The sequence below is a fragment of the Falco peregrinus genome, chromosome 6, assembly GCF_023634155.1.
Source record: "Falco peregrinus isolate bFalPer1 chromosome 6, bFalPer1.pri, whole genome shotgun sequence".
NCBI classification, from domain to species: Eukaryota; Metazoa; Chordata; class Aves; order Falconiformes; family Falconidae; genus Falco; species Falco peregrinus.
Genome location: NC_073726.1, coordinates 84,039,173 through 84,110,651, shown reverse-complemented (window position 1 = coordinate 84,110,651; position 71,479 = coordinate 84,039,173). Strand labels below are relative to the sequence as shown.

The window sequence follows — 71,479 nt, the reverse complement described above, 5'->3', positions numbered from 1 at the left end:
CAAAAATAAAAAGATCATGCACTCCTACAAAAGTGGGATGTAAATCTAATGGTCTGAATCCCAAAATATAGATGAATAGGTTTGACTCTGCTTAAATATCAATCTTTCATAGGAAAAATATGAGCCACTTAAGGCTAGTTTTGTTTTTCTAAGTTAATAAAATGCAGTGTAAATTTCTTTCTTGTTTTTTTTTTTTGTTGTTGCTGTGTTTGCTCTTTTTTAACAGATGATTTTTGCATTCCTAATGATGATGTCATTCTTGCTCTACAATATGGCTATTAATGTTAAGATTTGTCATTAGGTGAATATACATTAATTTCTGCTTTATAAATTCTATTCTTGTTATCTCCTGCACATTCTACTTAAATCTTTAATAAAAAACCCCAAAACCTGAACTTAGACTTTCTGAACTAAAAGCATAGTTCCTATTCCCCCTGTTGTATTCATCTAAAAAGTACCTATTATAATTTAGTCACCTTTCTCTTAACTGAGAAAGGCTCTCTGGACCTGATAAACTCCTTGTTAAGTGAAGTATTCGGATTATCCTCACGAGCCTATTTCAGCTAGCCACTCTTGCAAATGCAGTTCTGATTTCAACAGTAGAGGAGCTGATCAGGCTTGGGACAAAGAAAAAGCAAGGTAACAGTTTACTTGTCTCCTACCAGTATTTGTTCCACCATCAGTGGCTGAAGAAGTTAATAAGATTCTAATTAGATGCATAGGTCACTATATTATCTCAATCAAAGAAATAGTTTTTCCACATTATTTAAAATTAAGAAAGCTTATTAAGAAAATTACATCAACTTGACTTTTCTGCAAACCTCTTTGGTGTTCATAGCAGCTTGATCCAAAATCAATAACTTTAACTGAACCTTGGCCTTTGTGGTATAATAATATGTTCTCCTAAAGAGAAAAAGAAATCACAAGGAAAAAAGGTTTTAACACCACATTAGGTTAGTGAATACTTTGGAAAATAAGCAATGCATAACACATTGGGTTTACATTTACTTGCATAATAAAAGCTTCAAACTACAGCTTCCTTGGGTATGCATTTGCTAACATCAGTAGACATCCAATAATGTGCAATTAACCAAAGCAGAGGGGAGATTTGTAAAGGTACCCAGTTTGGAGGTTAGCTAGGCAGGGACACTAGTCCCTCACGTACAGTCCAAGCCACTGCACAGAGCAGTGTGTGATGCTACCAAGGCACCAGCCAGTGAAGATGCTTGCCATGGCAGCAGTGACCTCCCCAAAACCCACTGTTGTCCATCTAATAAAAGGCAAACTGCATCTGGTCACTGAACTAACCAGAACCATCCCTTTGTAACCACAGAAAGCCCCTGCCCCATGAGCGAGCTTTATGTCCCAGTTCTTCCCTCCAGGGCTTTTGACTTTCTCCAGGCTCTCTGTAAGCTCACATCTCCCCACCTCACAGCGGTGTGATGCAGAGATCCAAAGGCAGTGACGAACAGAAATGGCAGGGTCCTACGGATTATAGCTGGGTGCAGGTGGGTACAGCACTGCGCACCAGTTGAAAACCAGCTTGAAAAGTGATTCTTACACAACTAGCTCAGAGCAACATTTGCACTGGTGGGTAAACATAGCCTATTAGCTCTCTTCTGCAGAGTTGAATTTTATCCTCATTAAAAATCTATCTAAATCAAGGATTTCCTTTGATTTCCTTTCTGATCATACAGCCTTCCCACTTCTTAGCAGAGATGAGAACTAATCTATCAACCAGTTTTAAGGTGATTATATGACAAAGCTTGGAAGGACAGAGCAGTTCCCAGGTTGATGCCAAAGCCAAAGTGGTCTTTTGGGTAATTAGTGGACTCATAAGGGGAAATACTTTGTGTGGCAGGAGGGAGAAGCTGCTACCGGTAAAAGTCACGGCAAGGACTGATTTCCACTGCCCAGCTCTTGGTTCTGCTGCGGGAAGAAGCACACAGCTCGCTATCCGTTCGTGCTCGTGGCAGCACCGTGTCTCTAATACTGAATGTCTCACAATGCAAGGGAGCAGATTAACTGCAAAACCAGGTGCTGAGGGCAGTGATTGCCCAGTCTCCATACTCTACCTTACATTGAGAAATATCATAGGAGGCAGACGGAATAACAGGCAACATAAATTAAACTCATGAAACTGTACAATTGTATAATTAGAACAAAATTCGCTTTTAGTTAACTCACTAAATATTCACTAATGTGTTACTCTATTTAAATACAGACTATGCTCACTGATCTTGCCAACTTCACTCCTTGTCAGTGGCTGCCTGGAAACAGACTTCCTGTTGGGCTAGTTGTTTCTGATTAAGATATTTTGATTATCTTGCAAGCCTCACTGCTCACTGCAAATTGGTTTGGCAAAGATGTCGGCAAGACAATGGGTACAGACAGTATGTGACTCTTAATGAAGATACGTGAAGCAAACTGAAAACAGAATTTCACCCTTAGCATTTTTGCTTGAGATCTTATTTGTTTATTTCTTTATTGGTTCGTTTGCAGTTTTGAAAAAGAAATCAACATGAATGTTCACCTGAAATGAAAATAGAATTAAAGTACTTCATAAATCACAGAAAATAACAAAAATTTAAGACTGGGGCTTAAGGAGAATGGAAATGTTTCACCTAGCATGAATACTAAGCAGATATAGCACCACAAACCAGATCACAGATGTTCCTCCAGAAACAGGTGAAAATCCTAAATATTGTACTGTAGAATTGCTTTGTCATTTACTAGGCTACTTAATTTTATAGTTATGCATATGAAATGAAATAGATATAACAGGATAACCTGAAACAGGCTGTCTTGTGAATATCTCCTTGTCCTCCCTCATATTGAAATACTTGATTTCATAAGTACTTTCTTTCTTTAAGCAAAAAGTCACCTGAATTTGATTCACGTTTGCATACATTTTGGCAATCAATCTCATACAATACTGCAGTAAATGAACTGAATCAACGCAAATAATCACTCATCTAGTACTAATACAGTCTGAAATAAAGTATAGCTTCTGCACAAATACCCTACTGGGTCTTAAGGATTCTTCTAAGAGTTCCTCTTGATCAATAAAAAATAGGATTAAGCTATTTTTTTCTGTACAGAATAACAGGTTATGAAATGACTGTACTTACAGGCTTCAGATCACAGTGAATGATTCTTTCCTCATAGAGCACTTGTAAACATCTCAGCACACACTGAGTGAAGTGTCGAATTAAAGACAGACTGAAACCTTGAAAATTGTTCTTTTTGATCAACTCATATAAATTTATTCTGCAAGGGTTGTGGGAGTAGAAGAAGACAGAAAGCAGAAAAGAGATTAGGGAACTTCTTTTTAAAGGTATGATTAGTTTACAGTGCATTAGAGTGTTTAGCCTGTCTTCCTACATGAGGGAGGACTTGTGTAGAAGAAAAAGACTTGGCTCTTTTCCTCCTTGAGAATGCTGTTCTGCGCGTAACATCCACAAACATCTCCCTGAGACTCCAGATCTAAAGAAGACATAATGTCAGTGGACTTGCTTGCTTCCTTGCTAAACTCAGAGCTATGTTACACAGCTGTGCTGATTTTCACCAGAAACAGTGATTGTTCAGGAACCGAGAGAAACAAATTTTCTTCAGTCTCCTTTTGCTCTCATTTGTCTTTGCTTTGGCACCTTGTCTAAATCCTTTTCATCTAAAGAGTCTTTATCAGGAGTAAATCTTTCTAGATAAATACTGCCATAAATTCATGTCTTGTTAGGTTTTATGTCACTGTCATATCTTAGCTCCTTGCAGTAGGGCATTAAACGATGTTGCTGACTTCTGACGGGCATGGTTGGCAACATGCATATGCTGCCCTGAGACCCCAGGGACCAGCAGCCCCAGTGGCACTGCCCAGTAGCCTGGGGTCCCCCCACCTGACCACAGCCCAGCGTCCCATGTCAGCCCCCTGGGGCCATCAGCCCCTACTGAAGCAGCACCATGGCTGGTCTCCAGCCCCTTGCAGCCCTGCCATGGCCCCCACCACACCAGGCCCCCCCAAAGGCCACGTCCTCGCCCAGCCATGGCCCATCCCAGGGCTGGGGCTGCCCAGTGCCCCTGGCTGCCTGCTCCCGGCTGCCAGGCCCTGCCCTGATGGAGTGGAGGGAGCCCTTATAGTCCCAGGGAGCCCCCAGCCTGAGCTGCACCCCAACAAGTACTGAGAGCTTAATGTGGGTCATCGTTCGGAGGGGGAAATGGCTTCAGGGATGGTGGCATGGATGGGATGCAGAAGCATGTCCTCACCAATATGGTCTCAAGAGTTGTCCTCAGCAGGACCACATGCGTCTGCAAGGACATAAACAACTGTGCAACCACTGGTGCTGGCAAGGAGCATTCCTTCAGAACTAAATGAATTTACCACAATTGATGGAGAAGAAAGTTCACAAATTAAGGGGTTTTCACTGTATTTTAGAAGGAATAAAAATTTAACCAGACAAATGTCTTTATATGACAACCAGTCTTCAGCTCTTCTGCAAAGAGCTGACCGTAGTGGCTATCCTGTGAACATTTTCCTAGGAGCTTCTGTAGCAGCTTTCTGAAAAGACTGGTCTGTGTCTTCTCTGGAGAGGAGGAGTCAGCTCTTACCCCTGTGTGTCTGTGAGTGGCAGACTCACATGCAGCCACACAATTAATTAAGTTCTCTTTGAAATTAAACCTTCCATACAATGATGAAGCCTCAGCAAGGGCTGTAACACCTGCAGTGATGGGGGCTTTACTTTAAGGGACAGGGAACTGTGGGTAACTTTCATAATTCCAACATGATGCTCTGATTACAAGGAGGCTGGCGAATAAAATCAACTGACTTCTCTAAAATTCTCCAAAATTCCTCCTAAGATGTACCCTGCAGCTCAGTTTCATAGAAAGCAAGAAGAAACTACATTTTCTAAATATTCAGTATTATTCTTATTTATATACCCTGAAGTTTATCAGTCCTGAATTCATTGTTTTACTCTTTTCCCAATAGGTCTTTCAGGGAAGAAGACTTCAATACACAGCACAGAAAATAAGGGACAGATCATGTCACTGTGTGTGAAGTCTGAACGGGGCCTTTTTCTGTTCACCTTTGATGATCAAAAAATCATCTATGCAGTCTGTACTTAAGACAGCATTCCTTTCTTGTAACATTAAAAGCTGCAATTTCTCCTGAAGAAATAAAAATTAAAGCTTGTAAAGCACAAGATCTACAATGCTCCTTAAGATTTTTGTAAAGGAAAATATACTTTACCCCAGCAGTTCAAAGGCAATACAGAAGTGATTGCGAAAGTAGAAGTATTCCTTCATGTGGATGATATTGTGAGTATCATCTTTGTCCTTCTTCAGGAGAGCATCAAGGATCTTCACTTCTACCAAAGCCTGGCTGTGAAATCTGAAATGTCACGTGACACGGGAATGATAACATTAACTCAGTCTAGCGTTTGTAGAATTACAAATGCTACAAACATCATATTCTTACTGTAAACTCAACATGTGGGACGATGATTAAAAATTTATCATTCACCGCTGTTAACTATTGTAACTTTGATTCATTACGGTTGTTTCCTAGTCTAAATATACTGGCCTTACATAACACTTAAGAGTAGTTATTTTGACTTGTCTAAAAAAATGTTTTAATGAAAAACTTTCAAATGAACATCCAGAGTAAAATCCTAGTGCTTTCCAAATCTGTAGGAATGCTTCTGTTTATTTGAACAAGGCCATCTTTCACACCTACCACAGCAAGACAGTCTGTTTTGAAAAGCATCTTTATGTTTATTGCTCACTGTGGGGGAAAACTGAACAGCTAAAGCTTTGTTGCTGGAGTCAACAGCAGCATCCTCATCTGCTTCATTGACTCTGGGTCAAGTTAAAATGAACTAAAATATTGTAAACCAGTCACATAACAAGAAGAGGTTGCTTAGGTCCACAGTGTAGAATTTTTCATGTTAAAACGAGCAGCTGGAACCTTCCAGCATATTCCTGTGGTTTTGGAGTCTTAGGCAGGAATGTATGCTCCCAGCTCTCAGTCACGCAGGGCTGGTTACCTGGGTTGTGTATTAACTGTGTCACAGATACAGAGACCTCCTTGTAAGTCTGGAAAAACTGTGCCTGCTTTCAGAGACTGAGCCTCCACTGGGTTCAGGCCAATTCTGAGTCCCTGACATCACCTTTCCTCACTCTCTTCTCACTGTGTTTAATGACGCTCAGCAGGCTTGATTTTGCTTTGTTCACCTTATCCCTGCCTACATAACAAAGAGCTGATTGTACTGGTTTAAAGTCAACAGATGTCTCACCTTTTCTTATTCCTTATTATTTTCAGTGCCACTAATTCATTGGTTTTATGATCCAAGCATTTAGCCACCTGCCCAAACGACCCTTTCCCAATGACCTCCAACACTTCATATCGGTATGCAATATGGTCATGTAAAACCTTCAAAAGAAAACAAACTGTTCAGGTTCAAATAATATGCAAAAGATCAAGCTTTAAAGTAGTTCATGTGCGTGTGACTTTGCTGGCTATGAAAGATGCTGGACTGGTAGCAAGTGCAGTCTACATTAAACAAGGGTGACATGCTTCATTAATCCATCTACCTTGCATCAATCCTGAATGAGATGCAAACAGGTCTCTCTTTAGGATTCCCTTCTGAGCTTTAAAGTGATTGGTACTGATATTTTCGCTATTTGAATATTTATCTTCTAGAAACAACATTTATCTCAAATATATAACTTAAGAGTTGGCAGACAGTCACTACAAATTTATTGAGCTGAAAATTAATACCATAGCTTTTCCACTTACCTTTAAGTAGGAACCATGCTCATCATCGTAACAATTATTATTCTGGGTTTCGGGCAAACCTTCAATCTTTTTAGCTTCCAGCCCAAGAAACCATAGCTCTGTATAATTGAAAATTTCTTTTTGCTCATAGACTGTTAATTGGTTTCTAAAATTTTTCAAGGCTTCTAAATCAGAAAACAAGAATATAAAACCAAAAATCAATAAAATATCAGAAACATGATGGCAAATTGCTTTTACAGTGGAACATTTTACAGTAGCGCATGCCACTTCGAGCAGGAGGCTGAGTAGCTGTTAGAGATCCCTTCCAACCAACATTTCTATGGTGCTGCAGTCTGACATTTTGCACAAAAATATGTTTCTTTTTTCCTTTTCTGACTTACAGTACTATGTTCAACAAAGAATTCATCATCTGTCAGCAAGACCTTTAAGAGAGCTTAGGTAAAAATCATTTGATCCTGTACAAAGTTGTGTACCTAGATGTTTTTGAAAATCCCATCTGTTGTCTATCTGCTTCAGCAAGCTTCATAGGTTACATTAAAAAAGGTGTATGATTTTATTGGTTTGATTGTCAGATTTACAAAATGGCAGCAAGCTTTAGTTAACCAAAGCTTTCAAGTATCTGTTTTTCCGATAGAAAATGTCAAGTACACATGCATGAGGTTAGGAATTAAATGGGGCCCAGATCTGCTGTTCTAGTTCTGATTCTTCCTCCACAGAAACATTTCTGCTACCATAACACCTCCACTTACATCACTGAAATCTAGATAAATAATCAGACAGTAGCATTAAAAATCAATGTACTCTATAGGCATGCGTGTGGGTGTTTTGTTAAACAGTGGCAGATCTTCATCCACTAATGCAGGGATGCTAAATTTTTTCAAAGCCAAAGGCCACCCCTTTTTTTTTTTTTTTTTCCTAGACTCCTTCTAAAAATAGATTAACTCTGCCAGAAACTTTCTAGATCTGAGAACTCCCAAAATGCAATTTAGCCCACATAGATAAAATGTGACACAGCTACAAGCAAGTGGGAAAAGTGTTTTATCACTGTAATAGAATATTACTGTCACCTATGTGATCTGTCGTAAGTCTTAGATGAATATACATTCTCTTGTATAACGCATACTTCTCTCATTTATATATATGTGTTAGTCTATTCACTCTCCTATTGTGTACATCCCTGAGTAGGATTTTTAGAAATCACTGAGTCCATTTGTATGTTTTTCCTTCACATTTTTTGTTAAATATTTCAGTGACCATTTAGCACAGGACCTCTGGTCAGCGAGTATACGACTGCACACATTCCTTATCTGTGCAGGCAGTCTGTCACTCCAGTCTTTTTAGCATATTCTGTTATATTCTACCTGAAGCTGTCATAGGCAGTTTGACACTAATGCTGGTGCTTTCCAGTTTTGATGTTTTTTTCTGGGCTCTGGTATCACTTTCAGGAAGACTGTCTGGAAGGTTAAATTGGGAAAAATTGCCTTGAGTTCCATTTTCCTGCCAAGCAAAAAAAAAAAAAAAAAAAAAAAGTAAATTTTATTTTCAGATATTTTCATGAACATTCATCTGATGTCCAATTATATAAATACACACAAAAATATATGTAAAATGCTACATTCACAAAGACAAAGCTGCAAGATACTTATTTTGGATTGGTTGAGTGATCTATGTCTGTTTTGTGCTGAGACAGAACAAGCATGGCTGGGGACTAGAACGCCCTGCTTACCCAAAGAACAAATTCTGCCAATAGCACTGGAGGCTATTGGATCATGGAAAGATAAATCTCTAAATACAAGAAGGAAGTTCATCTTCCAGTTTCATTAAATACATGGGCTTTTGTTTTCTATAAATACTACAAAGTGCCATGGTTTGATTAATCGCAGTAACTCACATTAACTATTACAGGAGGGCAGGAAAGACAGCATAATAGGCATTACCCATCTCAGATTTCTGTGTGGGCACATCCACTGGGGAGTTGTGCTGGAATCCCTGAGATTGCTTCTGCAGTCCATGGAACTGCAGGGATACCAGCCTGGGTCTGCACACATACGCATTCGGAACAGAAACATCAAGACTGGTATAAAGGGGAAATGAATGGGCCTGTGTGGGTGTGGAAGCACTATAAGGAAGCAATTGCAGACAAAATGTTACACAGATGTCATCTATATCAGCAGGTGATCAAGAACCCAGCACATGCAGGTTCTCAGGGCTCCTAGAATGGGAAATCAGACGACAGACTACAGAATCAAGCCATGAAGAGATGATGGAGCACTGGAGATCAAAGAGCATCAGCTAAGGAGACAGAAGATGGTGTGCTCTGGGATAAGGATGTAGGATGTGGAGGCCCAAGCCATGTTCTCCTCAGTCCCTTCATTGAGGGGAAAAGACTCAGCTGGAGATGATGCATCCAGTAGATCAATACTTGGCTGAAGCTACAGGATGGCTGTGGCTTCTATGAACATAGGATGAGGAAGATGAACTGGTGCGCAGAAACTCTGTGATGAAGTAGGGCAAGAGTGTTGCAAAGAGCTTTGCTAACCTAGTGAAGAGGGGTTTTAATTAGGTACAGCAGGGAAGAGTCATCATAACCTAAAGGCTCTGATACTCATGGGGCAATTCAGTCACCACTATCTGCTGGAGTGGCAAAAACATCCTAGGAGATTTCTGGACTGTGTTCTTAATGCAGGTGATGTGAGATGCACTGCTGGACCCGTTACTCACACACAAGGAACAAATGGTTGGGGATGTGAAGGTCAAGGAAAGGACAACTCTGGCTGCAGTGACCATGTGATTGTGGAGTTCAAAGCCCTCAGACAGGTGAATAAAACAAGCAGAATTACAAGCCCTGGTCTCAAGGAAAGCACCTTTTGGCTTGTTCAGGGATCTTTTTGTCATAAACCCATGGAAGACATGGAGGGCAAAGGAAATCAGGAGAGTTCATTGCTCTTCAAAGTCAGTCTTCTTAAAGCACAAAAATAGTCCATTCTAACATGCAGGAAGTTGAGCAAATATTGCTGAAGGCCAGCACGGATGAAAAGAGAACTTCTGACCAGGCACGAACACAGTAAGGAGCCCAAAAAAGGTAGAACAGGGATGGGTTATCTGGGCTACATGCAAGAAACACTAGCTGAACATGCAGGTATGTTTGGTAAAGCCAAAGCTCAGCTGGAATTGCAGCTAGCAAGGGATGTCAATAAGAACAGTTTCTGTAAGTAGATCACCAGCAAAAAAGGAAGGCTGAGGGAAATGTGGACCCACTGCCCAGTGGAAGTTGAGACCTAGTAACCAAGGATTTGGAAAATACCAAGGTACTCAATGCTTTTCAGTTATAAATTTTGCCCTCAAGCCTGCCAAGTCCCTGAGTCTAGAAGTAGCATTTGCGTAAAGAAGCATTACCTGCAGCACAGGGAGATAGAGACCACATAAGCTGCTGGACATACCTAAGTCTGCAGGACCAGATGGGATGCGCCTGAGGGTGTTGAAGAACCTGGCCAATGGCATTGCAAAGCAGGTCTCTATCATCTTTGAATGGCAACCAGGAACAGTTCCTGACCATTTGAAAAAGGCAAACATCACACCTGACTTCAAAAAGGGCAAGAAAAAGGCTTCATGGAACCACAGGCTGGTCCTCCTTACCTCAGTCCCTGGGAGGACTATGGAACAATTCTTCTTGGAAACCATTTCCAAGCAAATGAAAGACAAGAATTTGATTTGGAACAGCCACTAGGGATTGGATTTGCCAATGTAAGCTGTGAGCAAATGGTGTCTGAACAACATGATTGCTCTCTCTGATGAAGTGAGGGGCTTGGCCAGTGAGAGAAAAGCAGTGGACATTGTATACTTCGATTTCAGCAGGGCTTGTGATGCTGTCTCCCACTGTATGCTTGAAGTCCAGAGAGAGATATGAACTGGATAAATGGATCATAATGCAAGTGGAAAATCGGCTGGGTGGTCAGGTTCCAAGGACTGTGATCAGTGGTAATCGATTACTAGCGACATCCCTCAGGGATCAATACGAGGGCCAGTACAGTTTAATGTCTTTATCTGGACAATCGGTGTGTTCGCTCTCTCAAATCCGCAGACCACATCAGGGCTGCTGTCCAAAGGGATGTCAGCAGGCTGGAAAAAATGGGGTATGGGTATCTTCTAAAGCTGAATGAAAAGAAAGGCTAAGTCCTGCACCTGGCACAGAATATACCCATGCAACAGGATGTGCTGAGGGACAACTCAAAGGACACAGCTTTGCAGGGAAGGGCCTGACAACAACCTGAACACGAGGTCGCAGAGTGCCCTTGTAGCAAAAAAGGCCAAACGCATTCCGGGTTGTATCAGCATGAGGACAGCCGGCAGGGTGGGAGGAGTGATCTCCCACTCTATTCAGCATTTGTGAGACCATGCTGGGAATACTGTGTCTAGTCTGGGGTTGGCCAGTACAAGGAAGACATTGACTGACTGGAGTGAATTCAGGGGAGAGGTCTGGGCTTGGTCAGGAGCCTGAGACACGTGATGTACAAGGAGAGGCTGCACGAAATGCATTTGTTCAGCCTGCAGAAGAGGAAGCTTCAGGGCTGACCCTACGGCTGTCTAGTTACTTGACAGAATAGTGTAGAGAAAGCAAAGCCAGACTCTTCTCAGAGGTGTGTGGGTCTAGGACAAGATGGGTACGTTCCCAATGCATACAAGTTGCAACATTGGAAATGTTAAGGTATTAGAAGAAGCATTTTTTACCCTAAGAGTGGTTCAATATTGCAGCAGGCTGCCCTGAAAAGCCGTGGGTTCTCCAGCCTTTGAGACATTCAGAACCCAGGTGGACAAGGCCTTCAGCAGCCTTCTCCAAGTTTGCTCTCCTTGTAGTGGGAGGTTGGGCTAGGTGTCTTCCAAAGGTCCCTTCCAAGCTAAATTATTCCTTAATTTATTTATATCTCATCCCTTGAGAAATTCCTGATGATTCAGAGAAGTGGGATAGGATGGAGACATAAAAGATGAGTTTCTCTTAGTGTCAGAAGGGTACAAAAGCCATATTCAGTAACCAGCACACAGTTAGAACAATTGTTGGCAAGAACAACCCAGGTGATATGATACAGATGGATCAGTGGGCAGTCCTAGTCCGCCATGTCCTCGCAAGAAGTCCTGGCTGGTACCACTTGGATACGTGTATCTTGGGGCTTGTGAATTTGGGGTTAAGAGTACATGAAAACGGGTTTGTTTTAAAATGAAATCATCTTCCCATACTTGCCTCTAAACTTGCTACTTTTTTTGCATTATTAAGTGCTACAAAAGCAGGGTAACCAGGCATGAGGGGCACCATCTGAACAGCTCAAGGACGGGTCTGTGCTGACACAGTCAGTCCTACTGTTACCCTGCTGAGCCCCAGCGCGAGAGCTCCACTCTGCCCATTCCAATAGGCACCCCCTCGTTCAGTAATGCTGTATTTCTAAGGAAGGGTAAACAAAGAAGGTCTCTAAAACATACAGAACATAATCATGCTTTCTAGATTGAAATGTTTATTGTCCCCTGGCATTTCTAAGCCAAGCAAAAGGCTTTCTTATTGGTGTTTACACAGTTGCTTATATAAGTCTATAAATTGCCTTTAAAGAATAATAATAAAAAAAAACTCTGTAAAATGCTTGGCTCCAATCTTTTTACAGAAGATAAAACGGATGGATGGTTCATTTTCAGACGCAAAGGTTAATCATTGGCTTCTATGGGAGCTGAGTGTAGGTTTGACTTATGAAGGCCACAGGATTAAGATTTAAAGAAAATTTAATATATTTTAGACACTAGCCCATTCCACTTTATCATTCGTGCTAATTTGCATCTTGTAGCTTTTCTCAATGATATACACCCCCCCCAACCCAATGAAATAATTTGTAGTAGTAGCAAGCTGCCAATTTCAAAATATTTGAGAAGACTTTTGACTTCTCAAACAAAATGCTTTATGTGGGGACTTCCAGTGCAAGAGATCTGAAAAGACTTCATATGAGAGCCCTATAGAACCTCTCAAATCTCTCAATAAAGAGAATCCATTGAAGAAGAAGAGAGGTGAAAAAGGGAGCGATTAGAGTAGTGGTGGTGAGTAGTGCAGGTCCCTGATTTGTTGGGGAGAGAAGCGGCAAAGGAAGAAGGGTACAGACAGGGGATGGACATAGGGTTTGTGAAAAAAAAATGAGAAGGAATGCCAAAGTGAAGATGACTTCAAAAACTTCCTGTGATGTTGGGAATTCACTAAAATACCTGAAGATATGCACAGCCACGCTGGTAAGTAATCTATTTGACCGTTGACAGTTCTTTTTTTTTTCCTTTTAAACTATGGCTGAAAATGGAAACTGATGCAAATGCTGACACTAAATTTTTTCTCTCTTCCCACATACAAACACACTTGTGACTGTCACTGGCACTCTCTTAGCAGTACTTAAGAGAGAAGCTGATTAACCAGGCAAATACATGATGTCCAAGAGCTTTATAACTCACCTGAAGAGAGGGGACAAAATTCTGCAAGCTCTTATTTGTTATCTGAGGCAGGCTGCTTTCAAGGGGGGGAGGGTTTGCAGCGTCTGCAACCAGACCATGCTTTGCTTGACCTTCCAGATGTGGGAGGGAAAGAACACCACGACTGACTTTCTAAATAGAAAGCAGAAGTAAATGTTACACAACGTCCTAGCCAGCAATTCTGTGTAATACCTTAGAAAACCAGAATTAAAACCTTGGAAAATGTGTATGGTTCACTTCTGACACCTAATGGCGAAGGGGAAAGGAGCAGATGCTCTCCGGCAGCTCCCAGGCGTGCTAGCGGACAGCAGTTAGTCCAGGCAATGGGGCAGCCTGGCACATTTTAGGACATGCAAAGTTTCCCCACAAGAACACCTCCATCCAGCATCAAGGCAGTGACTGCTTCAGCTGGAAAAGATGGTTAGGCTTGGAAACCTGACAGCTGTTCCAGGCAGCAGCGCTCCCCTGAGTGGGGAAAATTAAGCATGTGCAGGGTAATAAGCAGGCATGAATTGTAAATGGCAGGCAACATCATTAAATGCTCCCAGTGGTAGTAGAGAAATTGGGACTGGACTGCTGCCAGGCACCGGGGGTGGAGACACTGGGAGGGTCTTCCCTGCACTGGTTTCTCAATATTTCCTTCCCCCTCATCTTCCATGGAGTTCACCTCGACAAGGCCCCTTTGTTGCACTCCTTGTTATGAGGAAAAGGCAAGCTCTCTGCAAATGTTGCTGAAAAATACATGCTTATACTCATTTGAAAACTCCAGGATTATTAGTCCATCCTTCAGGCTTCTTCCATTTGTTACCTGCAAAACATTCCTATAGCACTCATTCTTTAAAGTTAGCCATTTAAGGATGTAGTTTCGTGAATGTTAGGACCTCTAACATTCTTGGGTATCTAAAGTGAGAGAAATCACACTCTCAGCAGCAAAGAACATTCTCGAGGTAAACTATTTCTTTGGCAAATAATAAAAAAATGATGTGAAATAGATCTGAAATAGATCAACTATGCACTATGACATGCAGAACAAGGTCCAGAGTTAAGGCTATAACCTATATAAGACTGTGAAATTTTTGTCATGAGGGAAGGATAGAAACATATTTGTAAAGCTTTTGACAACAAAGGAGAGGTTTGATATTTTCTCAGAAAGCAAAGAAACAAAACTCTCAATCCAAGCAACTTGAATGAATAAGTTCTGTTTTCCAATACTATGAAAAAGTCTCAAAAACCTTAGAACTGAGATTCCAGTGGACTTTTCATGAAAGCTTTAACAAACAGAAGTGGCTAGGCAGAAGAAATGCCTGAAATGCTACTGAACAGTGAGCAAAAACAAAATACAGGCACTTGGGACAGTCATACAGCTACAGGGGAAATGGAGGAGGGCAGGGAATAAAGGATTTCCCTCTGCTCAGGTTAATTTATTATAAGGAGTCTCACAGAAAACAAGAATTCACATATTTTTAAAGTCAGCTAAGAGTCACATACCTGATGGAAGACTCTGTTAGATCCCAGATGATCTCTTTCTTGAACAGTTAGTTGAGACTGAGAAAAGGCATCCACATGGGAAGACTGCAAACATGAAATGATGGTTTAATAAAAATTATTCCAGAAAAAAAACCCTGAAATCTCTGTACGGCTTCTGAGTTTCTTTCCTTTGTGGTAATGTCTGTGCCAATACAGTGTGTGAGAGAGAACCACAAAAGCTGCTGAAAATGCGCTACGCTCTAGCAATTCCTCTCCCTGTCGAACAGCTGTTTTGTGGGCAGGTGCAGAGACAGCTTGCTTTGCCTATTATGCCTCTCAGCGTGCGTGCTATGCCCATGTGGTCAGCAGAGGGGAAGGGGGGGCTTTGCCATACCTAAATACGTGCTTGAAAGCTGATAGTGTGAGTCTGCTTGGAAGGACAGCTTTAAACTGCCTCACAAGGTACATTGTGAGCCCATCCATTGTTAACAGCAGCATTAAACTGATTCAGCTTGTGGTACAGGTTTTATAAAAACATAAGTCAATGTTTAAATTTACTGTGATATAGAAAAAAATACATTGGTTCTGATGGTCAGAGAATATTAGCAACAAATACAAAAAAAAGAAACATGGGGAAAGTGCTAAGTAGCTTGTAATTTTTAAGATTTTGCTGGTGGTTTCAACATTTTTTTTGTAAACATGATCAGCAGCACTGTATATTTCTGTCTGATAACAGACTGCAGTGAATTGCAGAAATCTTTACAATAATTAGATACTGAGCTGAAGCAGCTTGGAGCTCAGCTCTATAGGGTGCAAGGAAGCCCACTGAGTTTGGTCAAAAGTGCTCCCTTGTCCCTGGGCTCTGAGACACAACATCATTCCACTCATAGTCACAAAATCAACTTTATCCAAGTAGATCCATCAGTTCCACTATAGAAGTTCTGAAGTTGTAGAACATCAATACTTTCTCTAGAAGCAGAGGAACTTGGAGTGCGGAACTCTAAATTAGAGTTTCAAAATAACAAATTTGCAAACTATTTTATGGATGCGACCTGCAGATTAAAAATACTTAAATAAAGCAGCTTGGTGTTCTTCCTTATCTGTTCTGCAGCCAGGGCTTCCATGCCTGTACCTGTCACACAGCCTTAAACGGGCAGAGCACCTGCTGATGGTAAAGTCTTTGCTCTTTGCAATGACTTTTAGCTTATCCAGCGCCAGTATCAGGGCCAGGGGATCACCTGTTACAGAACTTTGTCACGGACTTCAGTTAGTCCACACAAAAATATTGGAGGGGTATGCTTAACGTGTTTTGTACTGGCTGGTGTAAAACATCTGCCATGATGCAGCCTAGCTGTGCTGGAAGGGCTTCTTAGTGTCTGAGCCTGAAAGAAGAAGGAGCAACCCAGATGAGACTGATGGATCTGTGCCAACACACTGCGCATACAGAGAGAGAGGAGCTAGAGCAGGTGAGGGATGCTTGTGTACAAACTGATCCGCGCGTACACAGCGACTGTGATATATCCAGGGCACACTAGCATTGCTACAAAGGTGCAGATCAAGCTGAAGATACATGTGCAATGGCTCTACACATCCTGCTCTATAAGTACGGAATAGGCGCTCAGAGAGGCTGTGGGATCTCTATCCTTGGAGATGAGGTTAGATTAGAGACTTCTAGAAGACACTTCCAAACGAATATAAAGGGAAAACTCTATGTACAAATCTACATGATCACGTGAAGGAAATGCTGCCCTTTGACATGCAGGTTCAGCTGCCTCACTGTCCGTCAGGAAGACACCACTAAGGCTGGGCAGACCAGCTAGAAACTGCCCTTTGGACAACCGTGCCGCTGCTGTCCATGGCAGGTATTTTTTCTTTCTTTTAATTTGAAAAGTTGGGAGAAAAATCCCACAGACAAGTAAGTCCTTCTGCAAGCTTAAAGGGTAAACTTGAGATTCAGAACAAGCTGAGAACAGCTGCTCTGGGTTTAGCCTTATTATGCTAATTGAGTCCGGTTTGAGAGGAAAGGTCACGGATATCCGTGGGGCACAGGAGAACAGTAGGGAAGGGAAAGGTACTAAGACTTGTCTTTGCAGGACATAGTAATAGCCATCTTTGGAACTGGAGATCAGCTGGCCAAGGGTAAGGGATTGTGTGCTGTAAATGCAAAACAGCCCCAGGGCCACCACAGCAAATGCCCCCAGAAGAGAACCAGTGTATTACTGTATCCTACAAAGCATGATATACTTTGCTCAGCGCACCAAATATCCTTGTGGTCACTGTCCTTCCGTGTGAATTTCCATAGATGAACTATGGAAGCCCCAGTGCCAGAGCATTTTCACAGACAAACACTTCACATGCAAACTACATAACCTGCAGATCAAAGGAGAATCACGTTTGTTGTGAAGGTGAGTCTGGGATCCACATTCATAACTCTACGAGATGTATCAACCCAGCTCTTAATAAGACTATTAGTTTTAGTGCATGTTATACTTTCCCCCACACTTTAGCTACACTTTACTCCCAGCTAGCATTATTTTTTAGTATCTGGAGCTGATGAAAACATTACACTCCATTTAAAGACAGTTTCTTAACTACATTGTGCTTTTCTAACTACAAGTCAACATAAAGCCAGGATTTTAGACAGATACAATTATCACTGAAAATCCAAGAAACAGTGGACTTCACTTACCTGTACAGACTGCAGAGTCTTCACTCCAAAATGACATTTTATTTCTTAGCAATATTTTTAAAAGGCTACGCAGTGATGCCTGTATTACTATACATGCATTTCAAAATACATTGTATTTACTAACAGAGCATGAACAAATCACAAAATGACTTTAAAACTCAGCAAGAGCTAAGGAAGAAGGTGGGTGAGCTCCAAGATGTCCTGCCAGAATTTGGAATTCATTTGATTTCCATTCACTGGGGAAAGATTAACAAGATTTTGAGGTGGGCATTTCTCCTTTTACACTGCAAAAGTAAAACCAGTCCATCAGCCCATGGCCATGCCTTTTTTTAATCACAGAAATTTGTGATTCTCTTTGTCTCTCTTTCTCAAAACCTATTTATAAAGGGTTTATAGTTCTTCAGTGCTCTTTGGGCAATTTATTCAAACCACCTTAAAATCAGTAACTGATCAACCCTCATAACATTCCCCCATAACAGGTAAACAGCATATTCTTCTACCCGTGGAAAAAAATTACCTGTGCCTACAACAGTCCTGCTGGTGGCTGAATGAGGAGCAGGTGGATTGATCAGTTAGTCCACAGTGTCTTATTTGATGTTTTTGATCCAGATGACCCATCAACTGCTGGTCTAGCAAAATCCTGTACAATCTAGTGCAGGACCTACAGCTGAGCTGTTGTGACTCGTTTAATTCTGGCAGATGCACTCTAATGAAAAACTGCAGCAACTCTTACTATTCCTCTCCATTTCACTCCTGGCTGTCCTGCTCCTAAAGCACACAGCCTGTCCTACAGGTCCAATATTGCATTTCAATCCCAAACTATCATGTCCTGCTATTCCAGCCCTTCAAATCATGTATTACCTTGCTAATTCCAATTATCACTCAAGAAGCAGAAAAATATCCTCATTCACTACCTAGTCTGCAGTCATAAGGAGTTTTACGTACTGAGAATACAGCATCCTGCAAAATCAGAAATTGTTACACATTACCATAATTCCCAGAATGTCAAATTATTTTTCTCTGTACCCATTTGACCACAGAAATCAGAGATGCATCAAAATTTCAGAAAATATTAAATACACAACTATATAAAATATAGACTCCCTTGTCTCCTCATTTAAATGGGCACTCTATTCTCTGTCCTCAAAGCTGAATAAACCCTGCAGAATACATAGAGAGAATGCAATGTAGGTGTTAAATCATGCAATATATCAAAAAGCCATAGCAAATGCACTGTCACTCACTCAAAATACAGTAGGAACATAAACATTTTCCCCACCTTGTCAACTATCTCTGTCAGCATAACTGCAAGAGCCGTTAACTGCAGGATAGAGGTTGCTTATTCCATACGGTGAATGCATTTCAGGAAGCCCACCTTCATCTAGTCAGAGCATAGCAGGATCAGTTTCATACACAGTACCCTGATCAGAAAAAAAATGGGTAACGCTTCTGCTTGGCTTCAGATTTAAATTTTTATCCCGGAAATATGCCAGTGACTATTAGCTGCTCTAGTATTCTTTTGGTGGCCATCTGTTCCCTTTCTCAGCCTCCTTCTAGCCAAATATAATTTTCCATATTTATCATGGCAAGTCAGTAATAAGAAAGACAAATATAACAGGATTGGCTGTTCTCCTTGCTGTCTCAGTCTGTTCTTTCTCACTGAGCTCATGTGCTTGCGAAACCAAAAACACTTGAACTTGTATTTTTTCAAAATTTGCCACAGAGACCTTGCTATACAGTGAGTAAAATCCGTTCACCAAGATTGCCAGCCTGGAGAATGAAAATATATCAGAACCTCAAGGGTTGATTTCTCACTGGACATGATGTGTCATTTACTGAGGACTACACTAAAGCACCTTGGTGTGTGTTCTTGTAGGCATCAGTGCAGAGCTCTTCTGCCCTGTGAGATAACGAGGCTTTCCTTTTGATGTGGATAGTGAGGCAGAGCTCAGCTGCCGCCCTGTCTTTCCTTTTCCTCTTTTGGGTGTTGTGCATGTGTGATGGAGCACTGGTGGAGGTGTCCCTATCCCTCCACCATCTTAGGGGAATATCTAAAACTGAAAATACGATGTGCTTTCCTCCTTCATACAGCCAAGGAATGGCATGTTCTCGGCTGGTCTTAAATCTGTTGACAACCCAGAATAGTTCTACTTTCACTCAGAAAGCAGGGCTTTCAAAGAAGAAAGACATGCTCACCCACAGAAGCTATTTTAGAAGGCTGCCACTTTTACTGATCCTCCTGGAACAAGCACCACTTTTCACAGTGTGGTCAAAGGACGAACAGCTGTTCTTTTGCTTTCACGGTGGTCCACGTAGTGCCCTTGCCTAATATAATTGATGAGGTGCACCATCCTAAAAGGCACATCACTCCCACTTTTCCATTCTTACCAGCTTGGCAATTCTCTAGTCAACAAAAATCCTCCCCAGTATTATACCTCACGTACAAGAGAACCTTCTCATTCTCTAGCCAAATAACCAGAGACTGCCACACCAGCAGGGCAGGTTCAGCCCTGGGAATGCATGGAGATGCCTTGTGCTGGAATACAAATTAAACAAACACGCATTAATTGTATTTAAGTTCAACCATTCCCACGCAAACATATGCAGACAAACAACCATGTGTGAGGACATACAGGTAGTTAACACTCCAACTCTTCTCTCCCATAGGTAAATTAAGCATTTTTGAGCAATTTTCACCAAGGTTCACAAGAAGGGATTTAACTGACGTAGTGTGTGGCAGATATTCTAACTGAAAATATAGATTTGTCATACTGGAAATGATCCGTGCAATCCACCGTGGGTTTCACGTTTATGTACTATGCAGATGAGGAGGTACTGTGATCCCCACTGGCGCTTGCTGATAGCACTCAGTACTCTTCCTTCCACCAGCTGCGCTAGGTATACGAGGTGGGGGACCTGACAGAAAGCTGCACACTGCATTCCCTCTGGGTTGTTGTAGTGCAGACATTCTTTGAAGTTGAAGATTTAAAATACAGCTTTATATAGCTCCACAACCCTCTGGGCCATACCTTTCCCTCTTAGGTTTTGATTCTTGTTGAAAAACTACGGACAGTCCCAGGACAGTTTACATAGAAAGGAGTGAAGGACAGAGCTGACCATGCAGTCAGCTGTCCCCCATCAAGAAGAATGTCCTTTACTTAATTTTCTTTGACTTGTTTTTCTTCTTTGTAATGCTGTCCATTCTCCTCATTTCATCTTATTGCATTCTTGTAAGCATATACAAATTTGCTGTGCTAAGTCATGCAGGAATAAAAACAATCTTCAGGATGACTCTTTTCTCATACCTGAAGAGGACCGACCAATGTTTGGCAACACAAGAAACTGTATAAAGTTTTCTCCTACATTTCTCAACAATACTCTGAAAGCAAGAAAAAGCTCTCAGGATTACTACTAAGTTTCAGTCATGATACACTGAAGTAAAAAGCAATATTTTAAATGTTTCAACTACAAATTAGCAAGCACTTTTATTAAATTTGGAGAAAATATTTACAGGTTTTGTAATTAATATAAAAGAAATCCCGTTTCTGAAAGATATTTAATTAAATAAGCTTAGTGCAATGGTAGATAAATTCCTTGTGGATGTGATCACTGTCTGTGATCATCACATAGGCAAAACATTAACTACAAATTTATTGTTTGGCAACATCTCTACGAAGTAGAATAGTATTAGAGATAAAGGAAATGAAAGAACTTCCCATGCAAAGGAACAGGCATTCTGGAGTGGGAAGAGGATTCATTCCATCTTAGTTTAAATATTCAAGGTAAACAAATTTCCCTGTGGAAGTGGCCCTGGCTTTTTATTGGCTTGGCTTGAGAAGAATGTAGACTAGCTATCCCAAATTTTTATATCCCTAAAATTAGTTTAGATTAACTCTACTCTTTATACTGTTTACTGTGCTCCTCCTGCACTTCAATCCTGTTCTCAGTGAGCCAAAGGATGGAAGGGAACGATGAACTGAACACCGTCTCCAGCCCTGTGCTGTGGCACGCATACAGGCCTGGCCGGTGCCATGGAGGAGGTCAAATGCCACTGCGGGCTGGAGCAGGGAAGGTGAACAGAAAAGCCTCTAAAGAACAAAGTCGAGTGGAGTTGTGAGAAAACTTCTTAAATCACTCCTGCTCTATTTGCTGTAAGAAAGCATATGAACTATGTCAACAAGACTGTTGCAAAATCAGTGCAAAGGGAATGGGTGATTAAGGTTTTGCATACATTTACTTGGGCTAAGATCCCATCAGATCAACCAATTAGCCCAAATCTGCTAGAAAAGAAAAAGCCAGTTGCACAGTTTCTGACTTCTTTAGAATGTATCTTCCACAGAAGACTGCAAAAGCAAAAGCTTTATATTATAAAGTCAACTTTCTAACATTTAAAGCATTTAAATTATTTGCTAGGAAGTTGGCTCTTTAGAATAGAAGAATCATTTAGGTTGGAAAAGACCCTTAAGATCATTGAATCCAACCATTAACCCAGGACTGCCAAGTCCGCCACTAAACCATGTCACTAAGCACCACATCTACATGTTTTTTAAACACTTCCAGAGATGGTGATTCCACCACATCCCTGGGCAGCCTGCTCCAATATTCGACTACCCTTTCAGTGAAGAAATTTTTCCTAACATCCAATCTAAACCTCTGCTGGTGCAATTTGAGGCTGTTTCCTCTTGTCCTGTTGCCTGTTATCTGGGAAAAGAGACAAACCCCCACCTGCCTGCAACCCTTTCAGGTAGTTGTTGAGAGCAATAAGGTCTCCCCTGAGCCTCCTCCCTCCTCTCCAGACTAAATAACCCCAGTTCCCTCAGCTGCTCGGCATAAGAAGACTCGTGCTCCCGGTCCTTCACCAGCTCCACTTTGGACATGCTCCAGCATCTCAGTATCTTTCTTGTAGTGAGGGGCCCAAAACTGAACACAGTATTTGAGGTTAGGATCTGGTATTTCTCCTAGCAAACAAGAAAAACAAATTAATAGTGGTGTTCAGTTCTAAAAGGGCTCAAAAGCTAGGTAAGAATCATGAATGCAATTTTACATCGTAGGAAACTAAGGCATTGCGTAGCTAAGGACATAATTACCATAACCTTGGGAGATAATTCCTAATGTCTGAGCAAGGATCCACAACCAAATTCAAATAGAATTTGGGTAAATGGGGATCTTCCAAACAGCTCTTTGACTGTACAAAGCCACCAGGACCTTAGCCACATCATCAACTGGGAAAACAACGGACAGCCTAGAAATCAGTGCTCAAACAGGTTTTTCCAAAGCATCAATCTGTTCTTAGGACTATTCCAAGAACAGAAAATATGGTTATTCCTGGACTCGCAAACTAAAGAGGAATCACATGAGAAGCAGGATTTGGACATGGACCAGATAAACTGATTTAAATCAAGTGGGGTGCACAGATGAAACGAAGCCCTAGATATGTTGAAAAGTCATGGGCAAAAAGAAGTTGATAGGCAAATAAGATCATGATGGAAAAGAATTTTTAGCTTTTCTATCAAGCCCTGAAAGCCTTGCAAGATTTTCCTTTCAAGAAAGAGCTCCAGCTGTTTCTACCAATCTGCAGGTCAGATCTGGGAAACAACTGTGCTACCCTGTCATGACTGGAAGTGGAAGCTGCGGAGGTTGGTCCAGAAGAATCAAAGCCTCTTGGTCCTTGTATAGTTCCTAACTACACTTGCTAAATAACCTTCCCAAATAGTACCGACATCAAACATTCACCTATGCATTCAGATATACTTCCTAAATAGTGCCATTTGGGGAGGAAACCCAGGGGCATTGTTTCACAACTTTATTATTTCAGAGGGGTTATAATAGTATAAAATTAGTAGCATATCAATGAATGACCCCTCACATTGATTTTCCTATAGAGAGTCAGTTTAAACAAAATGATCAAATGCTAGGTTTAAACTAAAAAACATTCATTCTTAAAAAGGCAAAACTTTTGATTTCAGATTAATACAACTCACTGGCATTTCTACAGAGCATAATTTTTCCTCTAAAATAAAAAGTAGACTAGCTGTCTACAATATACATGTATCTTTAATAAACCACAAAGCCTCTCATGTAAATATAAAGGTCAATCTGAAAACTTTTGCAGAATCCTATGTACTCTGGGAATCTATAAATTAACTATATATTTATATATAGTTTTTAATTTAATTTAAATTTAAGTTAAATTAAGTTAAATTTAATTTAACTATAAATTTATATAAAATATAAATATTTGCTCACATTTATGCAGAAACATGTAACATACTCCTGTAACTTAAAAACATTAACAGTTATTAACTTTGCAGCATTAATAATGTTAATGGTTTCATTAGAAATTGTCATCTTAATTCCACTTCTCCAAACAAATTTAAACAATGATTAATCCAATAAAAATATCATATGGAATTCATGGTAGATGGCACAACCGATCAAACTGTCTTCTTTCTGTTTTCTAATAACAATTTTCCATTCCTCACAACAGATATGTCACAACCTAATACAAACATTTGTACATCAAACAATAAAAACAAATGCCAACCACTATTACCTTAGGCTCGATTCTTCTATTTCTTCTCATTCGTAAACAAGAGTTATTGAAGAAGCTGAAATCACAGCAACTCTTGCTGCTTCTTTCTTTCCCCATAATGACAAAGCTCCATGTTTTAAATCTCTCCATTAAATTGTTCTCCTTGTAATTTAAACCTGACACTACTGTTCATCTAATCCATCTGGCCACACAGGTGCCCCTCTATGAGCAATAGCATGGGCTGACTGATGATTTGTATGGGTGAGCTGGTTGGAATCAAATCACATGTTGTTTCACTATGGTTCCACAGCATGGACACAAACCAAATAATATCAAACTGAACTGTGAATAGTAGCATATTCGCTGACGTGCTATGAAATCTTTGAGGACTTAGCACAAGCACAACATGTTCGTCAATTAGGCTCAGCACGATTGCAAAACCATCCCTTGAGGCACCACAAGGTGCATCATTTGCTTTCCTTTTCTTTCTTGTGTTTGGTTTTGGTTTTTTTTCCAAAGACACAGCCATAGCTTTAGCTCTTCTGCTACAAACATAAACTGTCTAATGAAGGTAATTCAAAGGTAATTCAGAGTTTTACTGAGAATCCAAAGAGTACCCCCAAGCATTTCACTCACAGCTTCCTCTTAGCTCTCAAAACTACTTGCAGTCTTGGAATGACTGTTTCTGCGTACTCCTGTCTCTGCTTAAATTATAATCCTCTATGTGCCCTGACAGCCTTTTAGCTATTCCACCAGAAAACCAAATACTTGCAGAAGGAGCAGCCTTAGCTTGGAATATTAAGGGAACAGACTTTAGTGATCCTTTATTCAGCATGCTGTAATCTATTTTTGTACTCCTGACAGACTAAGCTAACACTTACGTCTCAATTCATTATTTTTTCTTTTGAGAACTGTCCTGGTTTCAGCTGGGATAGAGTTAATTTTCTTCTTAGTAGCTGGTGCAGTGCTGTGGTTTGGATTTGGTGTGAGAACAATGTTGACAGGCACTGGCATTTTTAGTTGTTGCTGGGTGATGTTTACACTAAGTCAAGGACTTTTCAGTTTCTCAGGCCCTGCCAGGAGAGGGCTGGAGGGGCACAAGAGATTGGGAGGGGACACAGCCAGGACAGGTGACCCAAGCTAGCCAAAGAGGTATTCCATACCATATGATGTCATGCTGAGTATATAAACTGGGGGAAGAAGAAGGAAGGGAGGGGGGACATCTGGCATTATGGCGTTTGTCTTCCCGAGTAACCGTTACGCGTGACGGAGCCCGGCTTTCCTGGGGATGGCTGAACCTGCCTGCCCATGGGAATTGGTGAGTGAATTCCCTGCTTTGCTTTGCTTGCGTGCACGGCTTTTGCTTTACCTGTTAAACTGTTCTTATCTCAACCCTGGAGTTTTACATTCCTTTCTGATTCTCCTCCCCATCCCTCTGGGTGAAGAGAAGTGAGTGAGCGGCTGCGTGGTGCTTGGTTGCTGGCCCCTGGGTTAAACCACGACAAAAAAAACCAATTCATGTTTCATAAAGAGCAGAAAAATGCAGACACAATTTATGTCAAAGCGAAAGAAAGATTTAAAAAAACAGAAGAGCAACACAAGCTCAACAATAAAGCCATAGTAGGTCTGGAAATAAAAAGAGAAAAATCTCCAAATCTGCTTTTTGGAAAAGACTGAAATTAACACCAGTTACATTTCCTATGTTTTTTATGTTAAAAAAATCATTTTACAAACACTAATATTATTTGATACTTACTTCAAAACGTTTTCATGCAAAAAAAGGGTTCAGGACCACCGAGATATTGAAATCACATTACCTTGTTATTCAATTTTTATTTCCTTTGGAAATGGGGCGGGGAGGGAGGAGGGAAGGAAAGAGAAGGATGTGAAAAGAGACAATTGGATGACAAAACATAAATACCAAAAAGTCAAAACCTGAAACTGTTTTAATCAAAAAGCCCAAAGAAACAAACAATGAAATTTGAAGACCATAACTTTCCTTACAAAACAAACAGAATCTCAAAGCTTGAGAAAGATTTCAGAGAATCAGCAAAAAAAGTTTGTTCCACACGGCAGGAAATACAGCAATAAAATAATAAATGAAAGGGCTTGCACTATGACGTCTATAATGAACAATTTCTGCCTTTGACTTCATATCCTGCTCCAGTTCACATCAGTGAAGTATTCTTCTGGGTTTGGGAGTCAAATTTAGAGCTTGAAAGGAGAAAAGGAAATGATGGAAAATGGAGAGACTGTATGAAGTCAAATAAGAATTTTATGAAGTCTAGCAGAAGATGGATCATACCCCAGATCCTGAACCGCAGTCACTATGAACTAAGCGAGTCAACATGAGAAATGTGAGCTTTCATTCAAGCACTGAGAAATCCATCACGACAAGTGCCAAGTAACTGATCATTTTAGTCTAGGTTACAATGCATGCCAAATTAATGTGGAGGTGTTGAGAAGGTGCAATGTTTAGGGGTCCATGTCCACCTCCTTCCCCAGACCTTCAGCAGCACTGAGCATCCATAGGGGCACGGGACTGTGACTGGTGCCAGAGGTACAGAGGTGCTGGAGTATAAGAAGGAAGGGGCACGAGACACGAGAAAGGTCCGAACTGCCTCCCATACTAGCAGCACTACCAGCCCCACCGCAGCCTCCTCAGGGTGTTCTGGCAGCACTGTGTTTGGCAAAGGGACCAAGTGAGCAAGCCCTGCAGACCTTGATTCACCTCTGATGTTGATGTGCATTATCAGCTGGCAACCACTGGCCTAGTGAGATGTTTCTCAGTGCCTGGACACCACGGGAAACCCCAGCGATTCAGACTGCAGTCTGCATTTCACGTGCTGTTATTAAACGGAGCAGTCAACTATGACTTGAATAACACGTGGTTAAGGCAACACGTCTGTGGGGAAGACATGAGTTAATTAGCAGCCTGAGGCACTGCTTCAGTAAGAGATTTCAGCACACAGTTAGTCTGAAGTATGAAAGTCACAGGGGTGTTGGAACTAGATGATCTTTAAGGTCTCTTCCAACCTAAACCATTCTATGATTTTATGTATTTCAAAGGCGAGTGCTTGCAGTCTGCTCGATCCAGGTACTGACACAATCTCAGTACACCTGCTGAATTTTAATACATTAATCTCACTGTATTGAAGACAGATGTGCCAAAAAGTCTGTACCTGGCACATGTGCATTGCTACCGTTAATTTAAATAAAATATTTTAAGTATGTATTTTGCCTCACTTTGTCTTTTGAGAGAAGGAACATCTTAAAGATCATGTCCCAGTGGCATTTCAGGAGATATAAGTATTTATTAAAAGAGCTTTCCTATTAATTGAGTAAAATATTTTAATAATACTCTCTTCACATGCATTATAAACACTCAGAATATTAGGGAGATTTCAAAGGAGAACTATTTCCTTAACCGTTACATATTAAGGTACAAAGAATAATTTGGGTTGAAGTAGAAGATCTCCACCGTGTGTTTCAACCTGAACAGTTCTGTGACTGTCATATTGCAGTTATCACTGCTTACCATACACACAAAGGTTGTGCCGACCTGTCTTTTTATTGGTGTTACCAGTCTTCCCTCACACTTTGGACAATAACACTAATTTTCTTACCCTGTGTCAAAGATACCCCTGCACGTTCAACTACAGAGGGTAAAATGTCATAACCAGTAATAAATCAAAACCAAATCCTATCACATCAACAAAACCAAAATTTGCTCATAAAAACTTTTCCCCTTACAGAAAGATGCAGAGAAAGCATGAAGATTGTACAGAGGACCTACTGCAGTATGTGCTGGGTAACATGTCTCAGGAACGATGCAGATGAAAATTTGGGAGTGAGGCACAGTTCCTGCTTAGGAACAGGCTGGCTGTGATGCGCAGAGGACAGAATGCTTCACATCACTTTAATAATATACTTCCCCACTCTTTCAGGAGCAGCTGGAAAAATCGGCCTCCAAATTTCTTTGGCAAGAAAGATGAATCAAAGCAAATGAAAAAAAGGGAAGCAAGAGCTGATCTCAGCAGAGACGAGCTCACTCATGTTCTAAAGTATACACAGTTCAGCAGAGAATATACACTTACTGTTAAACCTCAGTGGAGCTAATGAAGATATAGTGCACAAAGGTGATGAGGAGAATCAGGCTTTCTATATACAACTGCATAAATGAGGTAGAAAACATATCCCACCAGACCATATTTTTTCTTGAAATGATGGTTTCAAAACTATTCAGTGCTGTATCTATATCTTGCTGATTTAAATGTTCCCAGGAGCTTTGGCAGCTCTCCACATTTACAGTTCCTTTGCAGGTAGCCTAAATTCAGTCAGCTCTTAGTAAACATACCTTGTCTGCCTTCACTTTATGGGCACACTCCAACCTTCCTAGAAAAGCGTTCGGGCTATCGTGTCTGCCCAGTGCTGGCTGCAGGGATCTGTCAGAAGGGCAGATGGAATGGGTGGGGATAGCCAGGCAAGGCACAAGAGCACTAAGACCCATCCACATGGCAGGAAAACGAGCTCAGAAGTGTTCATTTAAGGATCTTTCTCTCAAGTATACCAGCTGGCCTGCCTTTCCAAAACCTGCAGGCTGGCAGTGGCTTCACAGTTACTTCTGCACAGCCATGTGAACACAACCAAAGAGAACATCTTTTACAAGGGAATTTAGTTCTACTTAAAACCACTACAGAGCTACTAGATGTTATTAAGATTATTGTGATGAACCTGCTGGGCCTTCATACATGTGGACACGAGCTTTAGCATACATCATGTCCTGCAGATTATCAATGCCTTTGATGCAAGATATGACTAAATTCAATGAAAGCTGAAGTGGTCAAGGACAAATAGAATTTTAAAGCGCTAATGGTTACAGATTATTATAAACTTACCATTACGATTTCCATCTTATCTTCGATTTCCTGAAAAAGTTATAACCTTTAACAAGCAATATTTAAAGATTTGTTAAAGCCCGAGTAACACATAATCAAGCAAACTGTACAGTGGAGGCAGTGAATGTAATCCATTTCAGTAGAATTTCTATGGATGAGGTTCTAATATTTACTGTATTTCAAAAACCACTTGAAAGATTTCAAAAAATAAGCATTTCCTTTGGAGCATTCCAGCTTATGTGATTGAGATAGGGGTCTGGGAAAGGAAAGATGATTACCAAAATTGCTCTTTTTAAATTTTGGAATCTTATGACCAAGCACAACTAAGTATGAACTATCATTATGAATGGAAAATGGAGAAATAAGAATGCCTGTAAGTCTTCAACTAATAGTCCTTAAAGGGATTTTAAAAATACTATTTGGACACCAGTGCAGGAAGTGAGAAACTCTGCAGCTTAAATTGGGATAGGTCTATTATCTTGCTACATTTGCAACTAAAGCAGTTTTCAGTGTTGAAAGCCCTTGTGTCTTCTTGCCATAACCTGATTAAACAGACGTATTTAATGCTCAGCCAAACTATTCTACATTGAAGAGAACGTAGAAAATGCTCAGCCACCCTAAAAAGCAGCCAGGAGAAATTATCCACCTTGTTAAAAAACCAAAGTGACCAAGTGCAAAAGATCACAAGTAAAATTAAGTCTCTGTATGCCAAGCAGTGCGCATACAACAATGCCTTTCTTTACGTTTTCCCTTGGGTAACCACCATAGGTCAACGCAGAATTGCTCCATTCAGTGAATTCTGCTGGGCTTTTCCAAGGTCACCAGAAAATAATTTATTTTTTAAAAAAAGAAAAAAATTACAATCTTAGTTATTACTGTGTATTATCCTCAAAAGACCTGACCAAAAAGCCTTCTGAAATCAAGACTGCTGATCACATTTTCAGTTGGTTTTGAAGCAAACTTCAAAGTTCTGGACCTGGTGGCCTAAATCATGTTGCTATTTTTACGAGTGAATTTCCTGAATTAGGTTAGATAAAATTCACTGTCATATTCTGAGAGGATAAAATGTAGGTAATTGGCAGGTATCCCTCACATACCACATATATTCCTACTGGGACATCTTATCACAGATAAAATGCCAAATATAGAAGAAACTGCATATATCCAACATTGCTGTTGTCTGCTCTTCCTCCACCATGGGTTTAAATAACACACATTTCAAAAAAGGTTACTCTTTCATAGGTAAAACTAAGACTTAGAACTAATAACAGCAGTCTGGAAAGGTCCAGACTGAGAACAACAAGGAGATGTCCAAGATGTCTTTTCATGCATGCTGAGACAGAGAGGAGCACTGTAGTTTCACGAGCATTTTAAACCAGCACTGTTGCTAAAAGGGGGCTGGGCACAGGCTGGGGGAAGTCTGCGACTCCCTTTGCTATTTATTCTTAATCCTCAGCTGTCCCCTTCTTTATGCCAGCACCGATGTTCATTAAGTCCTACAATAAATTAGATCCAAAAAATAACCCAGGTTAAAATTAAACCAGCAAACTCAGCTTAGTTTCAACCTGCATCGGTCGTTCTCCAATTAACCATACAGTGGCAGAAATGTTCCCTGCAGTTAAGGACAAGTGATGGAGGTCAGGGAGGTGTTCGAGTGCCTCTTTCAGCAGCGGTGGTCAGCTTGTGCTGCCTCACCGTGCCAATGGAACGACTCTGCTGGTAGCATCTGTGGTGCTTTGATGCTCCCATTGCTGCCTGACTTTTAAACTGGGAGCACAGAAATATCTCAGCAAGCTGTGGCCTCTTTTGCTGGGATTTTTAAAAGTAGAACAATTAATAATAGTTCATAAAAGCTCATGTTCTCAAAGGCAGCCATACCAGGTCAGAAAGATAAATGTCAGGTGGAAAAGAGAAAAACAGATACTGTCTTGTAGCTTGTGAATAATTCTTAGCCATGAATTAATTCTGTGTCAACCTAAAAACTCTGACCACTTCATTATTTTTAAATGGACTTTTATTAAATATTGAAGTGCTATCTCTCTACTCAGTTTGGAAGAAAGTAAAAGCAAGTGTCCCTGCTCTGCAGAGCTGTGAAACACTAGTTGAAGCACTGTTAACAATCTTCATTCTTAATTAATTTTCAAATGACCATACAGCACGTTATATATAACACCAACTTGTTTAGCTTCTAGTATCTTATGTTGTGTTCTTTTCATATTCCATAAAGCGTGGGAAGGTCCACACAAGCATTAACACTTCCAGCAGTCAGTTCTTTGGATAACTGATTTTCCCTGGTAGCACCAAAATAACAGATCAAAATCTATGCCAAAATATTGACAATAATTAAAAGAATAATTGTCAACACTCAAGCAGATTTTTTTTTCTTGACAAGAATCAGCATCATCAAAATTTGAGTAAGTAATCAGGACCAATCCAGCAAAAATAAAAAACACAAGTAGCACCCAAAAGAAATTACAGTATCGTGAAATCAGCTACTAATTCCACATTTAATGACTTATTATTGAGACTGAATTGACAACATCAGGAGTACTGTGATTACTTGAATCCACGTAAGAGCAAGGCAGCTATTCTGCAGTCTGTTTCAGACACCTGTGAAACTATTGATACGTGGAAGTTGTACTTACGTCAAATTTGATTGGAACAAACATTTAATACAAAAAAGATACGCTTTTGAATTTTTATCTCATTCTTACTCTAGTGCTACCTCCACGAGTCTCACAGTGACAGATTCCCTCACTGTCATTAACATTTAGAAGGAAAAAAAAAAAAAAAAAAAAAGACTACTTTCCCCATATTGTATATGGATCATCACACTGCTCATGGTCTTCCAGCAAAACACAAGCCTTCCAATCCCCTTTATAATAATCCAAGACATGCTGAAATGTGGCAAAACACGGCTCGCTTTAGCACAGGTTAAAATATATAAATGATTGTGTAGAGTGACAACTTTATTTTTTCTATTATTTGTGCAGCCCTGAGTTAGAAAAAAATACCAGTTTTGGAAGAGAGGATTATTGGAAAATCTTGCATTATTACTATCACTTTTTGTTTTCATACAGGGAACACACAGTCAGCAGTTCCCCTGACCAGTACACCTCTAGGTCTTCAGCCATCAAGGAGACAGATTAACACATCTTTGAAAATTTTGGACAAACTTTGGGCAACAATGGTAGAAGGTGGTCCAGAATATGTTGGCTGTGTCACAGAGGAAGCTGGGATGTGCAACGCACCAACACGAGGTGCCAGGCTGCGAAGGAGGGTGGGAGCCAGCTGCAGTGCTCTTCTGAACATCCTACTGACAGACAGAACAGGCTGTCCTGAGAGAGCAATCAAATGAGCAAGGGGAAAGGAGCAAGCCAAGCTAAGATACGGTTCACCCTGCCATTGTAGGGGCCTTGGGCCTCTGACACAGGAAGACAGATTTCCCGGCACTGCTTCAAGCACAAGTGCATAATTGCAACCGGCCTTAGTAAGAGGAGCAGAGAGAATGAATGACTACATACCATCTGGATCTGGACAGTAACTGCCAACTACTACCTAATTTCAATACAGGGAAGCACTATGGCATTTGGAATTACTGGTAAGTTAAACCTGTGCCTCCAACTTCTGAGGTCTATGCAGTTCTCTTACCTTTGGCTGTGCTGAATGCATCCCTTTCCCCGATGTAGCTATGCTGGAGAATACAATAGATCTGCCTATTCTTATACTTTCTGACCAACAGGTAACTTTGTTCGTATGAAATAGTGACAGAGAAACTGAATCAGCTAGACCATACTCATAAATTACACCAATATGATTTTTACCCAGGTAGGGGTTGACGACTTATGCTTGAGAAAAATTATAGCAAACATCTGGAAAAGCACTATACATTAAAGCTTATAACAATGAAATAATCCAGGAAATACCTACTAATATTATTACTCACTAAATGTATGAAAATACATTAAAGAAAACTGTATTGTTGATATACTTCAATAAAAGGTAAGATGGTTAAAACTTATTAAATTTCTATTTTTTTTTCTATTCTAGCTATTTCAGATTCAAAAGAAATAGTTGGAAAATAGATACTTAGAGTACCTTTGGGTTATTTTTTTTCACTGCTCGGCAATATACTGGGTGTTTAAGATTGCAAGATTCTTTAGGGCACTAGTACTGTAATATAATGTAATATTGTCTAAAGTTATAATTGATTTTTTAAATAAATTCTTTGTTTTGAAAGAATCATAAACATCAAATATGGAGAAGATTTAGAAGTTCATTCTCAAATCAATAATTTGTAGTCTACAGGAATTAAAAGAGTCTAATCTCATTCTAAGACTCATTGTCTCTGGATAATCACATGCTAGGTTGTTGATAACAGAGAAGCACCAGTCACTGCTGATGCAGGTACAGTATAGATATCTGAATGTTTTCATTCATATTTTGCCTTCTGCAAAAATACTACATGCATTCAAAAAATCTACACCAGACCTGAAGAACAGCTAACTACACTAGCAACTATCACCTAATAGTCTGTCTGTTTTTATCTTATTTTACTAATTTCATTGTAGTGCATTATTTCTATTTACATTCTTTGGTGCTCACATATGTCATCCAACTCTTTGATACAAGTCCACTTTGCAAATAAAAATGTTAACCGTACAGCTCTGCTGTACTGGAACAGTAACTTAATGCACTGCCCTCTAATGTCTATTTCCTACATTGTTACAAGCTTCCATTTGCATTCTAAGAAATGTGCACCCATCTAACATTTCTGCTGAGATGGGGTTCACAAGGTATTTCTAAAAGAACTACCTGATTATAACTCTTCAGAATCCTTCAGTTTAATGAATTCTGCAACATTAACAGAATGAAAGCAAGATTTACACACATTTACTAGAAGTAAAAACCCATTAAATACCCAAGTAAGAGGGAAAAAAGAAAGATCATCTGTCATCTTTGGCTCTACTTTCCAAGATGGCCTATCTCCAAGCAGATGAATATCATCTTTCTTTCATGTTTGATCAGTTCTATTGTTTCATGTGTCACATAATTTCTTTGTTCATCTGTCTTATGATTTTTAATGACATCATGAATAAGATTGCCTTGGCCCTAAGGACTGTCGTAATTATGAAAAAGAATTTGGTGAGAGGAATTGAGATGCCTAAGCATAGAAATAAAGAGAAGCTTAAATACTCTGCGGAATATGTAAATTCTGTCTTTTACACACAACGCCAATTACTCAAGCTGTAAGTCCTTTCATGCTCTTTTTCAGTCAAAGTTAGGGAAAACTAATCTCTAATGTTTTAGAGATTAGATATATATTCAAAAGCACTTAAAATAATAAACAGTGGGAGAAAAAAAACAAAAGAAAATGAAATTTCAGATTTTCAATATCCCAAATCTATGGGAACAATGCATGCTCAAAGTCTTAGTTTAAAATGTACACAACTGTCGTGAATATTGGGTGTGTGAGGATGGAAAGATTCAGCACAGCAGGAACAACCTTGATTCAAATAAGGTGGTTTTTTCACAGCTTTTTGGCTTCCTCTCAAGAGAACGATGCCACACGTGAGTGGAGACAGACCAGTAATTCTTTTAAGTAGCAGGACAAAGTGTTTTAAAATGCAAAGAGCAGGTTTCCGCACAGAGGATCACAGGAAGCGGTAACACTCGTTTTTCATCTTTGTGGTTTGCACCGATACCTTACTAGTCTGTTGGGTAAAAGAAAGTTGAGACAACAAAAGTGATCAAATGTGATAGATTACATTTATCTGTTTAGAGATAGTGCATCTGTGTAAATTACACTCAAATCCCTCTGTCGAAAATTAAAGAGCAGTTCATGCCAGGAAATATCATTTGGGAATTTTTGTTATGAAAACAATGGGAAAATGTTTGTTTCCCTTATTAAATTCCGTGGCTCTGAATAAGCATTAAGTCACATCTTTTATTTAGCTGCTCAAAAGTTACAGAATTTCACATTAACAGAGTATCTGAGAATAAGCAATACAGACTGGGGAGATGAAGGCTACCTTTCAGATCTTTTGAATCACATAATGAATTATTCACAAACTTAAGAGATTCCAAATTAAAACTAAATTTGGTTTTCTTCAGAAATAATGAAAGTTGAAATAGTGGTCTTTGCCCTGTGATGGTAACCTACTGATAATGTATCAAGAGCAAATAAACAGCCAATCTGCAAGCAAAAAAACAGTTAAGCCATCAAATAAATGCTTTGTCAAGGTATAGATTACGGATGATGTAGCAGCACATGTATTTGACTACATATTTATTGCTAGCTAGTGATTTTGCATCTTTCACAGAGATTTGACACTTACCCTCTGCACATACCATATTCTATAAGATAATACTAAAGAACAGAAGTGATTGCTCATTAAGAATTGCTAGTCAGTTAAGTTGCATGAATTTCTCAGCTGCAAAATTTTTATATTCTCACACGCTGCTTCCCACATGATACCAGAAACACGAGGACAAGACACAGAAACACAAAGGAAGACGACTGATAAAACTGTATGGAGAGAATATCCATTATTTCATTAACATTTTGAGGAAGAAGAAAAATTATACTGCATAGAGAGGTTCAAACAACATGACAATGTGCCAGCATCAAACTCTGACTAGACTCCAGCTCTACCAAGTCTGAGGAGATCAGCTTATACCCGCAGATGTAGGAGGGTGTAACAGGCCTACAGGCCTCAAAAGATCTCATTGCATTACCACCACCGAAAAGCTTTCTTAACAGTGTGCCCTGCTAGACTCAGGTTCCGGAACAGATCACTGAAGGAAGCTGGGGACTGTCCACCACTCTCAGAACACAATTAGCGGACCCTCCCTCCCCTCCTCCTGGGGATATGAACTGCTCAGAATCTCTTCCCCACTTACTTCAACCAATCCCCAGGAAAGGAAATTTTACAGGTAGTTTCTGTTACAAGTTCTTAGATAACTTTTGTTGAAATGCAGTGCAAGGCTGAGTCTCAGCACAGAAAAAAAAAAGCCTAAAAAATATTTTCAGGAACTTACAAGTAAGTAGAAATATATTTTATAGTAAGCATCTCAAACACTAAACACCAGCTTTTACCACAAAGATTACTCGCACATTATGTTATCTATACCGCTAATTTACAACTCATCAGTCACTATAACCAATTATTTATCTATCCCCAACTCCCTCAATTACTGTTGTATACAATTACTTTAATTTATATTTTTCCTAATGTTTGCTGTTTATGTCATGAAATTATTTACTTTCGTACCTATGTACTAGAAAACTAGGATAAAGAAAAATCATATTGATAAAATGGATAAAAAAAATCTGTTTTGAGGAAGAGTACTTATTCTTCCAAATCAAAATCCCTAACCCCTTTACCCCACTGTGATATTTCAACACCACAGAAATAATCATCTGTGACCATGTTCTCTGAACACCACAGAGGAATTCAAAGTCAGTGCAAATACATGCTTTGTCAATACAGTGCTGATTTTCTTAGCACACTTTCAGATCTCATTAGTGAAGAAAACTCCAACAGAAAATAAATGTGACTTTTCCATGGACTGTGAATGTAGACTATGCAATGGAGCTCTTGAGCGCGAGAAAGAGTCAGTGAATATAAATGAGGAAGCTGGATCCAAGAGCTTGGTTTTCATTCTCGTGAATGTGACCAGAGGCCTTGCAAAGGGATCACAAGAGATTGAAGCACTGGGCAATCATCAGTGGCATGAAATTTAACAAGAACAAATGCCAGATTCTGCACCTGGAATGGAGTATTGCTGGGCATAAGTATAAATTGGGAGAGGAAAGGATGGAGAACAGCTCTGCAGAAAGGGACCTGGGCATGCTGGTTGACAGACAGCAGGGTCAAGAGTTGCATTGTATTTAGAGCCAGCGCAGCCTCAGCTTTCTGATTGCTTTACAAATTGAAACCAAAATACATTTCATGTCATATCATTGTGCAACCCTTGGAGAAATTATACATTCTCCAATTCTGTGCAGCACTGTTTAAAATTTAGAGCAATGAGGGAACTGTAAATGTTACTTTCAGCAAAAGTTAATTTTCCAAGGTTGAAAACAGCTGGAATAACACAGACCACCACTCTGTTATTAACAGGGAAAAAAGAGTTACATAACAATTACAGCCCCAAATTCCATTTAGCTGCTTTTGACCATGTCCTTTAATAACCTAGGACACAAAAGAAGTTGTCTTTTGTAACAATAACCTCCACCTACGAGCAGGACCTGTTTTCTGCAGGTCAGGTACAGAGTAGCTTTGAAGCATACAGTCACGAGCGTTTACTGCTTCCCTTTCAAAGACTTTTTTTTCTAGTTGCCCATGTGAAATTTTTCACTCAAAGAAAAAAAAGAAATACTGGAAAATCCTCATGAACTGGAAACCCATCTGAACTTTATGGAAGTGCTCAAGGACAGGTGACAGACTGAAAATTATGTAATTTTTGAAAGATGTCACAATTAAGACTAGAGGAACACAAATCTCAAACGTATGTTTCATGGAAAAAAAAAAGTGTGATGAAAGGAGAGTGGAGGAAAAGGGGTTACTAAAACTACCAGCTGTAGAAATACTTTCCTGAAGCACCGCATCGAGAAAATACTTTGCATTGTTACATACATTTTCCTGTGGCAAGAAAACACGCAACCACATGAAATCTATATTTATCCCTGAAAAAATATAAAAGCAAAGATGACAGTTTGATTTCAGTAGAAAGAGACTTGGTAACTGTGATACATTGAGGGAGCTGCTCTTCTGCACAGCCACTCTCACAGGAAAGCAAAGGACTGAAGCAAAACTGGGGGCCAGCAGACTGGGATGCTGCACTGAACCACCCTGGGGCCCAAGGCTCTCTGTGCTTCCCGTTTTGCTGCAGTCACTTACTCACCCTACTCCTCAGAAGGGGGCTACATGAGTAGGCACAAAGAAAGGGAATCAAGGAGAGGAACAGCATAACATACACACTCCATACTAGTTGTCACAAGCATTATTCTTGGATGCCTACCTTTTGTCCTGTGGGTACTCCTGCTTTAATCCTGTTTGGAAGCAGTTTCAAGCTCATCGGATCGCAACCTACTGCAAACTTCTGGGGTTTTGATGTGTCATTTTAGCAGGCTATGACAACTCATGATCAAGTCAGACAAGCACTAGAAGACAGCAGGCACGTGCCCCCCTCCCCCCAGTGAGCTCAGCCCAGCTTACTGGATCACACTTCACTCTGGGCTATGTGATTCCATGCCAGGAATCCCAAATGTGGGTGATGCGAGATTATATACCACAATGCCCATGTTTCCTTGTTTCTGGAAAATAGATTTTCATCCATAGATTTCTTCTCATATCTTTCCATAAGGCAAATGCATATTGTTTTAATAAATACGTATTTATTAGTATCTTGTTTTAATAATCTAAGTACTACACTGTCACAAAGTAATTTGTTATACCATAGTTTTATTTTAGGCCACACCATGCTTTTGTCTGTGTAATTACTCTGACTAAGGCTAAATATTCCTTTGTTAACGCAATGCACTCAGTCATGACCAGTTCCCTTAAGCAAGACAAGGAAAAACGCATCTGCTGGGTCATCTGACATAGTCAATATGCTTAGATCGGAAATTACTTACATTGTGGACTAATAAGTTTGAAAGCTCAGTCTCAGTAACATACCACTTCAACACTTTACAAAATCCCTAACTATGCACAGTTTTCTGGTCTTCAGTGAAGACCAAGGAGCTCAAAGCAAAATCCTTACCGTCTAAGACTGACTAATGCCATTGACTTCCAGCATAAGTATGCACATGCAAAAATATCTGCTGGACTGTAGCCAAAATTTACAAGTGAAAAGTCAATAAATTTGATTAATTATATATTTTATTTTAGTTTTTTTAAAAAATAAACATTCTAAAAATTTTTTTAACTATAATACATAAAAATTCATTAAAATCCACATACAAGATATGCAAACATTAACAGGTTTTGAGAGTGGTGACAAACTTTCCAAGAAGGGGGGGGGGGGGGGGGGGGGGGGGATAGTGACAACTCTTCCAAGAAATACTTTTTAAACTGTGACTTTTACCTCTGTTAAGAATTCATTTCTGGTATCGAATTCTATAACTGTCATAGTGCTGTCTAAACTATTTTAATGCCAAGAGTTTATATACCAGAGAGCTAAAATTATCAGAAAACCATATCAAAAAGCTGGTGACCCAGATATCACCTTGATTAAATAATATTATTCATTAGCACTTAAGGATGCCTAGCATTTTGCAGAATAAAAACTCATTACATTATTAGACACATTCATAAATGACAGTCCTCCAAAATGAATGATGCCATGAAGCTTCTGTTGCCCACCCTCTATTTATAAGGAAAACACTTCCCCAAATCTTTTCCTTCACGTGGCACCTTGTCACTAACCATTTAACTGCTGGCAGCACTGGGATGCAATGGTTTGACTCTTGCTAGTCTGGAGAGGCCAAGTCTAAGACACTGAGCAGGTGACTTAACAGAGACGTATTTCATAGAGTTATTACTGCTTCCTGATGCAGCTGAAAATAATTTTAAAACAAAAAAAGGTGTAAGAAGTTTAGAGGGAAAAAATAATTCACATGACTGTTGTTTTTTCATAGTTTTCACAGCAGAACAAAAAAGGTATTCTAAAGATATTGCAAAAAGGTCTGAACACCACACCATAGAAGCACATGAAAATCACCACACTCACCGGGAATCAATCTATTTGGGAGCCAATGCAGCAGGTGCGGTGCAGTTTTAATTAACCAGCAACACACTGCAGCAACGCTGGACAAGCACATAAAAACTGTTCCCAGTGTACTGTGCATTTCCAAGTGCTCCACAGAGAATCACACAACACAATTCCACGTGGGAAAAGAAGGCTTGAGAGAAATCTTGGACCCAAACAGAAACAAACACATCCAGAAAAGAAGAGTAAATATGAAGGAAAAGCAACATAAGAGGCAGGAGTCATCAGCAGCATGCTCAAACACCTTAAGAAAGCTTCTAAGCATTTCCTTTACTAGAGCAGTTAAAACACTCCAACATATTTCTAATATTATTTGTTAAAATAGGTAATAATGCAGCATATACCAGAGATAAAGCAAGCTCTTATTGAGAGAAATGATCACAAAACAATCTCTTGATTAAGATTGATCCACACTCTGGAAAAATATTGTATTAACCTCCCCACATAAAGAAGTTAAGAATAATGCTGTAAGAGGAAAAGAAGCCAGAGATAGCTTTTCTTTCTTCTTCTCTTTTTTTTTTTTTTTTTTTAAATCTAAGGTCAAAATAATACCTTTCATTGTAAAAGGGCAGCCACTTTTCTGAAATACTGTTTATTTGTTTGTTTACTTGTTTGCTTTTAGGAGAGACTGCTAAAAGCTTAAGTCAACTAATGTATCTGTTTATAGTTACAATCTTACAGGTACCTGGAGGTATCCATCTAGGCTTCTTGTCTGTTACAGGACTTGATGTATGTAGAGGCCTCCCAATTGGTTCTGACAAACTGCACACCACCTTTTGCGTCGGCTCAGATTTTTGTTCCGTTACGTGTGAAGGAGAAACTACAGGTGATACTTAGTTGGAAAATAAAAGCAACCTTAGAAAGATACTCTTGAGCAGAGAAAGCATCACACTGCATAAAATGATAGATCACTGTACAGCACAAACTCTCTGCACTGAGTGAAATAATGACTGTTACTAGATTGTCATATGTTTAACTATACATTAATACAGTCAGTGCCGTTACACTCTGGAATATCAATTCTGCTTTGAAAAGTGGAACTGCAAGAGGAGAGTATGAGATTATAATTTTTAAAAAAAAAAAAATCTCAGATCACTCATTGTTATTTAACCTTTTCTTAAAAGCTATAGTTATATAAAAAGAAATGAACTTCCTATTCACTATTGTCTGTTCTTATTGTAAGGACTGTTAGCTTACTATGAAGAGTTTTTTCTTTCAGGATTGTTTTCCTACTCTCCTCCCTTTATATAGGCGCTTTCATCATAATCCTGCACATTCAGTCTGCCAGTCAAATCTGTCTATTCCTTCAGTGAAAATAAAAGGGACTTTTGTTACAAAGAAGTCTATTTCAAATTCATAGTACAAACTTACCTGTAGTATTAATCTTCGATTTGGGAGTTTTCTTCTCTCTTGCAGCTAGCATCTTCTCTCTTGCTTTCTTTTTATTCCCTTTGGCTTTCTTCTTTTCCAGAGCAAAGTCTTCATCATCACCTCCACTATAATCTGAATCTTCTTCTGACTCCACACCTACAGCAAGGAAAAGGGATGTCACCGTTGTACAGGAAATACAATTTACTATTACACTGCAGGGCCTTCTAATCACATTCTAGACATAAAAAACCAGGATATCTGAAGGACACAGTAGAACAAATTTGCACATATTTGTATGCTGAACTAAGAAAGAAATAGCTTCTATAAAATATTTTGTATTTAAAGAATTCTTGTTCTGTACTATAATAATGGAACACCCTGGTACAAACTGCATACAATAATGACTTTAACAGCAGAATTGTCAATATTCCACGTGTGCAAGATGAAAAAGTTTATTTTTTTTGGCAGGGCTTCTGATTTTTACATATTCTTAGTCATAACTACTTAAAGTGAAAAAAACACTACATCTAATTTCAGCTGTAAGAAATATTTTATAGATTTATTATTAAAAAACCCCAGACATTAGCAAATCTTAAAAATAGTTCTCTATCAACAGAAATATCTGGATTATTCCCCTGAAAAATTATTTCACTGACAATTCCAAAAACACTTTCCAATAAACCTTGCAGTAAGGAAAAAAAGAACAGATGCATGCATGTTAACCATTGGGGAACTGATAGAGAGTCTATCATATTCTGCAGGTATACAATACTAGGCTGCTACCAGAAGCAAGAGTATGATGCTAGACTGACCTCCAATCATATGTAGCATGGTCTTCTGAGAGTGGAGAATTGGGGGAAGGAAAGAAGGGAGGCGACATACTTTTTAGTAAACAAAGCTAATACTGAAAGCACTAACACCTGACACTAGTCCTGAGTCACTGTTTTGATGCAAACCCCAGTCAACAACTGGAAAAATTAAGAGACAGAATACAGACATGAAATTTTCCTGGACAAAAAGGGTAGAAGAAATTTGTTCTGACATACTGCAGCAAATGCAGAGAAGCAGTATCATTTTTGCCAGTTTGGGGAATGTGTATATATAACCTGTAACTTATTAATAATACTTTTATTTAATAAGTTTAGATTTAGTATCAAAGTGAAAGTAGTATTAGAAGATCCATTAAGGGAGGAGAGAGAAGATACAGTAGAAGCAGTATGCATTTCACTGACAATATAAACAACATAAAATATAAGGCATCACATTCAAAGCTCATCTAAGGAGGGTGTACTTATAAAGAAGAACTTACTGACTACAGACTCTGGCTCAGAATCAGCAGCATGCTCTCCGTCATCACTATCAATGGTCGGTAACTTCTGCTGTGCTGGAATTTTAGCTGCTGCTGTCGTCTGCCTACCATCACCCCTAGGTATGTCATCAACCATAACCTGATTGAGACCTAGAAAACAGAAGGCGGTCTAATTAATTCAAATTCACTGTAAAACTGTTCTCCTTCTCAAAAAGAAGCAGGTGTTTGAGTCCCCAGAATTCATCTGTGATTTTGAAGTATACTATAGAGAAGCACTTGGTTTCATGTGATTGGCATTTTGCTCTTTTAACTGACCAAACTGTACATTCTGGTTGTGATAGTTATCAAATATTTATAGGTAATCAAGCTAACAAAATGATAGAAGACCAAAAATAAAACTGGAAAAATGAAATTGTTTCCAATGGCACAGCAAATGTTTTAGTCACGTTTATTTGATGCTTATGCATTATGGACCCATTAAGGAGTTGGGGGTAAGTGTAACTTCTTGAAGAAATAAACTCAGCATCTAAAAACATCATGTCTGTTGCTTTTTCCAACTAACTTTTAGTGATCTGTAACAATCTCATGTAGCAACCCACAGGTTTTCCCATTTTACAACTGCAACCAAATTTTTAATGAAAAAATTGATGCATCCTTCAGTTTTTATTTAAGATAAAGACTCTTCTTCCACTTAAGTGAAAATCAGAAACCAATAGAAACAAAGAAGAGATAAGCTACTTAAATCTATCTTGAAATGCTATTTCTGAAAAGACAAGAGTATGAGAGTAACTTACCTAAAAGTTCACTGTCTACACTGCAGTTGGAAAAAAGGGGTCTCCTGTGTACATTTTCTGATTCAGTATTCTTACCTGTTTTAGGATCCAGAAAGCAAAAAAAAATATAATTTAAAATATTAGTATACAAAACCACATTATAAAAAGACATGATACTAAGAAATGAAAATGACTAACATTTTTATCTGTCTCTAATCAAACTATATGTTTGGAAGATCTTACAGAAGAGTTATCTTTTCGCACAGACCATAAAAAGACAGGCACTACCTAGAAATTCTCATTTCCTTCTCATGACATCTTGAAATAAAACTTTCAACCTATTTCACTGTAAAATAAACTGTCATGTTTGAATTCACTACATATAAATAAAGAGTATTGCATTGAACTGTAAAGTAACCTTGTTCTTCTGAATTTTGCACCTCCAGGATATTTGCAGATTTTTCTTTGACAGATAAGGCTAAGGCAACTTCCAAATCCCTTTGATAAAGTTTGTCATCCAAGGATATCCTGGAAAAAAAAACCCAAACATGCTAAATAATAAAACAATGACATGAGTGTTATAGATCTATTTCTGACCTGCTGAACTTTTAAAAATTCAAATACTCTTAAAGAAATTGATATTTCAATACATACTCATAGCATATCATATTATGAATATCACTTCCTGAAACCATTTAGACAAAGTACACAGTAATATTTAAAGCTCACTACACTGGAAAGTATTATGATTGCAAAACATTGTGTATATATATATAAACTAATAACTGGCATTATCACAGAAAAAAGTTATTATGTTTGCTTGAAATACCAAACTGAAATGTAATATTTATACACACATTTACTACCAAAATAATCTGATTTCTTTTTTCATTGACTTTATATTTTCTATCAAGCTTTAAATACATTCTTTTTTAAAGACTCAAACTTGACTTTATATTTCTGTTTAATGAGTACTTAAGTAACTCAGAATTGTTACCATTATTTTGCACCATAGACAGAAGACGACAAGATCAGACATGCAAACCTGTTTCTGCACCTATGCTGAGCTCTTGCTGGAGTTTTTTTTACAGCTGTAGCAAAACAGACACAGCCCACTACCGAACTCAGGCAAGTTTTCTCAACTGCGTAATAATGTTACCCTTGATTTGCAACTGTACCATTAAAGTTGAAAACTTTTATTACACTAATATATTAGCTGTTTATTCTCAACTGCTGAAACCCAGCTTTACACAGAGTTGACCACATTTCAACATTTTTTACCTTTTACCAGGTGTCTGCTTTTGTGATGGAACCAATTCTTTGTGTGGCTTTTTTTGCTTCTCTTTTTTCTCTTTCTTTGGTTCCTTGAGCTGTGTTCTGGATTTTTTGCTTGAAGGTGCAGCTATACAGGCAAAGTCTTCATCTGTTTGGGAAAAGGCAACAAGCTTTAATGAGTGTTCTGGATTTTTTGCTTGAAGGTGCAGCTATACAGGCAAAGTCTTCATCTGTTTGGGAAAAGGCAACAAGCTTTAATGAGTTTCCCTACATTTTTCCATATGGCCAAAAGAAGTCATTCAACTTAATTTCATTGCACACTGCAAATATGCCAAAGAGAACTTTTGAAACAAATTCTATTTTTAAAGAACACAACTACTATTGCTATACTATCCTTAAACGTATTTTAAATGAAAATTTAACAAGAGCTCTTTCGCATATGCTTTTATTCAAGTAGTAATGATTCCAATTTTTATTACTAATAAGGCAACGAAGCTGCAATGTCCAATGTGTTACCAGATTTTCAGTAACTAGAAGTTCACCTTTTGATATGCTGAACAGCTGTCACTTATAATAGTAATATATGTTATTAAACAGTTTTCAGTTCTTGGTGTTTGGTAAATTGTTCCCCTTAATGACTCCCATTCTTAAAAAAATGCAGGCTGCTCCCCTTTTCCTATCATTTGCATATTGCCTCTTACCAAATACAATGCGTTTCTGCAATTTTCAAAGAAAATTAGAATGCATGAAAACTGTCTTTCTTCCAACTAAGGACACTGCATATCACAGCGCAAAAGATGGAAAAAAGCAATCTTCAGTATTCTCTATATGATGGAGAACCTTAGATAAGATCACGAATGGTTCTTAGGATTTACACTTTTATATTACAAGAGGTCACTTATAAACTAAGAAAAGTCATGCACCACTTTTACACTAAGAATCTGCATTAATCCACATGATTCACACAAGACCTTCAACATTACCTATTTTTGCCCTCCCCTTCCCACCAATTCAAACTGTTCCCTGGATCCTGCAAACAGCACAGAACATAAACCCATGAAAGCAAACAAACACTGTAAGAAAAACGCATCACACCCATTAAGGCTTAGAAGGAGACCAGTTACAAAAAACAAACAGCCTGCGGTCTATTTTTCTTATCAATGGAACTCAAAATTCGACTGCTATGTCCTTACCCAAACCCCATCAAGACAGAGCCCTATACGAGATGGGTTAGATCTAGGCATAGATGATTCAACACCTTCTTTATATTCTCATTTACAGGTTCTTGTGAACTGATAATCAGGAGGACAGGGACCAGCCAATTACCACTGAAAACTGAGGCAGGGAGAGAAACAGATTTTCCTGCAGCAAGACACAGTGTATTCACCAGGTTCCTGACAGACTGTGGTTATACTCTCTGGCTTACAACAATCATAGTCTCCTTGAATTAGGAAATTTAGCGCTGTGCCCAGAGTACTTCCAGTGAAAACTGCAACAGCCTTCTCAATGAACTAATTCATTAAAGACACTTGGATGATATTTTGGGCCACTAATTAGCGTACATCGTTTTCATATAAGAGCACACCACTCACCGTCATCTTCCAAATCCCCAAACTGAGAATAATCAACAATTTTTTTGTTCCTGTGACAAAAAAACACACACTATTAATCTTTTCAGCCTGAGCATCTTGACTTGCCAAGACTTGATTTTGGGGTAAATCACATTTTACAAGAAAAAAGCAACACATTTTCAAACCTACGTAGAGCCAGTGCCACCGTACACCATACAGTTATTAAGAATAGCTTCTAGATTTTTTTAAATCTGAAAATAACAGTGCTTTTTGTGGTTCTCGCTGTGGGAGCGTTCTATTCTCCCGATGTACACACCGCCCTAGAGCTGCTACCGTGCCAGGGAATTAACTCCTGGGTCACTTTCGGGGACGTGAAACGCGCTTGCCGTGCTGCTTCCAGGCCGTGCCCTGTGCGGCGGGGCCCCGGGTGCTGGCGTTGCCCCAGGCGGGGGGGCACGGGCGGCACTGCCGAGCCCACCGCTCAGCCAGGGATCGGCCCAAGGGCCGCCACACGGCGGGGCTGCTCTTCGCGGGACGCAGCCGCCGCCGCCCCAGGGAGAAGCCCCCGCGCTTCCTTCCAGCTGGAAGGGGGACGGCAGCGGGCCCGCCTCAAGCCCGGCGCCACGGCGGAGCTCGGTGCGGGGGCGCCGGGCTGGGAGGGGTCCGGCCCGACCGGCGGCCGCGGGGGACCCGCCCGCTCCCTCAGCGAGCAACGGCCGCCCGCGGCGCGCGCGCCTGAGGCTTTCGAGGAAACGTCACGCAGCGCCGCTGGGCGCGAGCTCCCGCCACCGCGCGAGCTCCCGGCACCGCGCGAGCTCCCGGCACCCCGCGCGCCTCGGGGCCGGGCGGGCGGCAGCGGCTCACGCCCGCCGCGCATCCCGGCGCCGCACGCACCTCCTCACCGGCCGCGCCATCCCCGCCGCCGCCGCCCGCACCCGCCGCCCGCGGGGGGGGGGGTACGCGCGCCGGTGACGACACGGCTGCCCCGCCCCCTCCGCCCCGGGCGCGGCCCAGCACATTCGCCACAAGGCGGGCGGGTGCCGAATCTGCGGCTCCGGACGTGAAGGCTCTAACGGGGAAGCGGGAACCACCTCCCTCCTCCCCGCCCTGCAGCGGCGCCGCTGCCCGCCGCGCCCCCTCACCTGCCCGCCCGCGACCCAGGTGAGCGAAGCGGGAGGACGGCGCCGCGATGGGGGAGCGGCTCCGGGCCCCGGGGGCCCTGCGTTTGTTCTGGGGGCTTGGCGCCTCCCGGGGGAATAGAGGCGCAGGGGACCCTGCAGGCCTTTCCTGCCCACCGCTGGTTTTGCTGCCGCATCTCTGTCTGCCTTCTTTGGCCTGGGCCGCCGGTGTGGCGGCGCTGAGCCTGTGGTGGAGCTGAGGCCGCGAACGCCGGTTTCGGCGGGGGGCTTGGCCCTCCCCGCAGGGGCACGGGGCTGCTCGGCTGCGCCGCGGGCTGAGGCAGCGGCCGGTGCCCCCCGTGTCCTCCCCGCTACACCTGGCTCTGTCGGGCAGCAGCAGGGAGGCGTTCGCCACATCTCTAAGTTGAAATCCCGTTCGGTGATGGGCCAGGAGACCGCTCTGGTGACCGTGAGATTTTTGTTGTTAGCGTGAAGCGATTTAGGTTTGTTCACAAAGACAGACACCACACAAAAAACTATAAACTGGTCCCATGACTTTTGCTGTAGGAGATATGCTTTTTTTCTTTAGGTTTCTGCTCTTCTTCTCTTTGGACTGTGTCTTTTAGCACTGGGGAGGTTTCCCTGGGGAGATCCAGCTGGAGTAACATGTCTAGCTTTGCAGGTAATCCTCAAAAAAAGAGGAATTAAGTGAGATGAGGAGCCCTAGTCGAGAGAAAAATTACTGACATGGGTATGTGCTCCCCTCCTGTGTTTTCATTCTGTAGACAGTTCTTTTGCTTTTCTTTTGGCTTATTTCTAATGGCACTATTTAAAAAAATAATGACAAATCCTAAATCAGGTTACAAAGTGCCAAAATAAGCTTTTTCTGAAAGTGATTGCAAACTTCCACTCCACCCCAAAGTCTACCACCTGCAGAAAGGACGAAATAAAATCCTAGGGCACCGTGAAGGACTTCAGATTCTGAGACCTGCATGGCAGCAGTTACAGTGCGTCAGTTAAAGTTTGTTATTTAGTGAGGATTCCTTCTGTCCTGTTTCTGCTTTTAAGTCAGGAAGCTTAGGACTTTTAATTTGTAAGAGTAATTATCCAAATTCATATATTGGATACATTCAATTATAGCTTAGCATTCAATGTTTTGAAAACTGGTATTTATGTTTCAGCTCCAACATAGGTATTTGGAAGTCAAAATTGAGAAGTGTATCTATGAAAAATTTGGGTGTTTAAGTTTTCTTGCCAGAAGCTATCAACAACATTGTTTTTAGTGAGCATTGTTTACTTAGGTTTTTACAAGAATGTAACTCATGTTATTTTCATTTCCAATGCAGGAAATCAACTCAAGAAGATGAAGCCTAATAAAGGAAAGACCTGCACTGGGGAGAGAGACTATGTGTACAAATTTAATGCTGGAAATCAACATTTAGTGCTTACTGTGCCTCTCAAATTCCCAGTGCAAGAGAATATTAGTCATTTGCATGGACGTCTAATGCTCCTGCACAATCTGCCATGCTTTATAGAAAATGGTAAGAATTGATTTCTTGAATTAGTGTCATATATCCATGTCCACAAGTGTCTTACAACCTGTTTTAAGAAACCAAAAGAAGGTGTTTATTAGAACAGTCTTTAATAAATTGTTTTTAAAACAGAAGAAAGGTTAAATAAAATTACTGTCAGTACTAGTAAGGCATCCAAGTAAAAAGCTTTTCAGTTCTGTTTCCTAGATGATTAATGATGCTTCTACTGACATGTTTTGTTGATGGACCATTCTCTTCTTGTTACAATAGACCTGAAGCAATCTCTTAATAAGTTCATAGAAGAGGAAACTATAAAAGATTATGACAGAGAAGCTGAAATGGCTCTGGAAGCAGTGAAATCAGGAAAAGTAGACATAAACCAGCTGGCAGATACTTGGGCTAAAGCTTATAAAGAGGTAAGATTAAGGCTGAAAAGTTAATGTTCAGGACTTGCTTTGTGAGTGTGTGTGTTTAGGTACAGACAGAATCGCATCTGTGAAGATGAAAAATTACACTGAAATTCACTTTTGCTGATCAATTCTTTCTATCTGAAAGTGATCATTAAGTCTTTATCTAACAAGTTCTCAGTCAAGTTTTTTCCTGAATTTGAGTCAAAAGATAGATAATTGAGAGGTATGTAGCTAGTGATATTAAAACAAAAATAGACTTGAGGGTTAGTGCATTGGAATCGAAGCAAGAGATAGTAAAGTGCTACTTCTAAGTCTCAGTAATAGCAATGAAGACCCCTCTCTCCCCTCGGAGAGACTTTTTGGCTCATTTTCAAAGTTCATGTGACTATTTTACATTATTATAGCAGTGATGAGGCTTTGCATGTGTTCTTCAAAATATAGGAATGCAAAAGAACTGGAGGGGTCCTAGTGAACACAAAAAAAGAATGACAGAAACCGCAGCATCTGAGGAAACGTTTATAGGAATTGAATTTGCTTATCATGGTATATAGAAGGATGTTGTGAAAAATTCCAGAGCACACATCTGTTATAAAGAGAATTGGAAGCAAATCATCTACGTTAATGCATGTTAACAAAATGAAATTAGCTTAGCCTTTAAGAAGGAAAAAATCTGTATTGGGTGAGCATGGACATATGATAAAACACCGAAAGAGTTTGCAGTCTTCTGTGCTAGCAGTTTCTGTGAACAGGTTAGCCTGAGTGCAAGGGTTAGGATTAGATGATTTCTTGATGTTTCCAGTCTACACTTCAATGATACAATCTCAGTTCGTCAACTGAATCTGATGGAAATGATTGCAAAAGTAAGGAGTGTTTCAGTATAAAGGAGCTTGCAAAACTAGCATCTTTGGGCCATTCTTTGTTCAATAGAAATGGCTTTTCTTAAATCGGTGTTGTTTATCAAATTCTAGTGACATCAGTTTAGTCATGCTTTCTAGCAAAACATTTTTGTTTACACAGCTGGTGTTTTGGGCCCTATCTAAAATTCATCAATTACAAATATTGTTGTAGATGCTATTGTTCTTTCCAGGTTGGTGATGGCTCAAAATTGGTAGTTCCTTATTGCAGTCAGAACCTTGATGTTTCTGCTGTTAGTTGCTTTGAAAGAGAAAAAAGCATGAAAAGGGGGAAAATGTTAAAGCTCAAGCAGAATACAAAAAGCTCAAATTAGGAAAGATAATTAATGTATGTTGAACGTTGTGCATGCTTAGTTGGTTTTGCCCCACTGTTGCACGGGATCTTTCTATGTCCTAAAAGGTACCATATGCTTTTAAGTCTCTTGTAACTTTTAGACAACATTAGAATATGCAAAACCTGAAGAAACAAGCTGGGATGAAGACTTTGCAGACGTTTATCATGATCTGATACATTCTCCAGCTTCTGAAATGCTGTTAAACCTGGAACACAATTATTTTGTTAGCATCTCAGAATTAATAAGTGAAAGAGATGTGGAACTGAAAAAACTACGGGAAAGGTATTCCTTTTTTTTTCTTTTTATTTTTTCTATCTTACTAAATATTGGTGCATGCCACTGGGTGTATACAACTCATAGGACAGCATGTGACAACTTGTATTTGTCTGTGTAAACCTATTTTAGTTGTGTTTCCCTCTTTAAAGTCGTTTAATACTTAGTCTGTATTGTTAGGGTCAGCTATCCTATATTTCCTCAGTTACTGAAAATAATAAAAACCAAGGTTATCAAAGTACTGTAAGGTTTGATTTCCGTTATTCTGTCGACGTTGCAAGTGGTGTGGCAACGTAAAGTGCTTGGGATATCTGGAAAATAAAGTATATGAAAAGATGAGCAAAAGACTTGAACCAACTTAAGTCAGAAGCTGTTGAATTTGCAGTTTAGGAAAGCCTTTGCAGGATCACGTGCTTCCGACTGATTGAATAGTTGCAGGTAGCTGCTTTCTCCACAAGAGGGAACACATACAATGCAGGTTTTTCTTTCCCACCCCCGCACCCCCCCTTTTTTTTTTTTTGTTTTGTTAGGGTGACTAGGCTAAGGAAAATGAATGCACCCAAATACAGATATAGTATAGATGCTTGTGAGGTGCCTGAGTGTTCTGAGTAGGTCTGTTTTAGCAATGTAGGTGGCAATATTTCTCTTGAATTGTGTGTGTTTAAGCTTACGTTATACAGTGTGTACCTGCTTATATGGTTTCTTCTAGACTGAGTCACACGTATTTCTAATTTGTAGATAAATGTTATCAATAATGTTAGCAAACATTTTTGCTGCTTATTGACTCTTCTCAAGTATGCATATAGAAGAAAGAGCACTTAATCCCAAGAGCAGTAATGTAGAGCTCTTTTGTGATATAGCTGTGTATTGACTCCAGTGGCATTTATCATATCTATTTGTCATAATTGAGAAACTCCATATGGTCAGTGGCAGCTGAGACTATCCCAGATGAACGTAGGTGGTGTTCTGTTTACACAGGAGTTGACTTGGAATCCCTGCCCCTCAGCTCAGATTTGTTTTGTGGATACTCATTGCTAAGTCTGTGTTAGGGTAAATCGATTCCTTGCTGAAGAAAGGGCTGAATGTGTGTGAAAGAGTAAGTGAAGCCAGGGATTAAGAAGGCTAAGGAAGGACAGGGTATTGGATGAACTGATGATAGCAGGGCAGCCCTTTAACTTCAGATCCAGGTCCCCTTGTTGAGTGTTGTTTGAGCTGGAAGCTTATCTGACTATTAAAAATAGATGTGTTTTAGCCTACTTCCTGGTGTTCACCTGTCTGCATCAACTGTGGTTTTGGTGGGATGAAGGCAAGGGACTGAGTAGGTCCATTTCAGAAACTCTCCTAATGATAAGGATAGCAAAGTGCTACATTAGAGCATCTGGAGGTACTGTCATACCATCTTTTGAGTATCTGTGAGTGCAGGCTTTAAATGCATGAATTCCAATTCCAAAATGAGCAGATGGACAAAGTGATGTATGACATATCTTTCAGCTATGTGTTCAGTTGTATCTCTGCTTGTGATGAGCGTTGACCTGCTGACTGGTATAAAGGATCATTCTGTTGGTAGCTGTATCAATGTTAATGGGTATTCTTCTGCCAGTTTTTTTGAAAAGGTTCCTTGTTGCATTTGCTTCTCTTTCAGACAAGGAGCTGAAATGGATAAGGTGATGCAGGAGCTAGGGAAATCGCTAACAGACCAAGATGTAAATTCATTAGCAGCTCAGCATTTTGAATCTCAGCAGGTAAACTAAGTTCAGTGAACTAGAATGTCATACAAATAATTGTCTTAAAAAGAAACCCCAAAACACTCAACTATCACTGATGTTTTCTTAGGATTTGGAGAACAAATGGACCAACGAATTAAAACAGTCAACTGCTATCCAGAAGCAAGAATATCAGGAGTGGGTGATAAAGCTTCATCAGGACCTAAAGAATCCCAACAACAGCTCAGTCAGGTATTTAATTAAACCAAGAGGCTTCTGTCTGTCATAGTTCAAAGGATTTGCTTTTATATAATCTTTATTTCAAATTAGCCATTTAAATAGGATAGTCACAGCACATAAACCATCATAATTAAATATTTTATTTTTAGCCGTTTACTTGTAGGCATTTATTCATTGTTTAATGTTACAACCTTTCTTTACCAGAAAGTGTTGTAATGCACTGAACTACAAGTTGAGCTGAATACGGTTTCCTCCTATTTTGCCTTTATTTACAATACCTAGCTTTAACACTATTTCACAAGGCTATCTGGTGCTACCTAAGGATGTTCTGTAGAATAATTGTAGCTTGATAAATAGTAACAGTATCACACGTTTTGAATTAACAAGCCTCTTTTTTTTGTTTGTTTTTGTTTTTTTTCATGTATGCATCGCTGGACAGCTAAAAAATGGCAATGGCAATTTTTAGTGTGAACGCTTGTAAGAGTTGAATGAAAAGCTTTCTGATTGAGGAAACGGCAAGGAAATCAAAATTTGTAACTTGGGGAGATCCCTCACCATTAGTAACCATCTTTGCTACTAATAGGAAAACAGAAGTAAAACCTGATGCTTTCTCATGCCTCACATTAGTAGAAGAGCCTGTCTGAGTAGATTTAGGTGGATGCAGTAAAGAATTTCAAGGGAAACTACACCTTTGAACAAAGTGGATGCCAGTGATAAGAGGGAAAAGGCATGGATCATAATGCATGAAGTATTTCATCACTTAAGTATTTCCTTCTGGGTGAAGGAAGCTGAATGTGTGGAACATGAGGGAAGAGAGGAGGGGAAATATATTGGAAGATGATGCTGTATAGATTTCTCACTACTTTCCTCAGAATTTTGTTGTCTGGAAATTTGTTTTGGAAGTCTTTTGCAGTTCTTGGGTTTATCCCAGAATGTTCTAGGACTGCATAGCTCACAAGCAAACTGGCCTCTTTCTAACCTAGTGAGCAGGTAAAAGATTACTGCAGTAGTGACAGTCTGTTCAAGCTCTAAGCCAAATCCTAAAATATTTTTCTACGTAATTTTCTTGTTAGCTTTGTCAGGTTTTTTTCCACGAATCTTTAAAGGTAGTGACGTTACAAAGGCTATTCATACTTACCACTGTGAACCTCTTCCAATGTGCTGGCCTTCTACGGTGATAAGACCAAGATGAAGTTGCTTGGAGCTGAAAGCTAGAAGAAATGGACTGCTAGAGGTCCAGAGTCAAGCTTCATAATTTTGGATGCTTATAACAGATGTGAAGTGATAGTATTTTAGTCATTGTACTCACATACAGTAGCAGAAAGCGTGATATCTCTGTGTCGAGTCCTGAAAACTGTAGGCCCCTAGTACGTTTGAAAATAATGCACAGGAAGCCTATAGTAGGGCAACTAGAAACTTGAGAGAGATAGAAAAATGTGTTCCATACACCTCTCCCTTTTATGTCTATATACACACACATCTATATACATCCTTATGCATCTAGTTGCTTAGGGATGTGTATATATATTTATTAATGGTGTATCTCAGTTCTGCCTCACCACTGGGCATTTGGAATTAGTGGAATTGCTTGCAAATTTATAAAACACTTGAAGATGAGGCACTTTGAAAACAGATAAATTTTTCATTAATGCAGAAACAAATAGGAGAGATGTTCATGTTCTTTTGTGTCACAGAAACAGTATTACTTACGTTACTTACTACCAGATAGATTAGTTTAGGAAAAAAAAATTAAAACTGATGTCTGAAATACTTCCTGCTTGTTTGAACACTGTGGCATGTTTCGTTTAGCTTTTCTTAACCTTCCGTTTTGTATAGAGAAAAAATAAATGTTTTATCTGGTCACTTCATGATTAAGGGTTTGGCCGTTATAAATGGGCTGAGAAGAGGTGTTTTTTTTTCCTTTTATTCTTATGTTCTTATTATCTTATAACTAGGTGCTGTGATTTATTTTTATTTTTCAGTCTCAGGATGCTTTGCAAATGAGCTAGTTAATGTAAATCTAACAGTGGGGTCTATTCTTCCTACTGGTTTGCAACTGGAGTATTGCATGCCAGAAAACCCTCCCATGAATGGAGTTCATGCAAATAGGTTGTCTCTTGGTTTCCACAAAGCAGCTGAGAAAACATTAGACGGTTTTCACACAATATTGTTGGTCTTGAAAAGAATTAGGATGAACTTCTCAATACATTTCTCATTATTTTAGTGATGAAATTAAGGTTCAGCCCAGCCAACTGAGAGAATCTGTAGAAGGAAATGGAAGAATTTATGAAGAGCAAAGGCTGTTGGAAGAAAGTTTTACTATCCACTTGGGTAAGTAAACTGACACTAAAACCAAAGATGATAAAGGATGCTAATAAATAATGTATTTTAGCTATGTATTATTTACAGTATTTAACTGTCAATGTATATCGTGTATACAATTTGTAACTGTTTTGTATTTGCTCTTTATGTTTGTAAGAGAAGTACAGTGTGTGTAAACTGTATCAAACAGTATTAGCTACCTGAAATATACATAAAGGAAAACATTCTAGAGGCAAGTTTTTGTCCACTCTAGCAAGGTGACTAGTATAGAAAACACACTAACATCAGAAGGCGTAGCAATTAAAAATCATATTTTAACTTATGTTTGGTAAGAAAACATGGGTATTAAATTCATTTCCCATGATCAATTAACAGAAAAACAGATACTTACAGGTTGGGTTTTTTTTGTTTATACGATAGAGGCTTCTTGTGCTGTCTGTTTTGACTACATTAGTATTTCATCTATAGCCTTATAATAGGGATCAAGGCTCATTTCAGGTACAGATAAGCCTTGCTTTGTGACAGCATGTGAAAATACTTCATTTTTACTCATACTTTGTAAATTACTGATATGTATGTAAAACTGAATATATGGCTAAGAACTTTCTTTGAGTACTGTTGATTATATTTCCCTTAGATATTTTCACAAAACAAGGGAGCACTTTGATCCTTGTGTTTTACTAACAATCCTGAGTTTCCTCTTTTACTGTATGTATTAAAATCCTTTATATTCCATACAGGAGCTCAGTTGAAGACTATGCATAACTTGAGATTACTGAGAGCGGATATGTTGGATTTCTGTAAACATAAGCGCAGTCATCGAAGCGGAGTAAAACTTCACAGACTTCAAACTGCAATGTCTCTCTATTCAACTTCTCTCTGTGGCCTAGTTTTACTGGTAGACAACCGTATCAGTTCATATAGTGGCATCAAAAGAGGTGAGTCCTCTAACTGTGTATTGTGTCAGTGAAAACTAATGTTACTTTACTTGCTGCCTTCTCTCAAAAAAACATATTCCCTGTATAATTAAAATTTACTGAAGACCCTAATGTTTTGTTACCTTTTCACAATACCATGTCCAAATGCAGAAAGAGATGGATAAGGACGGGGGACAGAGTTGTGCTGTGGTATGCTGTTATCTCTCTCATCTCTTTCCTAGGTTTTGTGTTTGAGTAAAGAACGTGTTAGAGTGAACGCTTCAATGGTGATTTCCTTGCCGTAGACTGGCTTTTTATAGGGGCTTCCAACGCTTTAATGTCAGATGAGCATGCTGAAACCTATTTGCAAAGATGAAAATGAAATATGCTAAGACTTTAAATCGATAAGTAAATGTATAAAAATACCATGTGCTTTAAGTATCTGCAGCACTATTAATTCAATTTAAAATGAACAATAGGAATATTACTTGCCTATTCCTGGAAAGCTTAATTAGTAGCCATTGTAAATGCATGTCTTTTAAGTAATGGGACACTATGATGAAGGTGGTTTGTATCAAGGTTAACCAATGAAATGTGTTCATTCCAGTTTTGGTTACTGAGGCTTTCTCTGGGCCACGTTATTGACTTTTCCACCTTCCTCTTGATGTTTAATACCAAAATATTTACATTTGAAATGTCTTTCTGACTGGAGCCACTATTACTTGTCACTGTTCTTGTGTACTGTAAAAAAAATACTTGGGTTGATGTTCTCTGAAAACAGTGCGGAGTGAGGCTTGTAGCAAGAAGGAAAGGGAAGTGTACCAGTAAAAACTGCAGTTGTATTTGTGCTGTTTATGGTTTCCAAGCTGCTTAATTCTGACAGTTTTGTTTCACACTTGTACTAATTTTAAGTTGCTTTTTCTCTGCTTAAATATTTAAATTCATAACAAATAGAAGATTTATTTTATGCTATGTCTTGATAAAGGTGATAAGACAGACATTGAAGTAATACCGTTAAACACAAAACTGCATGTTCTAGACACCAGTTAGATCTTGCAGCCACAGTAGAGGGGAAAATAAGGAACTGTATCACAATCTAAAATATAATCCTCAATAAATTTTCATTTCTTTGAGTTCCAAAGGAACTTGACAGACTTCACTGTGGGCACGTTCCACAGCTCTCTGTACCACTGTTCTTTTTAAAAACGTTGCAGAAATGAATGTGTCCATGTCTCAGTTCCTCTCACGTAATTAGTTGGATGTATTACTTTAAACCATCAGTGAATGTCTGGTTGTACTGAGACCCTAAACTGCTATAGGTGGCAACTGACATTTGGGTACACTTCGTTAAATCCACTTTGTGGTGGCAGTGGTATCTTCTGACAGAAGAGCAGTAATAAACACCTTTGAGAGGAGACTTTGCTCTTAAATTGTAAGAGCTGTTTGTTGCAAGAGCACTAATCGGAACCAGTTCTCCTTCCTAAAAGGCTCTTTAAAAAGATAAATATGCTAGGGGGTTCAAAGGTTCATAAATTTGCTATACAGAAGACCTTTAAATAATAAATTGATGCTGCTGTTTAAGTAGAGTGTTGGTGGCTTGTGCAGTCCAAATTTCTGGGTTGCAAAAGTGCAGACACAATTTTCTGCTTCTGTTTTAAAGCTGGGGAAAAATGTAAACATCATAACCTTTATTTTGTGATGGGCTAGAAGCTCCCTCAAACCTCTGTGAGATTTTCAAAGATGGTTGGAATTAATTAACTTCATGTGAGTGTGCTACTTATCCAAGCATTTTACATTGTTTTGAGCAACACCAATCACTCAGCAAGCACTGAATGGAGGTATGAAGTCCTGCAATTTACTTGGTTAACCTTGTTTGTTTAGCTCTGGCCTGAGGAAGCCTAGGAATGTGCTTTGTTTAGTGTACTTTGTTAGTTTTGTTGTGTCTGGCAAACGTTTTGAGGTTGCATCTTTGGTAAATCTGTTACCCATTTGGTTCAATTTGTCTCCAAATTCAGGATGTTTGTCGGGTATTTGCAAGATTGAAAACCATGGCTACAATGTTTTCTGTATTTCTTGTAACGTATAAAAAGCAACTATCAAAATATACCTTTGAAATTTAATTTGGACACGTCTCTAGAAAACAGCCTTGAACAGAAGGTTGAATTTACATGTGAACTTTCAACATGCCAATTTAATTCAGACTATAATTTCTAAGCTAGATAAATAGTTTATATAATTTATGCATTGCCTAGCTCAAGTCTTTAATATTAGGACTTTGTGGGGCTACTGTGGCTCAGGTTTCGAGTAGGTGTAGCACACTCAAATGATAAACTAAAACTAACGTTAATTTTAATTTAAATATCAGATTTTTCAGTTGTTAGTTTCAATTAAAATGTCTTGTGACCTTGTTTTATCTCTATACACACGGAAGATACAATCTTCTGGAATATGAGCCTCTTCCTCCCTTGGTTTTGGACATCATAATTTAATAAAGCCTTTTGAAAATAGATTTTATGGTAAGAGACTGCATGTAAAAAGATAAAATACATTAAGATTTTTCTCTCTGCCCTGCCTGTTCCAGTTGCAGCCTGTTCACAGGAGTATATGGTGCTTTCCAGATAGGCAATCAGAATACATTAAGAACTGTAAGGAGGATTAGAACAGGTACCTCAAAGCAGGAAGTAAGTAGCAATTGTTTAGTATAGTCCAGCTCATTGCTAATAGCTTGTTTTGGCTCCCATTGACTTGCTTGGAGAAACGGCTGGACATTAGGATAAGAAGCTTAGAACACCAATCTCAGAGGCAGTATGTTATGATCCTGATTATCAGTATAATATTTCCAAGTCTGACGTAATACTTATCAGCAAAAGGAACTTGCAGCTCTCTGATGACACTTTTCTTTAACTTTCAGATCTGTGTCTTGGGAACTAAAAGGAAACAACTGTAATTCCAGCTTTTGAGATACGCTATTTATGAATTTCGTTAATAGCTCTCATTTTTCAAAACAAACTGGAATGCTGTTGTTGCTGTTGGAAGTGTCTGTTATGTATATCTTAATAAAATATCACAGATTGAAGAACTGTTAGTAATAAGGCAGCATTTGTAAAGCACAATTGCATTTTAATGTTCATATATTATTGCTCTTATTTTGGTGGGAATTTTTTGGTCTGGGTGGTTTTGTTTGAAAAGCAGCAACACTCAAGGTTTGGGTTTTTTCTTCCCCAAGCAATTAATTTATTTCAAAAACTGTTTTGGCTCTGCTGTAATTATTTTAGAATTTAAAGCCCTGCTATACTCCTCTTTATCTGGTTTGGGGGGGTGGGGGTGCCTTTGTAACTGGCTTTGCTTGAACAGTAGAGCAGAATTATGTCATGTTCCTAACCACAGCCTTTCAACATGGATTTTAATCTTATATTTTTTCCTAGATTTTGCAACTGTTTGCCAAGAATGCACAGACTTCCATTTTCCTGGAATTCAGGAACAGCTTGAAATTGTCCAGAAGGTTGTACTTAAGGCCAGAGCACAGCGTAGCAGTAAGTCAAAAAGACATTGTGGTTAGTGACAACCAAAATTACTTTCCTTGAAATAGAATAGTGGTCAGCTGAATGGTTATGGTTATGGGCAAGTTGATTTCACTCTTCTTCAGTTACCTGACCTATAAAATGGAAGGATCAAGATTATCGATATACTGAGAAATCTGCATGAAATTCTCTCCTCATGGACAGCATGTTCACATGATGTTTTTGCTGCCATAACAGGTGTAACTTTACAAAAAAAAAAATAATTAAATTCTGAGTCCTTAGGTTCTGATCACACTGTCACAGCATGGGAAGTGTATAGGGCCATTGTGCTTTCCTCTGCAGTTTAAACTGCCCGTAGCAACATAGACTTTATCTGACTTTACATTTAAATAGAAATAAAAGAGTAAAGCTTTAAAAATTGCAGGAAAGGAGTTATGACTCTTTCCCTTCCTTTAAAAGTGAACACTAAAAACTGAATAATAAATTGACTAAATGTGATGCTTTTTAGTGCTAACCAAATCCTTCTGAATGGTTTACTTTGCATTTATATTTACCAATGGCTGTGAAATTTTCTGACCACATGGTGTTAAGGTTGTACTTGTACATCATGAAACTTTGTTTTCCTTGCAGAGAACTACTTATGTGATTTAAATACCTCAGTAACATGAATAGATTCATAAGAGTACATAGAAAAACAAGTTTTCTTAGGAACCTGCATATTGCTGTAGTCTTGAGGAAGTAACTGAAAGCTGGTTTTATACTGTTGACATGTAAATCTCTAAAATTTTTCTTGTAATACTAGGAACAAATGTGTTTAAAATAGTTGCGTTATTTAAAAAGCAATGGGAAGGTTCTACATTGTTGTGGGGGCAATTTGGAAAGTTTAGTATTACATCTGAGAATGTCGTGTTTTATCCAAATGAAGAGGTATCGTACGATGATGAAGAAAGTTACTGCTTTGAGATAGAATTTGGTTCAGTGTCTATTAAAGACAGCAAAAACAATTCCTGTGCATCCCTCTGCTTTTTGGGGACTTCATGGTAAAAATTCAAGCCAGATAGCATCTCAGAATATCGAAGTTCCATGCCAAAGCACAATTAACAGACAGTGTATTTAATATATGTGCTGTGTATTTATATACAGAAAACAAAAGTAGTGGAAATGAAGAGAAACTGAAGAATATTGAACGAAACCAGTCAAATATTTTGCCAGGTGAGTTCTGTTGCATTTTTCCCCTCTTCTTAAAGCAAGTTGTGTTTTATAGATGCACATTTTTAGCTCTGAAGTCAGAATATAAATCATAAACTAAACCCGAGTTGACCTCAATCAGAGGAGAAGGATGTTCTTGTGGCTAAGGCAGGGAACTGGGTGTCAGGACATCTGGTTTCTATTCCCAGCTTTGCCACCGCATCATGTGGCTTGGGGCAAATCACTTCTCTATGCCTAAAATTTCTTTTCAGAATTTGAAGATGAAAAAAAAATCTGAGCATCTTGGGGAAAAGGTGAAACTGAAATACTAGCAACTAATATTGTTTTTGAAAATAATTATATATATGTATCACTGTTGTGATACAACAAAGCGTTTTAGAAGTTTTTTTTTTTAACTTTGAGAATGTACAAATCTGTCCCCCTCAAAGAGGAATTATCTTCTGTATGTATTTTGATTTTCAGTAAGGAAAGTTTCTGTGGAATTTGAAGACTAATACACAGTTGTAGTGGGGAGGAGTTAAATCCATACAACCTATGGCCGAATAAGAGGGCTTCTTAAAATTGCCTTCATGACTGTCTTAGATCTTGTTAGTATAAGTGGATTATAAATCGGCTTAGGTCCTTAACAGATAAATCCAGGTCAATCTTGCTGCAGTGGTTTGTGTATTGCTACTGTTAGATGATCATTGCTGGGCATTACTATTTCCTTAGCAGTCATCAGAAAAGCATACATATCTATTCTTCAGCTGTCCTTGTGCAAAGGTAGTATCTTAACTTAAACGACCAGTGAGAATGGGTTTGAAGAAAGGTGTTTGTCTGTTCACTGAAACAGTAGGGATATTGCATACTGGCTTTTCTGTTGACTCTAGTATAGAATTTTGATCTCCAGTGGAAAGGTGAGATGGAGACACCTGCATTTTGCTGCCCCTTACTCTTTCTCTACCTTTAATAAATGAATATAAAGTCTAAAAATGCCCTCACCAAGATGTCTTGGGTAACTTTTTTGAAAACAGCTCTGTAACTAATCTTGCCATTGTTAATAATTAGAATTTAAAATAATTTATTGATACGTTAGTCTTCCAGTACGTATCTCAGTTGTTATGTAACCCACTATCTTTTTTCCACAGACTTTTTGCATCCTTTATTTTAACCCATCCATTTTTGCTATTTCCGCCTCCCACATCTGTCTGCAATTCAGTGCTTACATTATATATTTTGAGTATTACACCTCCTCTCTGTTTGTTTTTGTTTCATGCTATATATAGATCATATCCGCCTGTACTGGCACTGTTATGTCTTATTACACCAGGTGTCCCTGATGCCAGTGAAACCCATCAAAGCAGGGAAGCGAGTGTAAGATGAATGTAAAACAATGATATTCCAAGAGATTTTAGATCAGTTGGTTTCTAACTTTTTTTTATCTCCTTATGTATGTGTTCTGATCTCTGTTGTATATTTGTATTTGCCTTTTGTCTTAACTGACCCTATCCTTACATAACCTAACAAATTGTATTTCAGTACAGGTCACTACCATGATAACTTGCCTTCTTGGTTTATGTTGCTGTGTAGGAGAATTCTACATCACGCGCCATTCAAATCTCTCTGAAATTCATGTTGCTTTTCACCTCTGTGTGGATGATAACGTAAGATCTGGTAACGTAACTGCTCGGGATCCTGCAATCATGGGACTGAGAAACATTCTCAAAGTTTGCTGCACACACGACATTACTACCATTAGTATTCCTCTGCTACTGGTGCATGATATGTCAGAAGTAAGTAAATGTAAAGATTTGGTTTGTTTTTATCTTCTAGGATGCAACAAAAGAGATTTTCTCAAAGGGTGTTTCATGCTGGTTTAGGCCAAATAGGACAGTTTATCCCAGTCACATACTCCTGCCACATCATTGTGCTGGCCCTCATATCTATATGGTGACCCAAATTAAGGAACTAAACCAGTTAAAAACATTTCAGCCAGCTGAATCACTTCAGTTTTTTTATTCCTGCCCCTCATTTTGGACACTTCCTTGATCCAGCTCAATTGTACCAGTATTAATGAAAGATGGGACCGCATGCCTGGAAGTCTCTGGCAGCAGCTCTTGCTTAGAAACTAAGACTTCAGAGTCACTGATGTGATAGTGATACTAGAACCCCAACTAATTGTTGCTAGCTAGAAAACCTTAACAGTAAGTTTTATGAGCAGCAGAACTAGCAAAGCTTGGCTGGGAGTTCTGTATCCCTGAACACTACTCTTTACCTTCTCAGCCCTACGCAGCAGCACCCAAATTCCACCTTTTGCTGTGAACTGTCTCCTTCATTGCCTAATCAACTGCATCCTTAATTCCTATCCCTGTTTCCTCCCTAAGCCCCCCAAATACCGACTAGGCAAGAAGCAGCATATTGCTGAGGCTCTTTGTAGATACAAGTGTGCTTTACTTATTGTGCTGAGCTTTTGTATTCTCTTTTTCGGTGGGACACTAATGTAGCGCTTGCCTCTTACTCAACTGTAACTTTTCACAGTGCACACTAATGTAATACCACTGAAAACCTCTTTCCTCTATCACATCTGGCTCACAAGATACTAGCAGAGAAGAAAGGGGATGGGAAGGAAGGGAGAGAAGCAGTGGACAGGTAGTACAGCCATATGCCTCACCTCCTTAGGAGGTGAAAAGTCTATAAACTTAAAAAAAAAAGGGGGGGGGGGGGCGGGGGGGGGGGGGGGGGATAAAAATAAGATAATGATATTACCAATACCTTTGCATGGATAACTGTAGTCTGCTGTGAGGAGATTTTTAAATAACCCTTTGATTTTTCACTTGTAAATTTCAGTGCTGCCTTTCCTCCTTTGAAAATGCCTGACTTAGAGCAAGATAAAAGCTCGCCAGTGGATTACCTCTAACAGTGACTTTTTAATAACAGAATTTGATTGGAACGCAGTTCCAGATCTTTTACAAGATCGGAGTCTATTATTGTGAAAGTGCAAGCAATGCAAAACTTGAAGTGTCCACTAATTAAGCTCCTAAAGGATATAGTTCCATACATAAAAGTAGACTTTTAGGAACAGATGATGTTAGTTCTGAAATTTTTCATTTCTGGTATCAAGACCTTTTTTGGGGCACAAATGCAAGTAACCAGCTCGCAGGACAGCAGCCTGGATTACTCGTGGGACTCAGTGACTCAGTTACTGTGTTTCATAAATTTATTGACCTTTTTTTTTCTTAAGTTGCCATTTGACTATATTCTTTTTCTCCTTTTTTTTTTTCTCTTTTCTTTATACCTTGCTAGTTTTAGCTTTCATTTGCTTATCTGTAATTTAAAATACAAATAAAACACAAGACCAGGTGTTCACATGCTTTTGAGTGTGTTGTTGCTTGGATGTGTGAAGCTGAAGAATTACCTTCTTGTCTAGCACTGGATTCTTAAAAGGTCCTAGTAAAACAGTTTACCTTTTATATTAAATTTCACGTCTCTGTAGAGTAAGCAGAAAGTGACCTGTACGATAAGTGTATGTTTGGCCAAAACTCTGTTGTGTGAATTGCATTAGCAGCATTGTGTATTACAGTGCTTTGCAGCTGGCTGACCTCATTTCAAACACAAAAATATGTAATGTTGTTGACGGAAAAGTGAATAACAGATTTCTGAAAGTTAACTTGAACTTGGTGCCTTCTGCAGACCCAGTTTTGAATACACATTTACCACCTACATAAAAACAGTTTTGTAAAGTGGTTAACCAGGAGCACAGCTGCAGAGATGTTTGCATGCTTCAATGTGACGGGTATTCATCGTGAGTTTTCTCTGTGCTTTTCCCAAAGTTTTTCTCCTTCCTATAGATGGAAGCGTGGTGTTTATAACCTCACAGAAGTAACGAGTGTATTATCTCAATGAAGCTATTACATTTCATTCCTTAGTTTTCTTTAGTCTGTTTTCTTTAGTTTTTCTTACGATGAGAACAACAAAAATAGATTACATTTCTCTGTTTTTATTGTTAAGTTAAACGAAGGAAAGAAACTGGGTTTGTCCAAATTCAGGACAACTGAGGCATTACTGTCTGATCACTGTTCTGGATCTAATATAAACTGGGGAACAGAATGGCTCCAGTAGCATGGCATAACTGAAAATGTTAGAGCTGGCACAATTTTTTGGTAGTTTCAGCACAGGAGCCGTTGCTGCCGTCTGCTCAGCTACACTGAGAAAAATGTTACTTTTCAGGGATCTCAGTCAGCTGTATCTATTACCATAAGTTAAGAGAAAAATGTTTGGGAAAAAAGTAGAAATTAAGGGAGTATAAGCCGTGTAACAAATATTTATGAACACTATTTATGTATATAGAGAGGTTATTGGTGGGTGTGTTAACCTCAAATATTTCTTGTCTGAATTTCCCACCTTTTAAATATATAGCTGCTCATACAGTGTTTAGGGTTTGCATAGATATGCTTTGAGTAAACATCTTGCTGATTCTTAATTTATTAAAATTAACATTGAAATTTGGTTTGAAATCTTTGTCTTATGAGACATTTATGGATTTTGTTTACATTACTTGGTTATGACATGGTTATGCAAAGGCATAAGTCTTTAGCTTTATAAAAGCAGCAGTCCCATGTAGTGAGTCTGTCACAAATTTGTTTGAATGAAGAGGTTTGCAACACATTTTTCTGATCAGTGATGCTGACCCCCTCTTTTTTTTTTTTTTATTAAATAAGCAGAAGAAATCTTAATTTGACAACAAGTACTTGCATCCTAAAAAGTAGCTGGGATGTGGTCTGTGCTGGTGAATAAAACCAGAAGTCCAAGGTGTATCTTTACTTGAATACTATTAAACAAAACCCATTATAGGAGATGGGGTGTTTGTTTGTTTTTATCCTGTCTCCTGCACTGTAATTTCAATCGGTACTTAACAAATACTTCATCGTTTCCACAACTGTTTCTTAGTTTGCATGTAGAGAAAAATCCAAATAACATGGCAAAATCATGAGAACTTACATTTTCAAACATGGATTAGAATTGAAACATTACTGTGTCATTTTCAGTTCTTGTGGCTTGCATGGAGTGACATTCTGGATCCAACCTGTTATTTCCCTGTGTGCCCGCAAGATTTAACATCTATGTTCCTCTGAAATAGCCCAAGGAATGGTGTCATATCCTGCTGGTTTAATCCTTTTAAGGCTTAGTTCCCTTTATTGATTACGTAAGGTACTCCTGAGTTGCCTTCAGAGCAACAGGACCTTTTTAGATGTTTGGTTTTTGCCTAAGCCAAAACAGTGATCAAAGCTACCAATATATGCCTATGTTACTTGTGACAGAAAGCACACATAAGTAGATAAATTCTTCCAGAAAGCTTAGAAATGAAAAAAAAAAATTATGTCCAGCATTGTTCAGATTAATGTATTGTATACCCTAAAAGCAGTGTCTATTGATGGTAGTGATTTACATAATGAAAGACGGTTTTCTGAAAAGATACTTTTAACTTACGCTGTTTTCTGTTTTTAAGTTGTTACACATTTTCGGGATGGCAGGAGATACTCCAACCTAAGTAGGAACTTTTGGCTTTCAGTAGTTGTTTAATGCAGCCATGTTCAATGCACTGTTGCAGTGTTATCAATTAGCATGCTTAGATAACCTTGTTTCTCAAATAACTATTTTGAGTCCTGAAATTAAGCTCTTTGATACTGACAGATTGTACGGTGTTTGGTGCTGCAAAAAAAAGGCTGGCTTTACTGAATAGAAAATTATCTAAAGCTTAAATTTGAGAAGGTACATAGAATGGATAAATTTGTTTCCACATCTATATTCCTGCATTCAGACCAGAAGGTGCTGATTTTCATGTTGGAGAGTACATCAGAACAAATAGGTACTATTTAAACTGAGAGAGAGTAGACTTAGATTAGATAATCGGAAGAAATTCTTTTCTGTGGGGATGGTGAGGCACTGGCACATGTTGCCCCGAGAAGCTGTGGGTGCCCCATCCCTGGAAGTGTTCAAGGCCAGGTTGGGTGAAGCTTTGAGAAACCTGGTCTAGTGGAAGGTGTCCCTGCCCCACGGGCAGGCAGTGAGTATGTCAATAAAACTTAGAATCACCAAGAACAGTTAGGCTCCTGGCCGCACTTCCCAGCAGTAACCGATGATTCCTCTTTGGCTAGCTGAAGCGTGAATCTGACAGTTATCTGTTGGACATTATACATTTTTCTGTAGCTCCGTAGGGGAATTTAATAACCCTGTTTCCAATGACAGTTGTAAGATTGTCAACAGTATTTTTATTCAATATCACAGCTTAAAAATTTGTAGATTGTTCTGACAGTGGGCTGTCCTACCAATAAGTGGCGTGCTTTTATGGTCACCTATAGGGTATATACTGCCTGCCTAGAGTACTCTGGAAAACTGAATCCCTTTTTATGGCCTGTAATGTTGCTTGAATACCTGCTTGGAAAATGGGGTTCTGTGGCAGAAATGTATTATTTTTAGTAACTTCCCTATTACTGCTCTTGGTTAGATCATTGGGCATTGAGTCTTCATTTATTAATTTTTAGGAAATGACCATCCCGTGGTGCTTGAAGAGGGCGGAACTTGTGTTCAAGTGTGTCAAAGGTATGTTAGTGGGTGCTTCAGCTAGGGGGGCGGTTTGTGTTACATGTGGTGACATCCAGCCTTGGCTTAGGTTGTGTATTTTCTTAAAAAGGTGTTTTTCAATAAGGTGTTGTTTGTTTAAAACATACACTTACATTTTCTCTTTAAAATTGCTAACTATCATTAGTTAACTGTTAACCAGGAAATAGGCTCAGACACTTCGAAACATTTTTAGTCTCTATTCTAAAAGATCTTTACAATGTAGACAGTAGAAGGAAAAGCCCTTACTGCTGCCTTGAGCAGTCTCTGAAGGAAGGCAAGAGCTGGTGGTTCTCTGCAGTATAATTTCCAGTGTCGTCTTTTTAGTTTTATTTTTTCAGACAAAGAGACTCCCTGCATTTTTCCAAGACTACTTTATACACTAATTAATCTCTTTGCTGGAAAGTCCTCATGACTCATCTTGGTTTTCTGTCTTTCCAAGTGGTGTTATTACTTACCGCATTCTTCTGTGCTGCACTCAAATACTTGAACCAGTCATTTAGAGTTTTTAAAATGTCAGTAATGTTAAGTTTTCCTACCACCCACTTGAGGAACCTCTTTCTATTGTGACCTTTATTAATTCACGATGGAATATCATCCATGTAGCCACTTTCATTAAACAAATATTTTTCTGAGTATCTTTATTTGCTGCATGTTCCGTGGACACGCATTTAGTTCATTTGTAAGGATATGCTAGCATAAAAATGCCATATCATAACTTGAGCAACAAATGAGCGCTGAGCTTTTGCCACATAAGTAGGTCCAGGTAGTTTCTGTTGCTGCCAGATTGTCAGCGTACTTTTGGCAACAGACTTGTGACCACATCCACATTAATGAGTACATCAGAGCTAAAGGAAAGAGCTGTTTCTCAATGAAAGCAGGCCATTGAAAGAACTCATAACACGTATATTTAGAGAAACCTCTCACTTTTGCTGGCTAGCACTGGTTATTCTGCTCTTCAAGGGTATATTGATTTTCTCTGTAACACCTCATTAGATTTTCCAGTTGAAGCAGATTTCAGCCAGGACATTGGCCAAATCTGATTTAAATGTGATTAACGATATCCCTAGTTACAGCAGTTAAAATCCTAATTGTACGTGAAAGCTCCCTCACTGCTTGCTAACAGTGTCATTGACAGGGAAGATTGCATAGGTAATGCATACAGTATGAATGCTGGTTTTTAGGTTTCATGATGGAGATGGCCTCGTGGGATGGAGGAATTTCTCGGACTGTACAATTCTTGGTACCACAGGTAGGTTAAACCTTGTTCCAGCAGACATTTAACTTGAAGTTAAATGTCAGCAGATCTAGTTTTTGTTTCTTTGCTATGCCCTGCTCTTTTTGTGTAAGCTTAAATTACTGTAGTTTTGGTTCCTTGCCTATAAAACAGGAATGAGGGGTTTATATTTTTTGATGTCCTTTTTTTTTTTTTTTTTTTTTTTTGATGTATCTTCTGAGGATGCTAACGTTTCAAACTGGGAGGTTCACCTTTACAAATGGTGAATACATCACCTTTGAAAAAGATAATTTTTTGCTATTATTTACTCTGAAGAGGTGGGCTAACCTTGCATTACATAAGTTTAGGCATTTAGTAATCATATTGTCCAGCAACTTGGAAGGTTGCAATGCGCTGAGTTCAGTCATGCTTCCACAAAGTCATTAATGACTCCAGAAATTTGAAGTTAATTGTAATTAAGATTCCAAAATGATTTAATTTGGAGTTCTAGCTAATCTTCAGAAACAGGCAGTTTGCCAAAGGTGGCCAGCACTAAGTTTTCTTTGTTTTAAAAAACAGTACTGGAAATAATATAAAAATCAGAGTTATATTAGGAGAGAAATCACTACTTTATCAAGAAATACATGTTAACTGCTGGGCAAGGAGGAAGCCAAGAATAAGTGCTTAAGTTGAATCTAATCCTGGAATTCAGAGAGTAGGAGTCCTATAGATAAGAAACAGCACTGTCCTGCGTATGCTAGGCAGAAATAATCAATTACTGGAAACGGAGACATCACATAGGACACAAACAGTATTTTTAGGTCAGTCTCTTGATTGAATTATAACACATAGTTTGAAAACAATCCTTGTGAACTTCTGAGAAAACAGCAGTTCTCTTAACTGTCAAGAGCTGAGAGACACTTAATTCTTCCCAACTACAGCAAAAAGCCAAAGCTTACTGGTGTATTTTTTCTAATTCTTTCTTTTTTTTTTCCCAGACAATTTCTGAGGAAATGTTTTACCAGCTCAGTAATATGCTTCCACAAATCTTCAGAGTATCCTCTACATTGACTCTTACCTCTAAGCACTGAATTATGTGCAGCAGTGAGACGTATCCTGTTGACAAAGCATGCGATTACAGAGATTCTGGACTGGAATGTCTCTCTTCTGAGGGATGATGACCCTGAAGTGCTATTTGTTGCAGTTTCAAGAATCATGTCACCCTAATAAAAGATAAATGCTGTCTGTACTTGGGTATTAGCAGTTGATTTTTTGCCTTTTGCTTTGTTTCAGCACAGTATTAATATTGAATTCCTCACCTGTATCTGAAAGACATTCAAATATAACTTATCGTATGTTATCTACAGAAATATAGGTGATTCTTGTGTAGTAGGAATAAGAGCTTATGGTAGGAGTAGGATCTTCTGCATGGTCTTTAGGTTGTTGAGTTTAAAACATACTTTGTTCTTTTTTCTTTTTTTTAAATGTCACTGAACAAATTAATAATGTCAGGTGTCGCCTTAGCATAACTGATGTAATTTGTCACAGTGACTGCACAATAAAATGTATTACTGCCTCATTTTACTGTTACAAAATCAAAGACATGAAACAAGCATTTTACGTGCTATGTTTTGTAAATCACAGAAGTTACGTTAAGAGGGGGGGTTCCCTCAAACCCTTTATGTTAGATCAGCCTGTCCGTTTCCCAGGAGAGATGAGACCCTTGTGCCTGCCCAGCCTGCCCGCTGCCTGCGCTGTGACAGCCCGCTGTATCGGAGGGGATGTGACCAACCTATTCAGGGACCCCCGCTGACAGCGTCACTCAGTCAAATCCCTTACAACAATGACTCAAACCTCCAGAGACTTGTACAAAATGAACTTCAGCTGGAGATTTGAAATGAAGATTTTTTTATTATGCAAAATACGTATTGGTGGCAGAGTAAGTTTTGAAGATTGCTGGTGATAATACACTGACTGCAAAACAAGCTTAGAACGATACACCTAACAACAGCTAGCGTGTGCTAGTCAGAGGCTGAAGTTCTTACCCAGTAGGTGGCCCTACGGGGTAGAAGGCAGGTTCAGCCTGCCAGCTGATCCCAGAAGCTACGATGGAGTCTTCCCTAACTTCTCCCCTCCTTTGCTCGCTTTTTATACTTCATAGTATGTTGTGTATTCATTGGCATACACAGGTTGGGTTAAAGTTTCTCACTTCCAATGCAAATTATTATGCATCCTCAGATAGCACTGCTGAAGTTCGTTACTAACTATGCATGTTCTCTAGGTGGGGTCGTGCCCTCTTTTGGGGGGCCTATTTGAGTCAGAGGTTAAGATCTTCCATTGCCACAATTATCTTTCCCCTATTTTCAACTAATTTGCTATTGGCATCAGTGGATTGTGACAGTTTATCAGCTTGTCTCCTCTTACAGCCAGAACTTTCCTCGCTTGAAGGCTTCTTTCTGCGTAACTTAATGGTCGTCTTTTCGCTCCCTGTTCTTTGTTCCTCATCATTCCCAAGGCTGACTCCCTTGGTTAGAAGTCACTTCGTTCATAACAGCTTTAGACAGTGGGTCAACTTGACCGAGCTTTATGCACAGATTGATTTAACATACATTTAAACACTAAGTCAGAGTTTGGTAATTCGGGAGTTTAGACAGCAGTTCCCCATTCCTGGACTTATTTTAGCCCAACACCAGTCCATTTTCTTTACATTTAAGTGGAGCTTGAGTAACTGTAGTCATACATATTTTTGTTACTGATTGGTGTCACGTACCCAGTGAGGTGTTGGTATCTTGGAGGCGGGTAGCTTTGGGATGGAAGTGTGCGTTGGTATTACGATGGATTATTTCATCTGAGGAAAGTAATTTCACCACAATGGTCGGCTCAGCAGCAGACATCTCAGGTTCTTCATGTGACAGCTGCCATGCAGCTTACCAGCTGTGTGGTACCATCAGACTCCCCTTCCTGCAGGGAGCACAACAGAGCCTGGCTGCGACGTCTCCACCTCCGTTACTCCTGCCAGCACATGCTGAGGTGGCAGGGTGTGCTGCTTAGGGAGCCGTGGTAAAGTAGATTCCATGCATGCCAACCATCCTGAAAGTGATAGCTCTATTTTACCCTAAAAAGCTTTCTGTAATACCACACTTCTGTTATGTCCCAGTTTTCTCTAATCCCCCACCTCCTCAGTAATTTTCCTGCAAAAGAGTTTAAAAAAAATAATCAAAATAACATA

At 39.2% G+C, this 71,479-nt stretch overlaps 3 protein-coding genes across 7 annotated transcripts in view; 1 reads left to right on the top strand and 2 right to left on the bottom strand.

The window, feature by feature from the left end:
- The window catches only part of DYRK4 (dual specificity tyrosine phosphorylation regulated kinase 4), a gene marked incomplete at its 5' end in the record, with an annotated part of 22,589 nt that extends 7,729 nt beyond the window's left edge, over positions 1 to 14,860 (bottom strand). The window contains 8 exons of the mRNA XM_027782898.2: positions 822 to 903; positions 3,132 to 3,270; positions 5,243 to 5,383; positions 6,288 to 6,424; positions 6,791 to 6,954; positions 8,152 to 8,287; positions 13,262 to 13,411; positions 14,768 to 14,860. Of these exons, the coding sequence (XP_027638699.2) occupies positions 822 to 903; positions 3,132 to 3,270; positions 5,243 to 5,383; positions 6,288 to 6,424; positions 6,791 to 6,954; positions 8,152 to 8,287; positions 13,262 to 13,411; positions 14,768 to 14,860 (1,042 nt within the window). The remainder of the gene's footprint in view (positions 1 to 821; positions 904 to 3,131; positions 3,271 to 5,242; positions 5,384 to 6,287; positions 6,425 to 6,790; positions 6,955 to 8,151; positions 8,288 to 13,261; positions 13,412 to 14,767) is intronic.
- Positions 14,861 to 38,737: 23,877 nt separating this feature from the next.
- On the bottom strand, positions 38,738 to 46,921 carry RAD51AP1 (RAD51 associated protein 1). Of its 3 annotated transcripts, XM_055807822.1 has the most exons (10): positions 46,838 to 46,921; positions 45,965 to 46,014; positions 44,379 to 44,520; positions 43,516 to 43,625; positions 43,119 to 43,193; positions 42,325 to 42,474; positions 41,016 to 41,171; positions 40,330 to 40,476; positions 39,606 to 39,789; positions 39,297 to 39,432 (listed from the first exon to the last, which is right to left on the bottom strand). In XM_055807822.1, exons 1-9 carry the CDS (start codon positions 46,855 to 46,857, stop codon positions 39,653 to 39,655), a joined length of 987 nt encoding a protein of 328 aa, XP_055663797.1. In that variant the 5' UTR covers positions 46,858 to 46,921; the 3' UTR covers positions 39,297 to 39,432; positions 39,606 to 39,652. The 3 variants fall into 3 exon arrangements, with proteins under 3 accessions (XP_055663798.1, XP_055663799.1, XP_055663797.1); XM_055807823.1 differs by lacking the exon at positions 39,606 to 39,789 and having other exon boundaries at positions 38,738 to 39,432; positions 40,324 to 40,476; XM_055807824.1 differs by lacking the exon at positions 39,606 to 39,789 and having other exon boundaries at positions 38,738 to 39,432; positions 46,838 to 46,918.
- Positions 46,922 to 46,950: 29 nt separating this feature from the next.
- Positions 46,951 to 69,499, top strand: C6H12orf4 (chromosome 6 C12orf4 homolog). Of its 3 annotated transcripts, none has more exons than XM_055807821.1 (14): positions 46,951 to 47,104; positions 48,408 to 48,602; positions 48,864 to 49,009; positions 50,353 to 50,534; positions 52,168 to 52,267; positions 52,359 to 52,480; positions 54,693 to 54,799; positions 55,531 to 55,728; positions 59,133 to 59,261; positions 60,372 to 60,440; positions 62,007 to 62,209; positions 66,959 to 67,016; positions 68,219 to 68,286; positions 69,249 to 69,499. In XM_055807821.1, the coding sequence occupies exons 2-14, from the start codon at positions 48,425 to 48,427 to the stop codon at positions 69,339 to 69,341; spliced, it is 1,653 nt and encodes a 550-aa protein (XP_055663796.1). In that variant the 5' UTR covers positions 46,951 to 47,104; positions 48,408 to 48,424; the 3' UTR covers positions 69,342 to 69,499. The 3 variants fall into 3 exon arrangements, with proteins under 3 accessions (XP_055663796.1, XP_055663794.1, XP_055663795.1); XM_055807819.1 differs by lacking the exon at positions 46,951 to 47,104 and adding an exon at positions 47,692 to 47,812; XM_055807820.1 differs by lacking the exon at positions 46,951 to 47,104 and adding an exon at positions 47,696 to 47,812 and having other exon boundaries at positions 59,133 to 59,240.
- The last annotated feature ends 1,980 nt before the right edge of the window (positions 69,500 to 71,479 follow it).

Coding starts and splice junctions, on each gene's coding strand:
- RAD51AP1 (XM_055807822.1), bottom strand. CDS start 46,857: ATGGCGCGGCCGGTGAGGAG. Junction 44,521..45,964: donor TGGGGATTTGGAAGATGACG/GTGAGTGGTGTG, acceptor TTTCCCAAACAG/ATGAAGACTTTGCCTGTATA. Junction 42,475..43,118: donor TGTAGACAGTGAACTTTTAG/GTAAGTTACTCT, acceptor TCTGTTTTCTAG/GTCTCAATCAGGTTATGGTT.
- C6H12orf4 (XM_055807819.1), top strand. Junction 49,010..50,352: donor GGGCTAAAGCTTATAAAGAG/GTAAGATTAAGG, acceptor TGTAACTTTTAG/ACAACATTAGAATATGCAAA. Junction 55,729..59,132: donor ATATAGTGGCATCAAAAGAG/GTGAGTCCTCTA, acceptor ATTTTTTCCTAG/ATTTTGCAACTGTTTGCCAA.